At 39.0% G+C, this 64,415-nt stretch overlaps 2 protein-coding genes across 2 annotated transcripts; both read left to right on the top strand.

Annotated features, from left to right (window-relative positions):
* Positions 1-11,787: 11,787 nt before the first annotated feature.
* Positions 11,788-50,615, top strand: CDKL2 (cyclin dependent kinase like 2). Its single transcript, XM_068975272.1, has 13 exons — positions 11,788-11,955; positions 23,434-23,628; positions 25,876-26,054; positions 27,714-27,826; positions 30,533-30,672; positions 33,261-33,349; positions 35,127-35,262; positions 36,697-36,995; positions 39,158-39,251; positions 42,608-42,731; positions 42,957-43,063; positions 49,101-49,189; positions 50,234-50,615. The coding sequence occupies exons 1-12, from the start codon at positions 11,788-11,790 to the stop codon at positions 49,164-49,166; spliced, it is 1,710 nt and encodes a 569-aa protein (XP_068831373.1). The 3' UTR covers positions 49,167-49,189; positions 50,234-50,615.
* On the top strand, positions 13,513-13,951 carry LOC138082385 (NADH dehydrogenase [ubiquinone] 1 beta subcomplex subunit 3). Its single transcript, XM_068975672.1, has one exon. It carries the CDS (start codon positions 13,551-13,553, stop codon positions 13,845-13,847), a length of 297 nt encoding a protein of 98 aa, XP_068831773.1. The 5' UTR covers positions 13,513-13,550; the 3' UTR covers positions 13,848-13,951.
* Positions 50,616-64,415: the final 13,800 nt, after the last annotated feature.

Genomic DNA, 64,415 nt, shown 5'->3' with positions numbered 1-64,415 from the left:
TGAAAAATAAAATCACAAGGCATATGTAATTTTAGAACCTGAGACTTTTACTTTGTTAATAGGGATAGTACAAGTGAATTTTTCCTGATATATTTGTAACACTGTGTGAAGATTCCATAAATCAGTCTTTACTAGTTTGTACTGGAGAAAAGCTAGACTGTTATTCAAGTACTTTTAGGAAGTAAGACTTAAGATTTTTTAAGTGTCTATTAAGCTCACTTTCAATTTTAATTATTATGTATAATATTTAATTTTATGGCTATGGAAAAACATTATTCAGAAGGGATAAAATGTATGTGCCATACTATATTGAAAAAAATTTGAAGAAGTAAAGTATCATTAGGTCCAGGAAATATGGAACAAAATATTTGAAAGTTGAACCACACATGATGCTTCATTTCAGTTGTGTTATATAATATAGTCTTTGTATCAAGTAAATGAAAATGTAATGAATAGCTAGCTGTTCATATCTTTTCTTCAGGATAACTTGCTCATCATGATTTATATTTCAGCTTCAGGTGAAGACTTGATTTTTTTTTTTCCTTTCCAGTCTGTTTTCATAAGACTTTCTAATTATTGATCATTTTAATGCCAGAATTCTAAAGTATCTTAAATGACTGGATAAATGAATTAACATTTCATTATGTTCTGAAAGAGATTTCCCTTCATAAAAGATATGAGTAGGTTCATAGATCATAAAAGATGTGAGTAGTTTTGTTTAAAGCTATTTGCATAGTTAAGTCAAAATTCCTTCAGTTTTCAAGGTTTTTTGACAATTGAAGTCTTCCAGTCTGTTTATGTAGTACGTAACCACACCTTATACTTAAGAATTAATAGGAAATGAAATTGGTTTTTAGCATTACCGAATACTGGGCAAAATACTATAAGTGAGAGTTTAGAATTAAACATTCACAGTAAGATTACTACTCTTGTCCTTGATCTCCTAAGAGTTTTGATAAAGCTGGCTGCCTATTTGGAATGCTTTCAGTTTTATGACAAAAAACTCATCACCCCATAACCACCACCACCTGCCCCCTACGCACATACCGATCCTTTCTGTCCTCAGCCTCTTTCCCCACAAGTTTTCTCTGAATGGTTTCATTTAGGCCAGGAATTACCTTAGCTTCAGTATATTGTCCATTCAGTAAATTTCATGTAGTGTGACGATAAGAGGTGGGCTTTGAAGACAGCCTGGCCTTGAATGGGAACTCCACCATTCAGTGATGAGCCATTTTCTGTGCTCCTGTTTAACTCATTTGTACACTAGAGAGGAGTGTGAGGATTCAGTGAGTTAATAGGCGAAGCTCTTGAAACAGTGTATGGGGTCTTCAGTAAGTGTTACCTGTTACTTTTTTTGTAATAGTTGAATTTCTACTGTCTTAAGGATAACTATGTTTCAAATATTTCTTTTTTTAATCCTATTTTGCCTTGTCCTCTTTTAAACTCCTGGTGGTGGTTTAGTTGTTAAGTCATATCTGACTCTTGTGACCTATGGACTGTAGCCTGCCAGGCTCCTCTGTCCGTGGGATTCTCCAGGCAAGAATACTGGAGTGGGTTGCCGACTCCTTCTCCAGGGGATCTTCCCGACCAGGGCTCCTGCTTGTAGGAAGATTCTTTACCAGCTTCAAAGAGGCAAGCCCTTTGAAGTCCTAGGTAATTCAAAATTCAGAAGTCCAAAGCAATGTGTATTCTAACTGCCATGCTTCTCTAAGTGATGTGCATACTTAATTCTGTGATAGTGAACATCTCTATTAACCTAAAAATGTTTGAAGTCTCATCTGTTCTGCTTAATATTTTCTCTTTGTCTCCCTTCTGTCCATTTTTCAGGATGCAGGAAGATTTGTTCATGCTATTCTGATTAACTTTCACTGGCTTATTTAAGTCATTAACGATTGAGCGTCTGAATGCCAGGTGTGTTTTAGGTACTGTCGATAAATGATGAAATAAAACAAGGTTGCCTGTTCTCAGGTTAAAAGCTCTGAAACAGTGGTTGCATATTTAAGGTAGCTAAGGGGACTTCCCTCACAGTCCAGTGGTTAAGATTCCATGCTTCCACCTCCAGGGGAGCTCAGGTTCCATCTTTTTTTTTTTTTTTTATAAGGAGAAACTAGGAAGCCAACTGTGAGGAGGTGGTCTTTATGACAAAAACAATAGAAAGTTGAAGGTTTATTTGGCAGGATGGTAATTCTATTTTGAAATAGCTGGCTACAGAGTAAACAAAGTGAAGGAGTTAATGAGTAAGTTGGGTGAAAGGATGCTGTATTTCAGTAAGCCACGATAGTAGAGTGGTTGTACTGGCTTGGACTAGAGTGATGTTAGAAATCTACACAATTTGAAAGACTTTGTGGGTAAGACAGCCAGGTCTTGGTGAGGAAAAAGGTAGTATCAAAGAATCCAAAGTTGTTCCCTTGCATAACTACAAAAGCAAAGTGAAATGTGGAGTGTTTTAAAACCAGCCTTTCATGATAGGGAGGCAGGAATATTCTAAAAATGTGTATCTTTTAAAAAACCATGCTTTCATGATAGGGAGGCAGGAGTGCTAGTGGAACCCTCTTGGATTTTGATACGAAGTGGACCTAAAAAGAAGCTGTATAGGAGAGTGTAATTTTGACTTGTGCCTTTTAATTTCAAAAAGAGTATATAGAATGATTTATATACTGTGCTTTAACACAAAAAAGCATGCTGTGCCCATTGTAGAAAGTACAGATAATCCCAAAGAATGAAGTTGACAATGTAACCCATGGGTGATTTCTATAAATAGCTTGGTGGGTGTGGGGGTGTGTTTTCCTTTATAATTGTTTTAATGACGACAGACCACTTAACACTGTCTAGTGTTTATTGAGCACCTGTGTGCCCCAGGCCCTGTTCTTGAAGATAAATGAGCAAGAAGTTTCCTTAGTAAATGTGATGTAAAAGAAGATAACACAAAGCAACTGAGTGGCAACTTTAGAGAGTGTTCCCCAATCACCTAGAGTTGACATGGGACATAGGAGCACTCCAGTCAGAGGGACTAGCTTATGTAAAGCCTATGAAATTAGAGAAGTGAAGAGGGTAATGAGAAGCTGGGATAGGTAGAATTGGGGTTCAAGGGGTGGCAAAGTGGTAAGAGGTGAACTAGACTGGATCATGTAAGCAGCCCACATACTTAGTTTATTTGGAGAAACTAATTGCTACATGTATACTACCTAAAGCAATCTACAGATTCAGTGCAATGTTTCAAAATTCCAATGGCATTTTCCACAAAATAGGATTTTAAAAAAATCCTAAAACTTGTTTAGTAAGTAAGCATTAGTTTTTCAGTCATGTCCAACTCTCTGACCCCATGGACTGTATAGCCTGCCAGTGTCCTCTGTCCATGGAATTCCCCAGTTAAGAGTACTTGAGTAGGTTGACATTTCCTTCTCCAGGGGACCTTCCCGACCTAGGGGTCTCCTGTGTTGCAGGCAGATTCTTTACCAACTGAGCTACTAGGAAAGCCCAATTGCAACATGAAGCCATTAATTATGAAGACAGTTAATAATGGGAGTGATAATGTTCTTATGTAGGAGCATAAGAATGGAAACAAGGCTGTTGTGATATCTGAGGGGGAGGGAAGTAGATTTAGGTTATTTTTTGGCAGTTGACATTAGGTGTCTGAAAGGAGTTGATTCAAGTTCTAAATAGCATAAATATACAAATCAATGAAAACGGTGTAACCAGTAAAATAGTTATCTTTATACCCACTTTCATCTCCAAAATTGAGTTTTCTCCAATATCTGACCTAATATTTAGGCAAACTCAGGTGTAGTTATCTTTTACAGACAGTGAGACTGAGGCTCATACAATGTATATAGTTATACAAGCATGAAGTAATTTGAAATACTGGATTAGCTAAAAGTGTTGATGTGCTTCAAACTAATTTTAGAAAAAAGATGAGTTTTAAGCAGTGAGAGTTTAAACTTTGAATGCAGTGCATTTTATTCTGGTTTTATTTTAGAAAATTGAAAAAAAAATCTGTTTCCAGCATGAGTAGGCCTAAAATTAAGGATCCTTTAATCAGGAACAACAACATTCAGGAAGTTCAGCATTAATTAAAGTAATGAGGCAGGGTGTGGACTTGGAACGGAAACAAAATACCTGTTAAATATTGAGAAGAGAATAATTTTTGAGGACCTGTTATTTTACTTAGGTTACCACATCTTAAACTCTGATAATCTGATTTTCCTTTATTATTTTTAAAGAGGTGAACTAAAGCTTGGAGAGGTGAAAACAAAGCTCTGCTTGACACGTAGCAATGAGGATAGTGACCTGGAATAGAAAACAGATGTGAGACATTTCAGTTGGAATATCGCTTACCAGGAAGGATTAGTGATGTTTCAAAGCAAGCAGTGAAATTACCAATATGTGTGAAGGCAGTGAGAAAGATTTGTACAGCAGTCAGTGAATATTAGCATCTTTGGTGGCACAGACTGTTAAGAGTCTGCTTGCAGTGGTGATGCAGGAGACCCAGGTTTAATCCCTGGGTCAGGGATATCCCTTGGAGAAGGGAATGGCAACCCATTCTAGTATTGCAAGGAGAATTCCATGGACGGGAGCCTGGCGGGCTACAGTCCATGCAGGTCACAAAGCGACATGGCTGACACATGTGCCAGGAACTCTACTCCTTGGGTGCTGGCTGGCAATACAGCTGATCCAGCCTACCCTCAGAAAACTCGTAGTTTTTGAGGGAGACAACAGACAAGCAATTTCAGTCCTCATTAGTCCTGGGCATAATACAACTCATTTAGTTCCAATAGTAATCCTGTGAGGAGTCCTGTTTTACAGATGGATAAACTCAGGCACAGTGGGGTTGACTGCTTTTCCAATAGCACATGGCTAACAGTAGAACTAGTAGAGGATGTAATAGTGACTAGAGATGGGGCTGTTCATCACTCCCAGGGGTGGTAGGAAAGGCTTCAGGAGGTACATTTGAGATCTGAAATGAAGAGATGGCAGCTTTAAGGAAGAAGAGCATTCCAGATAGAACCAGTGCTGTGCTTGCAAGGAGCTTGGTGTGTTTAAGGACATTAACACCAGCGTGGCCATGATAGTAAGCAGATGGTATCAAGAGGTAGTGAAATGAAAGTCGCTTGGTCATGTCTGACACTTGACCCCATGGACTGTGTAGTCCATGGGATTCTCCAGGCCGAAATACTGGAGTGGGTTCCCTTCTCCAATCAAGAGGTAGGTAAGAGCTAAATTGAGGATGGCCCTGTAGTTGGATTTTACTCTTGAACTTGGATTGTAGGCATCTGGGCAAGGAAATGATGTGAGGACCCTGTCAGGAAGGGATGCTGCGTTATGGCAGTGGTCTCTTGGAGTAGTGAAGATGGTGATAAATGGTCAGTTAATAACTGGGATACAACCTATAAGACTATAATAGATTGGATTTTTTGCACCTCATGGCATGTGGGATCTTAGTTCCTCCACCAGGAGTGAACCCCCCTTGCCCCTGCACTGGGAGTGTGGAGTCTTCACCACTGGACTACTGGGAAAATTCCATTATGGACTGAATTTTGAATGTGAGGGAAAGATATTCAAGGATAACTCCTAGGATTTTGAAGCAACTTGGGTGGAAGGCAGTACTCTTACTGAGATAGAGAAGGAGATAAAGAAGGAGCATGAATTAAATGTGGAGGGAAAATCAACATTTCTCTTAGGGATTTCCCTGGTGGACTAGTGATTAGGATTTTGGGCTGTCACTGCCACAGGAAACTAAAATCCCTGTGGAACTGAAGCACATGGTGTGGCCTGAACAAAATATCAGTTCTATTATATCCATGTTTTGTATGCCAATTGAATATCCAAGAAAAAAATGTAAGGCAGTATGATTTTGGAATTCTGAGAGTGCTTTGCTGTGACTGGTCAGTATAGGTCTTTGCAGTTATTGGGTTAGATGAGATCATCTAGGAAGAGAGCACAGAGGAGGCTGAGGACAGCGCTCAGATAATCCCCACCTTTAGGGTTCTGCAACAGGAAGAACATGCAGAGAACACATAAAATGTGGCAAGTATTGGTGTCAAGGGAAGCTAAGTTTCGGTAATTTGTTTTGCAAAGTATAGTAAGTTGTTTAAATGCTGCTGAGAGGTCAAATAATTAGATGGACACTCAGATTGTAAAGAACCTGCCTGCAATGTGGAGACCCAGGTTCAGTCCCTGGGTTGGGAAGATCCCCTGGAGAAGAGAATGGCTACCCACTCCTTTATTCTTGCCTGGAGAATTCCATGGACAGAGGAGGCTGGTCGGCCACAATCCATAGGGTTGCAAACAGTCAGACATGGCTGAGTGAATAACACACAACTGCTCAAATTAACAGACCCTGAAATGTGTAATAGCTCAAACACAACAGTTTTACCCCCTGTCATATAAAAAAGGAGTGGTGGTGAAAAGGTCAGTAGTCACTCCCTCACTCAGTCATTTAGGGACCTAGATGAATGAAGGCTCTACAAGCTTCACGGTGTGGTTTGAAGATCACATTATAGTCATTTCCATTACTGCTAGCTGGAAGGGAAAAGTAACATGGAGGATCTTGAATGGAGATTTTCATGGGCAAGATCTGGGAATGGTACACATCTCATATTCCACTGACTTCAGTCACATGACCACCCCTAACTGCAATGGAAATTTCAGAAAATAAGCCACACATAGAGAAAAAAGGATCCAGCTTATTGTGAGTGTCCAGTAGTCTGCCACAGATAGCTTTGTATAGGTCATAGTGACTTCTGGGAAGAACTATTCCAATGAAGTGAGAAGGATGAAAGCCCAAGAGAGAACAAGAAATTAACAATTTTTTTCTGTAGGTTGGCTATGAATATCTTGGAGAAGGAAATGGCAACCCACTCCAGTATTCTTGCCTAGAGAATCCTGTGGACAGGGGAGCCTGGTGGGCTGCCATCTATGGGGTCACACAGAGTTGGACACAACTGAAGCGACTTAGCATGCATGCATGCTATGAATATGAATAGAGGAAGGGGATAGAGGCTAGACGGACAGAGGGAACATCAAGGGAGAGTTTATAAGAGTCTTGTTATCAGTGCAAACAGAATATGCTATTTTTAACATTTGAGGAATGGATTCCAGGTTTATACTATTATGATATAGCTGCTTTGGTGACTGACAGATCAAATATGGTGTATATTGAATTTGACCAAGTAAGTGGTGTATTGTACTTTAGGTTTCCAAATCTATTTGTCTTAATCACTTAAATGTGGCAGTGAGGCACTGAATCAACTACTAGGTTGAGACAAATGTCCATCCTTCCATCAAAGAACAAGAACTGCAAAATGAGTCAGTCTGTTTTCTTAATACAGTGACAGAATGCATTCATAGCTGCATGAGCCATAATATACTGAAGATAACCTTACTTTTTGTAGTCTGAAGATTTTATGGCCCTTCTGTTCACTTGGTAACTCAACTGAAGTGATCCCAAAATCCCATGATCATTCAGTATCTCAAGAGACCTAAGTGAGAGGTTTTTTAAAGTTTTCTGGCAAGAAACTGACTGAAGCACATTGTTTTGGGATATCCAGATACATAGAGAATGATTGTTGCCAAAAGTTATTTAACAGATGACTGCTAAGGTGAGAAAGAACTGGGCTGCTTAAAGCTAAAATATATAAATTTACTGAAAAAGATTTCTGGGCCAGCTATGAATTTGTTATCCTCCAGTATGTCTGTTGTTTTATTGCAATATCATTCACATACATAAAATGCACCCCTTTAAAGTGTACAATTCAGTTTTTAGAAGATCTATCCAGGACACACTCCTAACTGGATCAAGGAATTACAGAGACCAAATACCATTATAAAATGATTTTTATGATTTAATGTGAAAATAACAGAGTTTAAGGTGTCCTCATACCTTACCTTGCAGAGATATGGAACGAGGAAAAACCCTGTTGTTTTTTTGTGTGTGTGACTTAAGCATCTACATGAGTCTGCCTACCAGTTTTGCATAATCATGGATTGAGTTAGTCTGTGCCTTAAACATAGCATTCCTAACTGCACCCTGCTTGGCTGTCTGTCATATGGCAGTATTGCTCATGTCTTTTAGTTTCCCAACCGTCTTAGCCACTTTCCTGTTATTTCATCCCTGCCCTCCCTTCCCCTTTCGTTATCTCCAAAATATTTCCCTCACTTTCAGTGTCCAGGCAGTCCTCCTCAAGGTCCCTTCTAACGTCAGTTCTGTCGTCACTTACCTACCTTCACCTTGCCTCGCCTACTTCTCACCTCCTATACTGTCACTCTCATCTACCTGCCCCACACTGGCCCCACTGCCCAGACAGGAAAGGAAGGGTCGAATCGCTCTCAAGTCCGAACATTCCCGGGTGAGGGCTGCAGAGCCCACTTCCCGGCTCAGCGGAGGAGCTTGAAGAACGCTTCATCGCGCTATTTTCACGGTTTCCCCCTTCCATTTTCACCCAATCCTACAAAACCACCACCACGTTTAGCGTCTCCTTGAGCACCAGAATCGCTGTTCTCCCAGTCTAGAGGAGAGATCTCCCAGCGAAGGAAAGAAGGAAAGGTGCTCCCTTACTTGAGAACGTAGATGTATGCTGATACTAGGGTCTGTGCATCAGAGATTAGATTCAGAGCCCAGCCCCAGGTGAACTGGCTGGATGGGTGATGCTAACCCAATCAGAGATCTTGACGACAGAGCTCAACCAATCAGAACACGGGCGGCTTGGCGCACTCGGGGGCGGGCCTGGGCGGGTGAGGATCCGCCCCCTTGCAGCTTGGAGGCCAACGCCTTCGCTTAGGGCTAGCCAGAGCTGAGCAGTTTCACTGACTACAAGGACCTGGCATCTTAAGAGCTGCGGGGCGGTGCCCTCTCACCTTCGCTAATTTCCGTACAGGCCTTGGCCTTAACAGGTGTTGGTGCCTGCCGTGGACGCATTTATACCCCGGCCTTATCTCTCCCTGGAGACTTTGTGCCTATGGTTGGGGACAGAGTGAGGTCGTTGCCTTGACGACGACAGCATGCGGCCCGCTGTTCTCCTGAGTGTAAGCTTGCGGCGGGTTGAGGCCAATCTGCCTACCTGCCTGCTTCACCTGGGACCCGTGACTGTGTCCGCAGAAGAAATAAAGACAGCAGTGAAATTGCTAGTTTGCTAGTCAGCATCTTTTAGACCTGCGAAGAAGATGCTCTTCACCTCAATTTTGTCTCCAAGTTGAAAACCTTTGGGACTTTCCACGCGGAAAGATTTAGAACAAACAGTAAGTATAATACTTTTTAAAGCTTCGATTATCTCGTTCTTTCACCTATAATAGATTTGTGTCTTTAACAAATAAAAACAGCATTATTTTTATTATCTAAATTATTGGTAGAAGAACTCTGTGCTTCCTTGGCATATGTCCAGAACTACCGCATTGCCAATTGGTCAGATTTCCTTTTAGTTTGTATCATTCACAAGTAGAAGGCATGAGAAGTTATGGTTTATGAGTAACTGTTTCAAGAAACAAGAAGCTTTTTCAGCCTTGATACTTTTAAGGTATTTGTAGGCAGTGCCACTTGAAAAAGCAAGTGTGTTCAATGTACCGTGACCCAGTGTGCAGTTGGTTGGAGAATACATTTGGATTAGTTAACTTGCGGAATGTTAGCTTGTAACATGCTTAAGGTAATTTTAACTTTGTTCACTTTGCATTTCCAAATATTGAGGACACCAATTACAAAATTTTTTTTATTGGTTCAAGTTATAGATTCCAGCTATTTTTGTCCTTGGTATAATAAGCCCGAAGTCTAGTCCTTAATAAAATATGCTGTCTTAGTGAAAGGAGAAAAACTTAAGGAAAGGAGAGAGACAATTACATTGATGTTTTTTTTCAAACACTGACATTTTATTTAAAAATAGTTAATAGAAGTTAAATGGAAGTTAAAATGTCAAATGTATGACAAGTTAGTGTCAGGGACAGTTTATGGGAGAACCTCCTATCAGAGCTGGTAGTAAAATAATGACATAATTGGGTTGGTGTTGACTGGGATTTATTTTTCCTCCTTTCGAAGATCAATCTTCTGATTTTCCATGTTTATCAACATATATATTTCATTTAATCTCTCTCTATTAACTATTTTCAAATAAAATGTCAGTGTTTGGAAAAAATTATCAGTGTAATTCTCTCTCTCTTCTTTCCTTAATTTTTTTCCTACCACTAAGACAGCATATGTTACTAAGGACTAGACTTTAGGTTTATCATACCAAGGGCGAAAATAGCTGGTGTATATATATATATATATATCCTAAACTGTCAAATGTAAACTGATGAAAATGTATACACTGGGTTTTCACAGTTTGCTAGAACAAAGAGAATATTTGCTTTGTCGTAGTCATTAGTGTACCAATAGGGAAGAAAAGAAAATATAACAGTTCACAGTCTGGGTGGGTAAATTAATTTTAGATTTTCATAAGTACACAACTAATGTTATAGGTAAGAATTTGTTTCTTTCCAAGTTTTATGAGTGAGTGTTTCTATATTGTCAGGTTAAAATTTTTCAATTATGAATCATCATTTGAATACATATTTTGTTGTTGCTTAGTAGCTAAGTTGTGTCTGACTCTTTTGTGACCCCATGCACTGTAGCCCACCAGGTTTCTCTGTCCATGGGATTTTCTTTTTCAGGCAAGAATCTGGAGTGGGTTGCCATTTCCTTCTCCAGGAGATCTTCCCAGCCCAGGGATTGAACTTGTGTCTCCTGCACTGGCAGGTGATTATTTCTCAGCCACCAGGGAAGCTGGAATATATTACCAAAAGACTTTTTTCCCCAAAAAAACTTTTAGAATCACATTGAAATTAAAAGCAATATTTTTTATTTTCTGCTTCTGGAATTTAATTTCAAAAACAGATATAAAAATAAATTTAACTTTGAGATTGTAGTTTATTAGTTTTTATATTTCTTGACAATCAAAACTTATGAATTAAAACCTAACTGTGTCTGGACTGAAAAGTTTCTTTCTATTCCAAAATATCAAGTGGAATGCTTGCTAGTCCTTCACCAATCATTGGTAAAGTAAGACAGATTTTGTTAGGATTGCTTTTTTTCAGAAAATGTCATATAATGTGATATAAAATAATTATAAACACAAAATTCAAATAATCATACTTCTAGAGATTAATCATTAAAGGATTTTTGAAATACAGTATTTGGAACATTAACATTTAATTTTTAAAAATCTGCTTACATACTGTGTGACTGTTATTTAGTATGTTCCATGTAAGAATTTAATTACTATGGTAAGAAAAGTTAAAAAAAATAGTTTATCAGAAGTTGTTAGTGTTACCTTGGTAATACGTTCCCTGACTGATTAGAAAGGCTATAAAGATCCTTAATTTTGATCTTTTAAACCTGATGTAAAAAAATAAATTTTATCTTCACTAAAACCAGATTCACTCGGTTTTCACATTTGAGTGAAAAGGAACTGTGTTTTTCTAAGGTAGACTGTAATTGTTTTGTATAATAGTTCAAGCATTGCTTTATCTGCATTAAAAATATATTGAGATTTCATTAACATGACATTCAGTTATTTAAATTTGAAGTTAATGGCTTCAGTTCCACTTGCCTTGTCTATTATGAAATGTACGTGAATATTTTGAAAACATAGCTTAGATGGGAATAAACACACAGGACAGCTATTAATGCAGTGTCTGCTCTAATATGGAAAACAAGTGAGGAAGAATTAATTTGGGAGGGTAGAGGAATTAATGTATTCAACACAATTAATGCCATATTTTGGTTCCCACAGAGAGAAAAATTCCTAGTGGTTTTGAATTAAAATGGAAAAATATGAGAACCTAGGATTGGTTGGAGAAGGGAGCTATGGAATGGTGATGAAGTGTAGGAATAAAGATAGTGGAAGAATTGTGGCCATCAAGAAGTTCTTAGAAAGTGATGATGATAAAATGGTTAAAAAAATTGCCATGAGAGAAATCAAGTTACTAAAGGTGAGTAAACACATATATTGAATTGAAAAAAAAAAAAAAAGAGTTGTTTCTTGGTCAACAGTTTTAGAAAGTGCTTCTTTAATATTTGTTTTATTTCCATAAGTAAATTTAAAGTATAGATTTTTGTTTTCTCTTTTGATAATAAACAGAAGGATTACATCTGAGTATTCATTTATCCATAACATAATTTTTTATTATTTATTTGGATGCTCCAGGTCTTAGTTACTACAAGCAGGCAGGATCTTTAGTTGTGGCATGTGGGATCTAGTTCCTTGACCAGGGATCGAACCCAGGTCTCCAACACATTGGGAACCCAAAGTCTTAGTCACTGGACCACCAGAGAAGTCCCAAAACATAATTTTAAAAGTATTTGTTGCCCCTCTCTCTATCTGTCTGCTTATCTATTTACCAACAACTGTGTTGGGAGTCTTAAAGACCACCCCAGGTTTCAGTGATTAGGAGGACTCACAGCACCCAGCAAATAGTTGTACTCTTGGCTATGACTTGTTAAAGTAAAAAGATATACAGTAAAATAAGCAAAGGGAAAAGGCACATGGGGTGAATTTCAGAGGAAATCTGTCGCTTTTCTCCCAGTGGATTAACACAGGATGCACTAATTTCCTCCAGCAATGAGTTATGACACTACTTGTGATTGTCTAGTAAGGAAATTCATTAGAGACTCAGGGCCCAGAGTCTTTTTACGGGGCTTGTCATAGCAGTACTCCCTGCTTTGCTTGTACCAAAATTCCAGGCTTTTGGTAGAACTGCAGGTATTCAGCATACACCATATTGTTTGCACCATGAATCACTTTATCAGTTCTAGAAATGAAGGAACACTTCTGAAATCCAAGTACCTAGGTACAAGCCAAGGGCTTACTTCGCAAGCCAACTTTCTAAGGATAAAGATCTCAGACCTGCTATGTTAACTCCCTCCCCCGCCCCACCCCCATCAATCTAACTGGAAGTTTATCCATTTTATTTATCTTTAGAAAGAACCAGTGTTTGGCTTTGTTGGTCTTTCTTGTGTATTTCTTTTCTATTTCATTAATTTTTGTTCTTTAGCGTTTTATACCTTCTACTTATTTTGGGTGGGTTATTTTACAGTTCTTTTCTCTAATGTTTTGAGTTATATGCTTAACTTCTTTTATTTCTAGTTTTTTTTTTTTCCCTCATATATGCATTTAAGGCTGTCATTTTCCTTCTAAGAATAGCTTGTATGTGTCCTAGAAATTTTGATTAGCAGTGCAAAATATTTTCTCATTTTCCTTCATTTCCAAACTTGTGGAAATTTTCTAGGTTTTTCTCCCTTGGTTATTTAGTTTTGACACAATTGCCCTGTGATCTGAGTATGTACTATGTAAGATTCTTATTCCTTTGATAAATACCTAATATTTGTCTTTTCCATTATTTATCAATTATTCGTACATTTCTGAGCTTCCATCTGGGATCATTTTCCTTGTACTTAAATCACATCCTTTTATTTTCTTTGAAGCAGATCTGCTAGTAAGGAATGTTGTCCGTTTGTGTTTGTCTTTCAAAAAAAAGTCTTTGGGGGTGAATCTTAAGTGTCCTGAGAGGTCAGATTGCTGTCAGACATGGCCCATGGACATGAACATGAACATGGTCCTAGTAAAATGGAACTTCCAGATTATAAACAATGGAAGATAGAAGGGACACCATTAGAAACTGTCCAAGAGAAACTGGCTGCACGAGGACTAAGGGATCCATGGGGCCGCAATGAAGCTTGGAGATACATGGGTGGCTTTGCAAATAATGTTTCCTTTGTTGGAGCATTATTAAAAGGATTCAAGTGGGGATTTGCTGCATTTGTGGTAGCTGTAGGGGCTGAATATTACCTGGAGTCCCAGAAAAAAGATAAGAAACATCACTGAAGATAACACCTGGAAATATCTTTTAATGTCTTAACTTTCTTATAAAAAGATTTCTTCACTGTAGCCTACTCACCTATGTGTTTATTCCTTAAGGAATGCTAGTAAGATTTAATAAAATAAGAAAACATGAAAAAAAAAAAAAGTCTTTGCTTTCTGTTTAAGAGAGTGTTTTCACAGGACATAGAGCTCTACGTTGGCAGTTAGTTACATCTGATTTGTTCAAGATAACATTACACTGTTCTGCTGGCTTTTATTTGCATTGCTTCTATTGAAAGTTCAGACATTCCTTAGTGGGTCTTTTTTTTTTTTTTTTTCCGGATGAATCAAAGCTTTCTCTTTGACTTTGGCTTTCAACACTTTTACAATAATATGCCTAGGTGTGGGTTTCTTTATATTTATCTTGCTTGGATTTTATGGCCCTTGCATCTATAAAATAATGTCCTCTGTCACTGCTAGAAAATACTCAGCTATTACTGTTTCGGGTATTGCTATGGTCCCATTCTTTCTCTTCTCCATATAAGATTTCAGTTTCATATATGAGACCTTCCTCATATGTGTCTTATATTCTCTTGTGTTTTTCATCCTTTTGTTTTCCCTTGCTTCATTCTACAGATTTTCTTCTGACCTATCCTCTAGTTCAGTAGTTCTTTTTTAAAATTTTATTTGTTTCTGACTGTGTTGGGTCTTCGTTGCCATGTGGGCTTTTCTCTAGTGAGGCATGGGCTCTAGGGCACTCGGGTTTCAGTAGTTGTGGCATGTGGACTCAAAGAGTTGCAGCTCCCAGGCTCTAGAGCATAGGCTCAGCAGTTGTGGTACACAGGCTTAGACGCTGCGAGGCATGTGGGATCTTCCTCGATCAGGGATCGAACTCCCGTCTTCTGCATTGGTAGGCGAATCCTTTACCAATGAGCCACCAGGGAAGCCCCAGTGCAATAGTTCTGTTTCAGCTATATCTAATCTATTGGTAAACTCACCCACTGATTTCTTAAAGACATATTTTAATGTTCTAATTTTTAATTCAATCTTTTTCCCTATAATTTCCATTTTGCTGCTAAACCCTCTATTTTGCTTTCTATTTAAATCACAGGCTTTTCTAAAGTCCATGTCCAGTAAATAGATCTCCCACATGTTTATTTCCATTGTTTTTCTCTTGGTTTTTGATTGAGTCTTATCTCTTGATATGCCAGTATTAATTTCTAAGAGTTCTATAGAGTTTCTGGATGATGTTATCTTTCCCCCCCGAGAGGAGTTCTGTTTGCTTAAATGAGGCTCTTGAGAGTACCCTTAAGGTACTTGGTGGCACTAACATTCAGAAATTTTCTAGAACTTTTCTGTTCTAGAGTTTTTCTTTGGGTTCAAATCTATTGTATCACTTTTTTATGGTTTCAGTTTCCCTCAGTTTTTTGACGTTGACTTTTTATGCATAGTCACTTATATGTGATAATTCCAATATCTGAACTCATATTGCATCTGTTTTGATCAACTTTATCTTCTGATTTTTTTTTTTTTTTTACTTATAGTAACATTTCTTTGCATGTCCTGGTTATCTTTTTTTTCTCTGGATATTACATTTGAAACATTATTTTTTTTTAGGGATAATTTGAGGCTAAAGTGAAGATGTTTTCTTCCCAAGATTTTTTTTCTTCTATGTTCATGGGCTACTGTGCCAGATATCAATTTTCAGCTTCGAATCACTCCTTTTTGCTCTGCTTTGTGAAACTGGAGGGGCCCTCTGCAGACAGTTCTCCTTTTGCCAGCTTGTATGATTTTAGGCATTGTCAGTAGAGGCTTCCTTTCCTGGTGGGTCCTTTTTTTGGCGTGAAGTGAGCAGATCATTGGGGGCAGGAGAAGAAGGGGACGACCGAGGATGAGGTGGCTGGATGGCATCACTGACTCGATGCACGCGAGTCTGAGTGAACTCCGGGAGTTGGTGATGGACAGGGAGGCCTGGCATGCTGCTATTCATGGGGTCGCAGAGAGTCGGACACGACTGAGTGACTGAACTGAACTGAACTGAGCAGATCATCATATGGTGGACTTGGTAGCTTGTGTCAGCATCATTCATGGAACACCTCTGGTGCGCCTGCACTTTCTCCACTTGGCTGGCTGATGTCCTGTGGCAAATGTCTTCACCACTGGCAGTCTGTACATTCCTATGGCACCCATGCCTTCTCTAATGAAGTTGGAATCTCAGCTTTGGTCTGTTAGTAAGAAAAGCAGAGCAATAGAGGAAGAGAGAGGGGGATGGGGGATAATATGAAACAGATAGCCTGTGTTTTAATTTAATTCAGAAGTGTATTGTTCAATCTCTGCCTATTTTGAGATTTTCCAGTTATCTCTATGTTATTGATTTATAGTTTAATTCCATTTGATCTGAGAGAAGGCATTGCATGATTTCTTTGTTTCAATTTGTTAGTGTGGTCTGTGGCCCACAGAGTGGTATATCTTGGTGCATATTCCACATGAGGTTAAGAAAAAAGTTACTTCTGTTGTTGGATGAAGTAGTCTATAGATGCCAGTTCTACCCAGTTGTTGGATTGTGTTCTTGAGTTCAACTCAGGCCTTACTGATTACCTGCCTGCTTGGATCTATTTCTGTAAATGTTGACATTTCCAACTATGATAGTAGATTCATGTATTTCTGCCTTCACTTCTCAATTTTTGCATCACATAGTTTGATTCTTTCTTGTTAGGTGCATTTTGTTGTTGTTGCTCAGATGCTAAGTTGTGTCCAAGGCTTTGTGGATACATACTGTAGCGTGCCAGGATCCTCTGTCCTCCAAAATCTCCCAGAGTTTGCTCAGATTTACATCCATTGAGTTGATGATGCTATCTAACCATCTTATCCTCTGCTGCCCTCTTCTCCTTTGCCTTCAATCTTTCCCAGCATCAGGGTCTTTTCCAATGAATCAGTTCTTCGCATCAGGTAGCCAAAGTATTGGAGTTTCAGCTTCAGCATTAGTCCTTTCAATGAATATTCAGGGTTGATTTCCTTTAGGATTGACTGGTTTGATCTCTTTGCAGTCCAAGGGACTCTCAAGAGTCTTCACCACCTCAGTTCAAAATCATCAATTCTTTGGCACTCAAACTTCTTTATGGTCCAACTCTCACATCCGTACATGACTATTGGAAAAACCATAGCTTTGACTAGATGGACCTTTGTTGGAAAAATGATGTCTCTGCTTTTTAATGTGCTGTCCAGGTTTGTCATAGCTTTTCTTCCAAAGAGCAAGTGTCCTTGAGTTTCATGGCTGCGGTCACCATCTGCAGTGATTTTAGAGCCCAGGAAAATAAAATCTGTCACTGTTTCCACTTTTTCCCCTTCTATTTGCCGTGAAGTGATGGGACTGGATGCCATGATCTTAGTTTTTTGAATGTTGCGTTTCAACCAGCTTTCTCAATCTCTTCTTTCACCCTCCTCAACAGGCTTTTTAGTTCGTCATCACTTTCTACCTTAAAGTGGTATCATCTGCATATCTGAGGTTATTGATATTTTCCCAGAAATCTTGATTCTAGCTTGTGATTTGTTCAGCCTGGCATTTTAGGTGATGTCTCTGCATATAAGTTAAATAAGCAGGGTGACAGTATACAGCCTCCTTGTACTCCTTTCCCAATTTTGAACCAGTCAGATATTCTGTGTCTGGTTTTAACTGTTCTTCTTGACCCTAAATGATGATGCTGTCAAAGTCCTGAATTCAATATGTAAGCAAAATTGGAAAACTCAGCAGTGGCCACAGAACTGGAAAAGTTGAGTTTTCATTCTAATCCCAAAGAAGGGCAATGCCAAAGAATGTACAAACTACTGTACAGTTTTGCTTATTTCACATGCTAGTAAGATTGTGTTCAAAATCCTTCAAGCTAGGCTTTAGCAGTACATGACCTGAGAACTTATAGTTTACAAGATAGTTTCAAAGAGGCAGAGGAACCAGAGATCATATTGCTAGCATTCTTTGGATCATGGAGAAAGCAAGGGAATTCCAGAAAAACATCTACGTCTGCATCATTGACTATGCTAAAGCATTTGACTCTGTGGATTATAAACAGTGACAAATTCTTACAGAGATGATAGTACCAGACCACCTTACCTGTCTCCTGAGAAACCTGTAAGTGGGTCAAGAAGCAACAGTTAGAACCAAACACAGAACAACTGACTGTTTCAAAATTGGGAAAGGAGCACACAAGGCTATCTATTGTCACCCTGCTTATTTAGCTTATATGCAGAGTATATCATGTGAAATGCCAGGCTGAAATAAAGATTGCTGGGAGAAATATCAACAACCTCAGATATGCAAGGAATACCACTCTAATGGCAGAAAGTGAAGAGGAACTAAAAAGCCTGTTGAGGAGGGTGGAAGAGGGGATTGAAAAAGCTGTTTTGAAACTCAGCATTCAAAAAATTAAGATCATGGCATCTGGTCCTATCACTTCATGGCAAATAGAAGGGGAAAAAATAGGAACAGTGACAGATTTTGTTTTCCTGAGCTCCAAAATCACTGTGGACGGTGACTGCAGCCATGAAATTCAAGGACGTTGCTTCTTGGAAGGAAAGTATAAAAATGTTAATTGCTCAGTCGTGTATGACTTTTTGCTACTCCAGGGACCTGTCACCCACCAGGCTCCTCTGTCCATGGAATTCTCCAGGCAACAATACTAGAGTGGGGTGCCATTCCCTTGTCCAGGGGATCTTTCCCACCCAGGGATCGAACCTGGGACTCCTGTGTTCACAGGAAGACTCCTTACCATCTGAGACAAACCTAGACAACATATTAAAAAGCAGAGACATCATTTTTCTGACAAATGTCAGTATAGTCAAAGAACCACAGCCTTATCTAACTCAATGAAACTAAGCCATGTCGTGTAGGGCCACCCAAGACAGACAGGTCATGGTGGAGAGTTCTGACAAAACACGGTCCACTGGAGAAGGGAATGGCAAACCACTTCAGTATTCTTGCCTTGAGAACCCCATGAACAGTATGAAGAGGCAAAAATATAGGACACTGAAAGAAACTCCCCAGGTCGGTAGGTGCCCAATATGCTACTGGAGATCAGTGGAGAAATAACTCCAGAAAGAATGAAGAGATGGCGCCAAAGCAAAAACAACACCCAGTTGTGGATATGACTGGTGATGGAAGTAAAGTTCAATGCTGTAAAGAGCAATATTGCATAGGAACCTGGAATGTCAGGTCCATGAATCAAGGCGAATTGAAAGTGGTCAAACAGGAGATGGCAAGATTGAACATCGACATTTTAGAAATCAGCAAACTAAAATGGACTGGAATGGGTGAATTTAACTCAGATGACCACTATATCTACTATTATGGGCAAGAATCCCTTAGAAGAAATGGAGTAGCCATCATAGTCAACAAAAGAGTCCAAATGCAGTACTTGGATGCAATCTCAAAAATGACAGAATGATCTCTGTTCCTTTCCAAGGCAAACCATTCAATATCACAGTAATCCAAGTCTATGCCCTAACCAGTAATGCTGAGGAAGCTGAATTTGAATGGTTCTGTGAAGACCTATAAGACTTTCTAGAACTAACACCCCAAAAGATGTCCTTTTCATTATAGGGGACTGGAATGCAAAAGTAGGAAGTCAGGAAACACCTGGAATAATAGGCAAATTTGGCCTTAGAGTACCGAATGAAGCAGGGCAAAGGCTAATAGAGTTTTGCCAAGAGAACGCACTGGTCATAACAAACACCCTCTTCCAACAACACAAGAGAAGACTTTACACATGGACATCACCAGATGGTCAATACCGAAATCAGATCGATTATATTCTTTGCAGCCAAAGATGGAGAAGCTCTATACAGTCAGCAAAAACAAGACTGGGAGCTGACTGTGGCTCAGATCATGAACTCTTTATTGCCAAATTCACACTTAAGAAAGTAGGGAAAACCACTAGAACATTCAAGTATGACCTAAATCAAATCCCTTATGATTATACAGTAGAAGTGTGAATAGATTCAAGGGATTAGATCTGATAGACAGAGTGCCTAAAGAACTATGCACGGAAGTTCGTGACATTGTACAGGAGGCAGTGATCAAGACAATCCCCAAGAAAAAGAAATGCAAAAAGGCAAAATGGCAGTCTGAGGAAGCCTTACAAATAGCTATGAAAAGAAGAGAAGCAAAAGGCAAAGGAGAAAAGGAAAGATATACCCATTTGAATGCAGAGTTCAAAAGAATAGCAAGGAGAGATAAAGCCTTCCTCAGTGATCAATGCAAAGAAACAGAGGAAAACAATAGAATTGGAAAGACTGAGATCTCAAGAAAATTAAAGATACCAAGAGAACATTTCATGCAAAGATGGGCACAATAAAGGACAGAAATTGTATGGATCTAACAGAAGCAGAAGATATTAAGAAGAGGTGGCAGGAATACACAGAACTATACAAAAAAGATCTTCATGATCCAGATAATCACGATGGTGGTATCGCTCACCTAGAGCCAGACATCCTGGAATGTGAAGTCAAGTGGGCCTTAGGAAGCATCATTACAAACAAAGCTAGTGGAGATGATGGAATTCCAGTTGAACTACTTCAAATCCTGAAAGATGATGCTGTGAAAGTGCTGCACTCAATATGCCAGCAAATTTGGAAAACTCAGCAGTGGCCACAGGACTGGAAAAGGTCCATTTTCATTCCAATCCCAAAGAAAGGCAATGCCAAAGAATGCTCAAACTACCACACAGTTGCACTCATCTCACACGCTAGTAAAGTAATTCTCAAAATTCTCCAAGCCAGGCTTCAGCAATGTGTGAACCGTGAACTTCCAGGTGTTCAAGCTGGAATTAGAAAAGGGAAAGGAACTAGAGATCGAATTGCCAACATCTGCTGGATCATGGCAAAAGCAAGAGAGTTCCAGAAAAACATCTACTTCTGCTTTGTTGATTATGGCAAAGCCTTTCACTGTGTTGACCACAACAATCTGTGTAAAATTCTTCAAGAGATGGGAATACCAGACAACCTGACCTGCATCCTGAGAAATTTGTATGCAGGTCAAGAAGCAACAGTTAGAACTGGACGTGGAACAACAGACTGGTTCCAAATCAGGAAAGGAGTACATCAAGGCTGTATATTATCACCATGCTTATTTAACTTCTATGCAGAATACATCATGTGAAATACCAGGCAGGATGAAGCACAAGCTGGAATCAAGATTGCTGGGAGAAATATCAGTAACTTAGATATGCAGATGATACCACCCTTATGGTGGAAAGTGAAGAACTAAAGAACCTCTTTAAAGAGGAGAGTGAAAAAGTTGCCTTAAAACTCAACATTGAGAAAACAAGGATTATGGCATCTGGTTCCATCACTTCATGGCATTTAGATGGGGAAACAATGGAACCAGTGAGAGACTTTATTTTTTTGGGCTCCAAATCACTGCAGATGGTGACTGCAGTCATGAAATTAAAAGATGCTTGCTTGTTGGAAGGAAAGTTATGACCAACTTAGCATATTAAAAAGCAGAGACATTACTTTGCCTACAAAGGTCCATCTAGTCAAAGCTATGGTTTTTCCAGTAGTCATGTATGGATGTGAGAGTTGGACTATAAAGAAAGCTGAGCACCGAAAAATGGATGCTTTTGAACTGTGGTGTTGGAGAAGACTCTTGAGAGTCCCTTGGACTGCAGGGAGATCCAACCAGTCCATCCTAAAGGAAATCAGTCCTGAATATTCATTGGAAGGACTGATGCTGAAGCTGAAGCTCCCATGCTTTGGCCACCTGATGCAAAGAGCGGACTCATTTGAAAAGACCATGATGCTGGGAAAGATAGAAGGTGGGAGGAGAAGGGGACGACAGAGGCTGAGATGGTTGGATGGCATCACCAACTCAATGGACGTGAGTTTGAGTAAACTCTGGGAGTTGGTGATGGACAGGGAGGACTGGTGTGCTGCAGTCCATGGCGTCACAGAGTCAGACACAACCGAGTGACTGATCTGAACTGATGTTTTCTCCATTAATAATGCATGGATGTGAGAGCTGGATCATACAGAATGCTGAGTGCTAAAGAATTGATGCTTTCTAACTGTGGTCCTGGAGAAGACTCTTGAGAGTCCCTTTGACTACAAGAATATCAAACCAATAAATTATAAAGGAAATCAACCCTAAATATTCATTGGAAGGACTCATGCTGAAGCTGATGGTCTAATACTTTGGCCACATGATGAGAACTGACTCATTGGAAAAGACCCTGATGGTGGGAAAGATTGAGGGCAGGAGGAGTAGGGGGCAACAGAGGTTGAGATGGTTGATTGGCATCACTGGCTCAATGGACATTAGTATGAGCAAAATCCAGGAAGTAATGGAGGACAGAGGAGCCTGATGTGCTACAGTCTATGGGATCACAAAGAGTTGGATACGACTCAGTGACTAAACAACAACAAATAGTTGATTTAAAATGTTCTGTTAGTTTCTGGTGTACAGCAAAGTGAATCAGTTACACATATACATACAATCATTTTTAAAAAATATTATTTTTCCATATTACATTACAGAGTGTCCTTCTCTTTTCTTATTGTATCTCTGAATAGATTCTGAATTCGTTCCTTTTTGATTGTTTCTTATCTTGCAACAAAGTGAGACCCTTCTGGACCAGCTATCTGAAGGACGTTCATTTTCAGGAGAAGCTGTGGTCTTGTTCCAGGCTAGCAGGAATCCACCCTGGTTCACAGTGATATTCCTAACAACAGAAGCCCGAGTGTGGGATTTATTTACATTCTCCTTAATTTCTCTGAAACTTGTAATTGCAGATTTGTTCATAATGAATTGTTTTGCCTTCCACTTGGTTTCACTGACAGACTGCTTCCAGCAAATGAGTTTCTATGGGATTGTTCACCCCTCCTCTCTTGTTTCCTGGTACCATTCAGTTCTTAGGATGCTTTCACTGACAGTCTGTGAACCCTGTTCTCATTATATCAAAGAAGGGTATTTTTCTGGTTTTGTTTTTCTTTTCAGGGTATGTCATCAGCTTTGGAAAACTCTGCTCTGCTAGCTTTATAACCACAGATAATCTTATGGTATATCCCTAGACTCCTGTTTGACCTTGATGGTGCCACCTCATTTGTTGGGGGTCGGGTTCCTCAGTTCAGTTCAGTCGCTCAGTCGTGTCCGACTCTCTGCAACCCCATGAATCGCAGCACCCCAGGCCTCCCTGTCCATCACCAACTCCCGGAGTTCACCCAGATTCATGTCCATCGAGTCAGTGATGCCATCCAGCCATCTCATCTTCTGTCGTCCCCTTCTCCTCCTGCCCCCAATCCCTCCCAGCATCAAAATCTTTTCCAGTGAGTCAACTCTTTGCATGAGGTGGACAAAGTACTGGAGTCCTAGATCCTTCTTAATTTCATCAAAGATGAAGCTACCCTTCTTTTTCTCATTGGCTTTATTGTGTTCTCTGAGAGGAGAATGGAGCAGTAAGGTCTTTTAACATATTTTTAAAGCCAGGATATAGTTTCACAATTTATACTGTTTATGCATTTTATTTAGATGTTTTCCTTGTGCTGAGATCTATTTTATGCTGTGACTATTACTAATAATTGGGTCCTCTAAAAAATTATTTTTCACTTTTTTTTTTGATAGCAACTAAGGCATGAAAATCTGGTGAATTTGTTGGAAGTATGTAAGAAAAAAAAGCGATGGTACCTAGTCTTTGAATTTGTTGACCATACGGTTCTTGATGACTTGGAGCTCTCTCCAGATGGACTAGACTACCAACTAGTTCAAAAGTATTTGTTTCAGGTTATCAGTGGGATTGGATTTTGTCACAGTCACAATGTAAGTATTCAGTTTAAATAATTATTTATAAAGTTGAAAAGTTGGGAGCATATACAGTGAATACCCATATACCTATTGCTGAATTCTATACTTGCTAACATTTTGTTATATTTGTTTTATGAAATATTTATTCATCTTTTCTTCCATTTGTCTATTTATTAATCTGCCTGATTTATTTATGCATTATTTGAAAGTAAGTTAGAGACATCAACTTCAACTCTATATACTCGAGCTATGCATGTTATTAACTAGCCTTTACTGTGGACATCTGGGATATAATAGAAGTTAGTAGCTTTAGCCTATGCAAAATGCTCAGCAGTGTCAGTTTCTGGTCCTCCGAGAGTTTACAATAAACATATTTTCAAAATTTTCAAAATAAAATTTACTTGTATTAGAGAATTAGACCTAATTGAACTGTGGTGTTGGAGAAGACTTTTGAGAGTCCCTTGGACTTGCAAGGAGATACAACCAGTCCATTCTAAAGGAGATCAGTCCTGGGTGTTCTTTGGAAGGACTGATGCTAAAGCTGAAACTCCAATACTTTGGCCATCTCATGTGAAAAGTTGACTCATTGGAAAAGACTCTGATGCTGGGAGGGATTTGGGACAGGAGGAGAAGGGGACGATGGAGGATGAGATGGCTGGATGGCATCACCGACTCGATGGACATGAGTTTGGGTGAACTCCAGGAGTTGGTGATGGACAGGGAGGCCTGGCGTGCTGCGATTCATGGGGTCACAAAGAGTCGGACACGACTGAGCGACTGAACTGAACTGAACTGACTGAGAATTCGTACTATTGTTTCCCAGTGTCCTGTTTTCTCTTTCCATAGTCTCTCTTTTATAACCAACTGACCTTTTTTACATTTATAATTTTTACAAATGTAAAAATTTTTATTTTTTGCCTCTTTACATTTATAATTGCTTGATGTATGCCTCCACCTGGGTGCTCAGAAATCCACCTAAAAACACATATTGCTGAAACTAAACTGCTAATTATTAACCAAAATTAACCTTCTCTAGACTTTTCTATTTTTGCTAATGGATCCACCATTCCTTTAGATTCCCAAGTTTAAGGAAAGTATCTGAGATTGCTTCCTAAATTCTGTTAATTTAGAATACTTCTCCACTCCACCTCCTCCTTTCCATTCCCTTGAGCACCAGACTAGTGCTGGCCCTTTGTTTTTGTTGTTCAGTTGTTAAGTCATGTCCAAGTCTTTGAAACCCCACAGACTGCAGCATACCAGGCTTCCCTGTCCTTCACTATCTCCTGGAATTTGCTCAGACTCATGTCCATTGAGTTGGTGATGCTGTCCAACCATGTCATCCTCTGTCATCCCCTTCTCCTCACACCCTCAATCTGTCACCTCCTATTTGTCCCACTGCTCTTCTTCCCACTTCTAGTCACCCTCTTTGCTTTATCTTGTTTATGGCCTTCTTTAAATGTTCAATATCTTCTTTAAACACCATATGGGTCATGTCATGGGTTCCCATGGGTTCCTATCACCTTGACATGAACTCAGACTTCCCAGGCTGGCAGTTGAGGCATAACCTATTAAGTAACCTCTACTCCAGGAAAAACATTTCCTTAGTGGCTACTGGTCTACTCTCATTCTCACTCTTTTGCTCTTTTTGTCCCCTTCACTTGGATTGCCCTTTCATTTCTATATTTATCTAGGTCACACTAGTATTAAAGACCTGTCTTAGAGCCCACCTTTTTCCTCAAAAATTTTCCCTGACCACTGCAGTCTTCAGTGATAGCTTTACTGTCTTAGTCTTGAGAGCAATTATCAGAGCAATTGATTGGAAATTCACTGAAGGCAAAAGAAGAAGGGGCTGGCAGAGGATGAGATAGTTAGATACCATCACCAATTCAATGGACATGAATTTGAGTGAACTCCAGGAGATAGTGGAGGACACAGGAACCTGGTATGCCACAGTCTTTGGGGTCACAAAGAGTTGGACATGCCTTAGTGACTGAACAGCAACAGCTACATATATTTCATCCAATATCATTATTCATTTAAATAAAATTTAATTGTTTAAATAAAATTTCAAGCATAAGTGTTCTTTTTTCCCCAGCTAGGTCTCAGGTTCTTTAAACTCAGGAACAACTTTATCTGCTTCTATCTGTCTTCATTATAGGAACAAAACCAGTGCCCTGCACGTAACAAGTGCTAAAAAAAAGTTAATTTGCTTAACTTGATGTGCCGATCAATATATGTCATACTCTGCTTTTTATATCATAGATTATACACAGAGATATTAAGCCAGAGAACATATTAGTCTCCCAGTCTGGCGTTGTCAAGCTATGTGATTTTGGATTTGCACGGACACTGGCAGCTCCTGGGGAGGTGTATACTGATTATGTGGCAACACGATGGTATAGAGCTCCAGAGCTGTTGGTTGGTGATGTCAAGTATGGCAAGTAAGATGTTGTTAGCAAGGTGGGGGTGCAGAGGGCAGACTTGACTCTCTTTTTTTCATAAAGTGGAATATGTTTTCAATATAATGACAATCCCTCTAATTGGGCTTCCTTGGTAGCTCAGCAGTAAAGAATCTGCCTGTCAGTGTAGGAACCACGAGTTTGATACCTTGGTTTCAGAAGATCCTCTGGAGAAGGAAACGACACCCCACTCCAATACTCTTGCCTGGGAAATCCCATGGACAGAGGAACCTGGTGGCTACAGTCCTTGGGGTTTCAAAAAGAGTCAGACACGACTTAGTGACTCAATACTCGCCCTCTGCGATGGCCCACACCCTTGTCTGTGGAGTGTGTTTCTGTCTAAATAGATCCTACTTCTTACGTTAAGAAAAAAAAAAAAATCCCTCTAATACTGAAAGGAAGTTTTCAGTTTAGAAAACTTTAGAAAGTGATTTGTAATCATTTTTGTGTTTCCCCTTTAAACATTCTTGTGAAATGGGTTGGTATGAGTATGATTATTTTAGAGGTAGAGAAATCCAGATGAGTAAGTGGTCTGTTTTTAACAGTAAGTTAGAAATAGATATATTTATCACTTGTAAAGAGAGGTAACATTGATTAGGTAAGTCTGACACTTGCATTGAGGCTGAGCTGAGTGGGCAAGGGTGGGGGTAGAAATGGAATTAAGTGAACCATTTTAAAAATACAAATCATCTTCATAAATGAATTCTTCAAAGAAGAAGGGATTGCAGGTTTTACCAGTTTCAATAGAAATTGTTCTAAAATATTTTCTATAATTTCTCTGTTTTTAGAGCATATATAATTTAATATTTTCTTGATTACTCTGAGCTCTCATTTACTGCCATGCTGTAATTTCTGCCAGCTATGGCCTTAAGCAATTTCAAGGTAGTTGTTCCTATGGTAATGATGCCAGAATATTCTAAGTTCTTGTGACCAATTTTTAAGAGAGTTTTTCTGTTTTCTCAGTATTAGCTTTCTGTTCTCCTTGTTGTTCGTTTCCCCAGTAACCATCTTGTTCTGGTATGCTGTTTTCAGTGTCTAGTTGGATAGACTGATGAACCTTGTTCAAATTATGTGTAAACAAAAATGAGTAGCCTCTGAAAACAAACCTGGAAGGCTTATTTCCAGAATAAAGTATACTTAACAAGCATTTTGACTCTTTGGAAGCCTTGTGTCACATGCTTGAAGTTTCCTGAAATCTGATTTATGTATTATTGGAAGTAAATACTTAAAGTTTATAGAAAAAAAAAACTTGAGCATAATTTAAGGCTTACTATTACTTTTATTGATACCAAGAATACAAAAATAGTAATATGCAAACGACAGAGGATGAGATGGTTAGATGGCATCGCCAACTCAATGAACATGAGTTTGAGTAAACTCTGGGAGATAGTGAAGAACGAAAGCCTGGTGCACTGCAGTCCATGAGGTGGCAAAGAGACATGACTTAGTGATTGAGCAACAACAGCAACAATATACAAAACAGATTCAGTCATAGTAAACATATTAGGTGTTGGTGATGGACAGGGAAGCCTGAAGTGCTGCAGTGTGTGGGATCGCAAAGAGTCCAACATGACTGAGCAACTGAACTGAACTGAAACATATTAGGATCCCGGATTTTACATCACATTCCTTTTCTTTCAGGGCTGTTGATGTGTGGGCCATTGGCTGTCTGGTAACTGAAATGCTCATGGGGGAGCCCCTCTTTCCTGGAGATTCTGATATTGATCAGTTATATCATATTATGGTGTGTTTAGGTAAGATTATGCATCTGTATTTTAAATTTTAGTTATTTTTTCCTATGTGGTTTTGTTTGTATTGATTTTGCAAGTTGTTGGTTCACTAAAGATGATGCGTGTTTTGAATGAATATAGGGAGCAAATAGGAGAGCATCTCTCTCTCTCTCTCTCTCTCTCTATATATATATATAGATGTATATATTCATACATTCATTCACTCATCCTCTGCCTGGCTTTTGTCTATCTGACATATGATCCTAATAATGCTTTTATGTGTCCTCCTGCCCAGCTCCCCTCTAAAGAACAGAGCAGACACTGGACATTTTTCTGCACTTTTGCATTCAGTAAGTCACACGTAGAGAGAATACAAATGATCATATTATCTTTGGGTCAGCAAGCATTTGGTATAATATGACTATTACCTCATTCTCATCTTTACATTGAGTGGCATAGGGACTTCCAAGGTAATTTAATCTTGCCTCAGTTAGGACTTTTGCTGTTTGGACAGAATTTCAAAGCAACATTATCAAAGTCTTCTCATATTTGTTGAAATGTCAACTTTCTGTTGGGTGAAGAAGTTTGGAAAGTGGAAATTATGGGAAATATCTTGAGGATTAAATGTTTAGGTTAGAAATTCCATAAACAACACAGTGGTTTCTTACAGCAGAATTTTCATATGTATATTTTATATTCAGTCAGTCAGTTCAGTCACTCAGTCGTGTCCAACTCTTTGTGACCCCATGGACTGCAGCACACCAACTTTCCTATCCATTGCCAACTCCCGGAGCTTACTCAAACTCATGTCCATTGCGTCAGTGATACCATCCAACCGTCTCATCCTCTGTCATCCCCTTCTCCTCCCACCTTCAATCTTTCCCAACATCAGGGTCTTTTCTAGTGAATCAGTTCTTCTCATCAAGTGGCCAAAACATTGGAGTTTCAGCTTCAGCATCAGTCCTTTCAATGAATATTCAGGACTGATTTCCTTTAGGATAGGTTGATTGGATCTCCTTGCAGTCCAAGGGACTCTCAAGAGTCTTCTCCAACACCACAGTTCAAAAGCATCAATTCTTCCATGCTCAGCTTTCTTTATAGTTCAACTCTCATATCCATACATGACTACTGGAAAAACCATAGCTTTGACTAGATGGACCTTTGTTGGCAAAGTAATGTCTCTGCTTTTTAATATGCTGTCTAGGTTGGTCATAGCTTTTCTTCCAAGGAGTAAGTGTTTTTTAAATTTCATGGCTGCAGTCACCATCTGCAGGGATTTTGGAGCCTCCCAAAAGAAAGTCTCTCATCTCTTACTGTTTCCATGGTTTCTGCATCTGTTTGCCATGATGTGATGGGATCAAATGCCATGATCTTAGTTTTCTGAATGTTGAGTTTTAAGCCAACTTTTTCACTCTCCTCTTTCAAGAGGCTCTTTAGTTCTTCTTCGCTTTCTGCCATAAGGGTGGTATCTTTTGTGTATCTGAGGTTACTGATATTTCTCCCAGCAATCTTGATTCCAGCTTGTGCTTCATCCAGCCTGGTATTTCGCATGATGTACTCTGCATAGAAGTTAAATAAGCAGGGTGACAATATACAGCCTTGACATACTCCTTTCCTGATTTGGAGCCAGTCTGTTGTTCCATGTCCAGTTCTAACTGTTGCTTCTTGACCTGCATACAGATTTCTCAGGATGCAGGTCAGGTGGTCTGGTATTCCCTAGAATTTTCCATAGTTTGTTGTGATCCACACAGTCAAAGGCTTAGGCGTAGTCAATAATGCAGAAGTAGATGTTTTTCTGGAACTCTCTTGGTTTTTCAATGATCCAATGGTTGTTGGCAATTTGATCTCTGGTTCCTCTGCCTTTTCTAAATCCAGCTTGAACATCTGGAAGTTCACTTACTGTTGAAATCTGGCTTGGAGAATTTTGAGCATTACTTTGCTAGGGTGTGAGATGAGTGCAGTTGTGGGTAGTTTGAGCATTCTTTGGGATTGGAATGAAAACTGACCCCTTCCAGTCCTGTGGCCACTGCTGAGTTTTCCAAATTTGCTGGCATATTGAGTGTAGCACTTTTACAGCATCATCTTTTAGGATTTGAAATAGCTCAACTGGAATTCCATCACCTCCACTAGCTTTGTTCGTAGTGATGCTTCCTAAAGCCCACTTGACTGCATTCCAGTATGTCTGGCTCTAGGTGATTGATCAACCATCGTGGTTATCTGGGTATTTTATATTAGGTTAGATATTAAAATTGAAAGTGGTTAAATCAGGCAAAAATCACTTGGGTAAAAATCAAATTCTTAAAGAGTGGAAGTTATTTATTTAGATTAGATTCTGACCATACAACTATTAGTATTTTCACTTTGGGTCAGCATTTTGTGCTTTGTTGTTGGAAATAAAGTATTTTTTTATACAATTATAAGAAATTATACAATGTTCTTTACCTGTCCTTTTCCTAAGCTCCACCCTCATGTCTTCAAGTTTCTACACAGTGGTGTGGGAACTTTTTGAATGAGTATGTTGAGATATGAATGTCAATTTCCTTTGAGTTGACTTTGTGTCAAAACCACCATAATGACTGCCAGGCACCACCACAATAAGAGCACTGTCTTTGGTTGCTTTTGCATGCTGAGAGAGTCCCCACTTTACATACTGAGTTCCTCTCAACTCTACTCCTCACCGCCTGTCCTGTGATGCATAATGACAGAGATGTGTGCCATTCTCACTGCCAGGGAATCTAATTCCAAGACATCAGGAGCTGTTTTATAAAAATCCTGTGTTTGCTGGAGTGAGGTTGCCTGAAATCAAAGAAACGGTACCTCTTGAAAGACGCTATCCCAGACTCTCTGAAGTTGTGATTGATTTAGCAAAGGTAATCAATACTTTTTTTTTTTTTTTTTTTGCTCTTTCTGACAGGGAATTTATATTATGGGGATTTGATTTTTTCTTTTTCTTTTCTGATCTACTTGATCTTTTCGGTCAACAGTTTCCTCTGACAACTTAAATTTTTGTACATTAAGAAAGGAGAAAGGGGGCGGCAGAGGATGAGATGGTTAGACAGCATCACTGACTCAATGGACAGGAATTTGAGCTAATGCGGGGAGACATTGGAGGACAGGAGAGCCTGGTGTGCTGCAGTTCATGGGGACACAAAGAGTTGGATACAACTTAGCCGCTGAACAACAACAACAACATTAAGAAAGAGTTTAATTTGGTGGGAACAGAGATGGAGGAATGTCAGAGATAAAGGCCTGAAAATTTTGCTTGTTTTTTTAAAAAAATCATTTTGTATTATCTAGTGTGTTTTAAGTGTGAAAACAGTCCCATAATGATGTGTTTTTAATGTTTAACATTTAAAATGTAGGCCTTGTATAAGTGGAAAAGAGAAGAAAATAGGATAAGAAAATAAAAAGACAAGTAGAGAAGTATTAAAGTCTAGGGCTTTAATTTAAAGTATTAAGGTCTACAGATCATGTTCTGTAGTATATTGTTAAAAAGCGGTTTTGTTCAACCACTAGATTCACTGAAGCTAATTTTTACATGATCATCACCTTTGCCTTGTATTTAATTGAGGAAGATATTAGGGACATTCTCACTGGATCAAATTGTTTTTAAAAGTGGACCTTTTCTGGAATTGAGCTGCATAAGTTGCTTGTAAGAATTGAATCACCAGTCTATGTCTGACGCAGGATACAGCATGCTTGGGGCTGGTGCATGGGGATGACCCACAGAGATGTTATGGGGAGGGAGGTGGGAGGGGGGTTCATGTTTGGGAACACATGTAAGAATTAAAGATTTTTAAATTAAATTAAAAAAAAAAAAGTGGACCTTTTGAAAGTATTAGTTCAAAAAAAATTTCATTAGTTAGGATTGTCCTAAAGTGTTGTTTTTTTGGGGGGGTGGTCCACGCCATGTGGCATGTGAGATCTTGGATCTTGGTTCCCTGACCAGAAATCAAACCCAAACCCATGCCCTTTGCTGTGAAAGCACAAAGTCTTAACGCATTGGACGACCAGGGAGGTTCCTGTCCTAAAGTCGATAAAATAAATATCTCTAAAAAAGCAGGGTCACTAAGATATTTTTTGCTTTTTTACTTCTTTAAATAAACTAACTCATTTTAAAAAAGCTTAGTAAGCTTATGAATAGTTATAACAAGTTCTTAGAAAAATACATTGTTACTTTTCTACATAATGTAACAGATCCAAATATTCTTTATTTAGACTAGCTTTATGATCTGTCTGTAAAGAGATTTAAAAGGAATAAAGGTAAAATGATTGTCCAGCTTATGCCCCTTATGGTAGAATCATATGACTTTTTGAACATTTTATTATAGGAAATCTTAAACATAGAAAAGGAAGTAGAAAAAATAGTGGTGTCACGAACCCCCATAAGCTGGTCATTAGCTACAATGGTTAGAAATCTTTGGAAAATATTTCATCTGTCCTTTCCACACACTTAGGAATTTTATTTTCCTCATCAGTTTTTTACTGTGCGGCCTGGGGATCTTATTTCCTTGGCTAAGAGTTGAACCTGTGCCCCCTTAGTGGAACCACAGAGCCTTAAGCACTGGACCACTAGGGAATTCCCTCAGCAACATTTTTTTTGGAGTATTTTGAAGCAAATTGCAGATATTATGGTATTTCACTTATAAATACCTTAATTATTTGTATAATTTTCTTGTTCATGTAAAGCTACTTATTGAGTCCCTTCTATTTTTACTAGCTGTGAGTGGTAACACTGGGACAGAACAAGATATAATAAAATGTATATGAAAATGAAAGAACAAGATAAAATGAAATCATCTATGTCAAGTGTCTAGCACAATAATAAGCGCAGAGTAGTTCCCTTCCCTTCCATTCTGCAAATACTGCAAATTTTAAAAATTCTCAAAAATTTCATAATGTAAAATGTCTAATCACTGCTCAAAGTTTCATTAATTTTCTCATAATTCCTTTTTATGGTTTGAATTAGGATCCACATGAAGTCTAGAGATCACAATCAGTTGATATGTCTCTTTAAGACAATTTACAAGCTCCTCTTCACCTCTTTGTTTTTTATTTAAACCTTGCCATTTATCTGTTAAAGAAAATAGGTTGTGTGTCCCATAGAATTTTTCACATAGTATTATTTAATATGTTCTTCCATTTCCCATATTTTGTATAAACTCATAGTAGAGCTAGAGCTTGATTGGAGTTAGGTTGAATTTTTGGCAAGAATAGTTCATAAGAGGTTTATATATTCAGAGACACTGAATGTCTGGTGGTCTTTCTTTTTGTGATATTAGCAGTCATTGGTGGTCACTGTCTAGATTTGTGCTTTATTCCTTATCACTTATTATAGATGTTTAAAATTAATTGACTCTGAAGAAGAATTTTCTATGTTTACACATGTAAATGTAGGCAGTTTTTCTTTGATATGAACTATATATACTGAACTGATATATATTCCTTGGTTTCCCAGAAATGCTTACATATTGACCCAGACAAAAGGCCCTTCTGTGCTGAGCTCCTGCACCATGATTTCTTCCATATGGATGGATTTGCTGAGAGGTATGGTACTATGTGTTCTATGTCACATCAACCTAGAGTAAAAGTAAGGCTGCCATAGCAGTACCTAACAGTAACAAACAGTATTTCTGTACCCACCTATTCTAACAGGATCTCAAATGTTTACCACCCGACCTCCATTCACCCTTAGCAACAACACATTCCTAGGAGTGGTTCCCTGTATTTGCTAAGTTAGGGCCCTTGGTTTTCACAAAGCAGTCCCTTCATGCCATTCTTTCTGTCCCTGTGATGACCTCTGTCACTCAGGGGTCACTGATTTCTGGTCTTGCTATCAGCTGTGCGATGCTATTATCTTGGGTCCCGATGTATTTGCAAAGGTGTCATCTCCTGTTGCTGCTGAACTTACACCACACCCAGTCCTATGACACTGCTGACTCTGTGAATGCACATGGAGACCCTGATGTGCCAAACCTGTGGGTGCCAGAGTAGCTGGCATGGTCTCCTGTGCTGCTCCAGCTGCGGGCATCAGTACAGCTGACAAAACAAAAAATAGGGAGATAAGTGGCAATGCATTGCTTTATGTTTTTGCCAATCTATTTATTATTTAACTTAGTAAAAGATAACTGGATCCTCATATTTGCTTCCACATTCGATTTCTTATGATATGTTGTTTTGGTTGAAATACACAGAGAAATTGTGGCCTCACATACATATGTGGTTGGAAAATGAAAGAGAATTTTGATAGTTGTTTTAGGTCACCGTGGGTATTTTTCTTTGATTCCATACCAAAAAACTTTGATACCGTACCAAAGCTTGACAGTGGTAGTTTCTTAAAGGTTGCTTGTATTGTGGAATCTGAAACCGTATCAATGAACTTCTTTTCCCATTACATTAAAATCCACTTGTCTGTCTTGCACTTTGAGTAGATCATGCATGCTTTTGTAGAATCATTCATTAGTCATTTGGAAAATACTCTTTTGCTAACTTATATAGAGCTTTATTTAATAATGTTGACATTTCATTGGACTATATAAAAAAGTTACATTCTCATCAGAAAAACCTTTAGTATTAGGAATCTGCTAAGTTCACAGTAGTGGATACAAGTTGAATGAAATTCTAATTTTTTATGAAAGTGTGAATTTTATCATTAACGCAAATATTATCGGATTTTTCCTTGAAGTAACAAACTCCTTTGTTCATTTTTTAAAAGAAAATATCTGCTGATTACCCCAAGTCTGAGTAGTAATAATTTTTCTGTCAGTTTTTCAAGTAATAATGTTCCATGAAGAAAGTGGCTGGTTTAGCTTGTAACTCAACCAGCTACACAAGTGCTTTTCTTAAGACAGCCATTGCACTTTGATTTGCAGCAAAGGTACCTTTTCAGGGGTATAGACTTAACAGTAAATACATATATTTACTGTTCCATCAGGGACGTTCTTAAAACTGCCCCCTCCCCAACTTAAATTTGAGAACTTGTGGCTAGAAGAATATAATAAAATCTGTGTAAGGTCTGTAAAGTTTGATGCCTCTGCTTCAATCTTGGTAAAGTACCTGCAGTTTAGCCCCCATTGCTTTTTATTTCATCAAATGTCAGATGGTGAAAAAGAAGTCACCTTCATAATAAGATAAGAGCTTTGATCTTATGAACCTCCTGAAAGATTTTCAGAGATCCCCAGTGATCTGCGGAAACCTCATTTCTCATTTTGAATAACACAGTCTAGTTTAGTACTCAATTCTTAAAGATAAGTATCTTGAACACCAATTTTTCCTAGATTTATCTGTTTCATACAGTCTTATTGACAAATGTATTTTTATGTAGGTTTCCTCAGGAACTGCAGTTAAAAGTACAGAAAGATTCCAGAAACATTTCTTTATCTAAAAAATCTCAAATCAGAAAGAAGGAAAAGGAAAAGGATGAGTCTTTGGGTGAAGAGAGAAAAACACTTGTGGTACAGGTAAATTTCCATGTTTTAATGCATATTAAATTTCAAGTGTAATATATCCTTAAATTTGAGGGAGGTATGGGATATGAAGATCTTAAAAGTTTCCCGGGTGGTTAACAAGTTCACTTTTAGCTTAGTATAAAAATGTATTTTCTGTAGACATTACCTGTTTTGAAAAACATCTTAGGATATCATGTACTGTGCCTACTGTACACAAATCTGTACGATAGGGCTTGTCAGTAAATCATACTCATTCAAGAACATTTAGACATGCATGTGTACACTCATATGCAAATACATACACCATTTTTCCCCCTTAGATAATAGGAGAGAAAAATAGAATTTTTAGAATTTTCTATAAAGTAGAGCATTTAAAGGAGAAGGCAATGGCACCCCACTCCAGTACTCTTGCCTGGAAAATCCCATGGATGGAGGAGCCTGGAAGGCTGCAGTCCATGGGGTCGCTGAGGTTCAGGCATGACTGAGCAACTTCACTTTGACTTTTCACTTTCATGCATTGGAGAAGGAAATGGCAACCCACTCCAGTGTTCTTGCCTGGAGAATCCCAGGGACAGGGGAAGCTGGTGGGCTGCCATCTATGGGGTCGCACAGAGTCGGACACGACTGAAGTGACTTAGCAGCAGCAGCAGAGCATTTAAAAATTGAGATTTGGGTACTCAGTTTATTTGAAATTTACTTTTCTTGGTAATTTATGCAGAATCTGTTCTCAGTAAGATAATTCAAATCTACCACCAACTCACTCACATTTTCTCAAATGAACCCAAAGAAGAAAGAGGACTCAATTTTGTGTTCCCTGACTCTAAATACAAGAGAACAGAAGTCAGCATGCTGGAGTCCTCTTTCATTGTTTTCCACTGAAATATAATTTGATATGTGTATACCTGCTAATGTGTATATATAATTTTTTTAAAGTTATTTATGTTTGACTGCACTGGTCTTCTTTGCTGCATGTGGGCTGTCTCTAGTTGCAGTGAGTGGGCTTCTCACTGCAGTGGCTTCTCTTATTGTGGAGCACGGACTCTAGGGCATGAGCTCAGCAGTTGCAGTACTCGGGCTTCAGAACTTGTGGCTCACAGCCTTAATTACCTCTTGGCAAGTAGAATCTTCCTGAATCAGGGACTGAACATGTGTCTCCTGCATTGGCAGGCAGATTCTTAACCCCTGGACCACGAGGGAAGTTCTGTGTATACATCATTAAATCTTATATATATATGTCAGAGCTAGTATGAGTTGCATTTTCATTTGAAATAGGTGTCTGACTGAGAATCCCAGGTTTAGTTTTACTTCCATAGGTAAAATAAGAAAAAAAACGGAGCACAAGAAGGTGTTCTGTCTGGAATTCTGGTTTTGTTGACAAGTACTTCATAGGAAAAGGTGATTTTTCCTTCTCCTCAGATCATTAATGTTGTTAACATTTTATAACAGGATACCAATGCTGATCCCCAAACTAAGGATTCTAAAGTATTTAAAATAAAAGGATCAAAAACAGATGGAGAAAAAGTGGAAAAAGCAAGTGGAGCTTCAAATGCCAGCTGTCTCAATGACAATGGGATGAGCCCCGTCAAAATAGTGCCTTCAACAAGCCTCCGAGATTGCAGCAACGGCAGCGTGGACCAAACAAGAAATCCAGGCATGGCAATTCCCCCACTCACACACAATCTTTCTGCAACGGCTCCCACTATTACTTCTGGATTGGGAACTATCTCAGGAATTCAGAGTTACAGGTATGAATTAGGAAAAGAAGAACAAAATGTTTTTACATATTTACAAGCTGCAAATATTAATCAGTCCAACCACCTGCATTATTACTTTCAGACTTTTGGATACCATTCATTTTTAAAAAAATTATTTATTTATTTGGCTGTGTCAAGTCTCACTTGCAAAACACAGGATCTTTCATTGCCGTGCACAGACTCTCTAGTTGTGTCTCACCAGCTTTAGAGGGCACAGCTCAGTAGTTGAGGTGCACAGGCTTAGTTGCTCTGTCATATGTGGGATCTCAGTTCCCTGACTAGGAATTGAACCCATGTCCCCTGCAATGCAAGGCAGATTCTTAACCACTAGACCACCAGGGAAGTCCCTGCTATTCCTTCTTGTCAGGCTGCTGTTTCAAAAGACTTCTTGGCCAGTGTGATGAAAATTATTAGTGTTTGATCAAAAAATTTACCGAGTCCTAAGAAAATAGAGTTGTATTATTTAAGGTGAAGAGACTCTCTATAGCTGTTTAGTCTAATAACACAAAAAGAGGTTGTCGTAATAAAAGAGATAATTGGTTTTGCATGTCTGCTGCTCCATGGTGTGGCTGTGGGCATTTAGTAGTACAGTTCAGTTCAGTTCAGTCCTTCAGTCGTGTCTGACTGTTTGCGAACCCATGGACTACAGCACGCCAGGCCTCCCTGTCCATCACCAACTCCCGGAATTTACTCAAACTCATGTCCATTGAGTTGGTGATGCCATCCAACCATCTCATCCTCTGTTGTCCTCTTCTCTTCTCACCTTCAATCTTTCCCAGCATCAGGGTCTTTTCAAATGAGTCAGCTCTTCGCATCAGGTGGCCAAAGTATTGGAGTGTCAGCTTCAACATCAGTCCTTCCAATGAACACTCAGGACTGATCTCCTTTAGAATGGACTGGTTGGATCTCCTTGCAGTCCAAGGGACTCTCAAGAGTCTTCTCCAACACCACAGTTCAAAAGCATCAACTCTTCAGCAATCAGCCTTCTTTATAGTCCATCTCTCACATCCATACATGACCACTGGGAAAACCATAGCCTTAACTAGACGGACCTTTGTTGGCAAAGTAATGTCTCTGCTTTTTTATATGCTCTCTAGGTTGGTCATAACTTGCCTTCCAAGGAGTAAGCGTCTTTCAGTTTCATGGCTGCAGTCACCATATGCAGTGATTTGGGAGCCCCCCCAAAATAAAGTCAGCCACTGTTTCCACCGTTTCCCCTTCCATTTCCCATGATGGGAATGGATGCCATGATCTTAGTTTCCTGAATGTTGAGCTTTAAGCCAACTTTTTACTCTCCTCTTTTACTTTCATCAAGAGGCTCTTTAGTTCTATACTTTCTGCCATAAGGGTGGTGTCATCTGCATATCTGAGGTTGTTGATATTTCTCCCAGCAATCTTGATTTCAGCTTTTGCTTCATCCAGCCCAGCATCTGATGATATACTCTGCATATAAGTTAAATAAGCAGGGTGACAATATACAGCCTTGATGTACTCCTTTTCCAGTTTGGAACAAGCCTGTTTTTCCATGTCCAGTTCTAACTGTTGCTTCTTGGCCTGCAGGTTTCTCAAGAGGCAGGTCAGGTGGTTTGGTATTCCCATCTCTTTCAGAATTTTCCACAGTTTGTTGTGATCCACAAAATCAAGGCTTTGGCATAGTCAATAAAACAGAAGTAGATGTTTTTCTGGAACTCTCTTGCCTGTTCGATGATCCAGCAGATATTGGCAATTTGATCTCTGGTTCCTCTGCCTTTTCTAAATCCAGCTTGAACATCTAGAAGTTCACGGTTCACATATTGTTGAAGCTTGGCTTGGAGTATTACTTTACTAGCGTGTGAGATGAGTGCAATTGTTCAGTAGTTTGAGCATTCTTTGGCATTGCCTTTCTTAGGGATTGGAATGAAAAGAATAGGCAATAAATTCTGATTAAACTGCATGTCACTTGGTGGTAAGTTTTTGTTCAGTCACTAAGTCGTGTCCAACTCTCTGCGACCCCAGGACTGCAGCACAGCAGGCTTCCCTGTCCTTTACTATCTTCTGGAGTTTGCTCAAATTCATGTCTGTTCATGTCACTTGGTGTTGGGTCATTTAATTTTGTGCTTGAAAAAAATAATTACTGCTGATTCTAACATAATTTTTTGTTGTTGTTGTTACAGAGTGGATGAGAAAACCAAGAAGTATTGTATTCCATTTGTTAAACCAAATAAACATTCTCCACCAGGAGCTTATAATATTAATGTGACCACATTGGTAAGTGAACTGTTCTCAGTGGTAGAGGAGCAAGCATTAGTCATTTCTAGATTTTATTAATATTAAACATGGTAGTGAAGAACTGAGAGTTTTGTTGGGAGACACATCATAATGTAGAAGCTTAACTATGTATATATCATTCCCAGCCTATCAAAGTCAACTTTAAGTTTTATAAATCTAGAAATTTAAATGTAAGGTGTTATTATTATATAGGATGGATAAGCAACAGTGTCCTACTATATAGCACAACGAACTATATTTAATATCCTAAGATAAACCATAATGGAAAGGAATATAAAAAAGAATGTATATATAACTGAATCATTTTCCTGTACAGCAGAAATTAACACAACATTGTAAATCAACTATACTTCAGTCAAAAAGATGTTATTATTAAAATGACATCTGCTTAAATTTTTTTCAGTGATCATAAATTTTCTTAACCTAATGTTTGGTGATCAGTACTTTTATAGAGTAGATGAAAAGGTAAATTATCTTTTCTTACCCAGATCAGATATCTGGTAGAAATATTCTATTTATTCACTTAACATATTTATTATCTATTAAGCAGAAAACATGGAGAAGAATAAGTTAATCTTTTTTTCAAGGAGCTCGTGGTCTAGTAGAGAATAAACAAATTAAAACATAGTGTCAGATTGCAGTAGTAGAATCATGTCAAGGTTCAGAGGTCTTCTGAAGGTTTAGAGGAGTATTATCAGGCCAGAAGTCTTCTAAAAGTGAAGTTGAATCATCGTTGCTCTTCCACTCAAAACCGTTTGTTGGCTTCTTATCTCTGAGAAAAACCCAAGTGCTTTCAGGGCCTTTTGGCCCCTGAGTGATTTACCCTCGCCATCCCTCCATCCCACTCCTGGCTACTCTCGTTTTGATCACTGCAGTCCCTCCAGCTTGATGGTGGTTAAGAATCTACCTGCTAATGCAGGAGACACAGGTTCAGTCCCTGGGTTGGAAGATCCCCTGGGAGTAAGAAATGGTAACCCACTCCAGTATTCTTGCTTGGGAAATCCCATGGACAGAGGAGCCTGGGGGCTCATGGGTTTGCAAAAGAGTCAGCCATGACTTAACAAGTAAACAAGTCCAATCACATTGATTTCCTTGCTATTTCTAGAACGTGGCTAGACATGCTCCCACATTTGGGTTTTTGCACTTGCTGTTTCCTCTCTTTTAGAGTGTCCTTACCCCAGATAATCCAAAGAATTTGCTTTCTCTCCTTCTTGACTTCGATGAAATCTTACTGTGAAGTCTTCTCAAATATTTTAACTAATTTTGTCTCCTATTATTTTCTTCCCTCCCCTTGTTTAATTCCCCATCCCTAATTACCTTACCTGACATCCTCTGTATTCTCTTATTTATATAATGTCTTTCCCCGCTACCCCTTTCCCTGAATGGAAACGTCCCAGGAGGAATTTGTGCTTTCTTTGTTTTCATTACTGTTCTGCCCCACAGCTTGAGTAGCGTCACATGCATTTAAACTGCTTAAGAAATGTGGTGAATGGATTCTTCTGCCAGGAATAGGGAGGTATGGATGTATATTTCCAAAGGAGTATTTTTCTCACAATTTTCCCTTCTCTACCTCTCTCATCATTCTCAGAGCTGAAAAGTATACCCTTCTTTTCCTATCTCTCATGATTGAGACATTGCATTTATTTTTCTTTTAACTATTCTTTAGCCTATAATTTCTGTATCCATAGTACTTTCCTTTTTTTTTTTTTTTTGCTATACTCTGCTCATTTATTTATGGATTTTTTGTGTGTTTTACATTCCTGATCTGCTTTGGAAGACTATTTTAATCAGCAAGGCTTTTCAAAGTAGCTGGCTCAACACTGTTTGCTGCAATTGATATCAGGCTTCTTTCAGGCATTACATAGTCAACGCTGGCTGATAAACAGATCTCATTTCTGTTTATCTTCCTTTGGAGCAGGGACTCAAGAAAGGAGGTAAAGATTAGTGGGAAGAAGACCCATGGAGTCTTTTCTTAATGAAAATTAACAGAGGCAGAACTAAGCATACACTTTCTTCAACTTCTAGGTTGAATATCAATACCCTTCTCCCATGCTTTGTACCCTGATTCTGAGATGTAGATAAGTATACTATTATAAACATCTCTTATGTATTTTAACTTGTCACTTTTTGAGTGTACAAATCTAGTAGTTTGTACTGGTTATTTTATTTTATTGTTTTTTGCTTGTGGATAGTTTTTTTTTTAACTAATTATTTTATAGTTGTTTTGAAACTTGAGGCTTAGCACTAATTCTATTAAAAGAGTAAATAGAAACATCCAAAATAAAGAAACTCAAAAGTTCACCACAGGACTTCTGAAGACTTTCTGGGAGGCAGAGTAGTTCAGAGAATATTTTTTTTAATATAAATTTATTTATTTTAATTGGAGGTTAATTACTTTACAATATTATATTGGTTTTGCCATACATCAACATGAATCCGCCACAGGTATACTCAAGACATCTGGAACCGCAGGGGCTTAACACTGTCATTATAGTCTTTGTGTGTATATTTCACTGTTTATACATGTATGTGTCTATACATGGACATACATATGATTTCATCATCTATATGTGATTTTTTCCTTTTAGAAAATCATATAATATCTCTGTGTATCATCTGTTTTGAAAATGTGGAAAAGATTGTCGAGTTTCTGTGTTTCTTAAAGGAAACAGATTGGGAAAATGTCAAACTCACAAAGGTGCAGAATTGAAGTGTTACTGCTGTTCTTTATTATTTTTCCAGACTTTATAAAATATGAAGTAATAGTACTAAGATTAGCAAAATAATTTGAATAATAATTTTATACTTTATACCTTAATAAAATGTATTTCTAGGGAGATAATATCATTTGCTAATGCTGAGGAGCGAGACAAGGACAAATGTAAAAATCGAGTAACAAGATTACCATTGGGAAAGTGAAAAATGTGCTAGGCGATGTGATCTGTAACAAGATGAACTATTCACAATTCAGGTGTCAGTAACAACTATTTGCATAAAAATCCAGCAAGTGTCACAAGGCCTGACCTTGCTGGCCTGAAAGACCAGGACACTGATGCCCATCTTTTAACCTTGTGACGCTTGTCAGAACCTTGGAGGGAGAAGGAGAAACTCAGCAACCAAGCACCCCACTTGTTAGCAATTTTAGTAAATTTAATTAGGAAGAGATTTGAAATAACTGGGTGAAGTTGTTTCATTTGTTATTAGTGTTCCTCAAACTTTATATTTTTCCAGCTTTTGAATTCCATAAATTTTAAGATATGAATATAGTAGTTATGAAAGGGGACAAGCTTACCTGGAAGCTAATTCATTTGTGTTAACCATTCTGATGATATTAGGTTGCTAGTGAAAAGAGCCTGCTTCAGGCAAATAAGAAAAGAAGGGAATACTCAAAGACAGATGTCCGTTTGCCTGAACTAAATTATAATCATCTCCCTGAACTAAAAGCCCTGGAAGGCATCGGTATGTTTATAACGCTTTTACTATTTCAGCTCTTTTGTATACATTATTTAAAATGTATGTTAAGTAAACTAACAATATAAACAATTTTTAGTAACTTTTCATATTTAAGTATGTGAAAATGTAGACTTATATACAATAACTACAGACTGAAGGACAGATATAGAATGTGAAAAACTAACAAAAATGTCTCATTTTCTCACTCTGTTCATGGTTATTTTTGTCTAGCTCGGAATTCCAGGCTAATAAAGAAAGAGAACAAAAATCTTTCAGAATCTCGAATTCCATCTCTGGCCACAATTGACTTGCACACCCCCAGTATCGCATTACAGCAGGTACAGAAATACTGTCTGTAGGTTTCATGGAACTTGGGTTTCTCTCATACTTTCTTTTGGGCTTACCAGGTGGCTCAGTGGTAAAGAATCTGCCTGCAATGCGGAAACTGCAGGAGACATGGGTTCTATCCCTGAGTGGGGAAGATCCCCTGGAGGAGGGCATGGCAACCCATTTAATATTCTCGCCTGAGGAATCCCATGGACAGAGGAGCCTGGTGGGCAACAGTCCTTAGGGTTGCAAAGAGTCAGACACAACTGAAGTGACTTAGCACGCACACATACTTCCTTTTAAAGTGTCATATGGAGAGTTTGCTTTTATTGATTGGGTAGGTTTATTAGTGGTATCTATAAAATTTGCATGTTAAATTTTATTTTATGATTCATTGCATTCAGTTCAGTTCAGTTCAGTTCAGTCGCTCAGTCGAGTCTGACTCTTTGCGACCCCATGAATCACAGCACGCCAGGACTCCCTGTCCATCACCAACTCCCGGAATTCACTCAGACTCAAGTCTATGGAGTCAGTGATGCCATCCAGCCATCTCATCCTCTGTTGTCCCCTTCTTCTCCTGCCCCCAATCCCTCCCAGCATCAGAGTCTTTTCCAGTGAGTCAGCTCTTCACATGAGGTGGCCAAAGTATTGGAGTTTCAGCTTTAGCATCATTCCTTCCAAAGAAATCCCAGGGCTGATCTCCTTCAGAAAGGACTGGTTGGATCTCCTTGCAGTCCAAGGGACTCTCAAGAGTCTTTTCCAATACCACAGTTCAAAAGCATCAATTCTTCGGTGCTCAGCCTTCTTCACAGTCCAACTCTCACATCCATTCATGACCACAAGAAAACACATAGCCTTGACTAGACGGACCTTTGTTGGCAAAGTAATGTCTCTGCTTTTGAAAATGCTCTCTAGGCTGGTCATAACTTTCCTTCCAAGGAGTAAGTGTCTTTTAATTTCATGGCTGCAGTCACCATCTGCAGTGATTTGGGAGCCCAGAAAAATAAAGTCTGACACTGTTTCCACTGTTTCCCCATCTATTTCCCATGAAGTGATGGGAACGGATGCCATGATCTTTGTTTTCTGAATGTTGAGCTTTAAGCCAACTTTTTCACTCTCCACTTTCACTTTCATCAAGAAGCTTTTTAGTCCCTCTTCACTTTCTGCCATAAGGGTGGTGTCATCTGCATATCTGAGGTTATTGTTAAGGACCCTTATTACATATATATTTACATAAACATTTCCCAGCTTACAGTGATCAGTTTTTTATAGGTTAAAAAATTGTGTGTGTGTGTGTATGTAGCCTAGCTGTGGCTTTAATATACCTATTCTTTATTGTAGGTTATGGCATTTCACTACAATAATACCAAAATTATTAATATTACCCATCTTTCAAAGAGTTAAACTCTGGAATTGTTTTTATCTTCTTAAAATGTATTGTTTATTTGATACTTTTCCCTAGGGCAATTCGCTCCATCCATGCTAGAGATTTTCTTTTTAAATTTATTTATTTTAAATTGAAGGATAATTGCTTTACAGTATTGTGTAGGTTTCTGCCATACATCAGCATGAATCAGCCATAGGTACACACATGTCCCCTCCCTCTCGAACCTCCTTACCACCTCCCACCCCATCCCACCCCTCTAGGTTCATGCTAGAGATTTTCTAATCCATATAGTCTTTTTCTATAATTTCTCTTATCTCTCCAGAATATTTATGTTTCTGCTACTTTCATATCAACAACAGTCATATCCCTGAGAAAGCTGGCAAACTTTATAATCTCTTGGGCCATCCATAACTAACTACAAACTTGAGACATGTATCACTGAATTTTTCCCTTTACTTCTTTTTTTCCCTCACTTTTCTTCCTCAAGCAAGTTTTCACTTCTGCTTGATGCAACTTTTATTTTGGATTTCTCCATCCCGATTGTTTAAGTATCTCCATTTCACAGACAGCCCCTGTATGTACCCTCTTCCTCTGTGTGGGTACTTTTTCCTACTGTTATTCCTGAAATAATTTGTACAACTCTGCAAACAAGGGGAATGCTATAGCTGAGGATAACAAATTACAGAGGCAGCTACCGAGTGATTCTGAGAAAAACATTTATAGACAGTTGTTGCTTTTTGGCTTATCCCTTACCAGCCATTTTGGGAGCAACATCATTAAAGCTCAACAAATTCATATTGTGTGAATATGAAGCATGGCCACAGATTTTATTTTTAGGAACTACAGTGTTGTGGGAAATTCCTTGTATACTTCTAAACTTAAACGTAAAGCAGATTTTAAAGGCAAAATTTCACACTTGCTCTTTGTGAGCACATTATTGTTCAAAGCACTTTTTGGGTCAACATAGCTCAGTCTAGTTGCATGCGATGGAAGAAAAGCTTTGGCTGCCTTCCCCCTTCTTCAGTATTTTTCTTTCTCATTCTGAACTAATCATTTTATATCTTCAAACTGGTTCTGCATTTTTCCTCTCAGGTTATTTGTTCAGTTTCCATTTGTATTTAAAATACAATGAAAGAGAAAGTAGATGTATTGAAAAAGCACAGATTAACACCAAAATACCATGAATTTATGCGTGGAAAATCTGAGTGGAAAGAGACACGACTGGAGACTGAAAGCCAAGGGCCTGCCTTCTGAGGCTGTGACCTGCCTTGCACCCTTACTTTATGGTGTTCATCAGTGCACTGAACTACATAACATTTTCACATTTATAAAAGTCTATTACATACCTTCTGGAACAATCTGTAAGATAAATTTTGTAAGTGAAGTATTGCTTAATCCATGGTCTCTGTCTCCACTCCCTCACCCCACCCCATGCTTACACATCTTATATTTACAGACATAACTTCAAATGTTTTCCTCTAAGCACTGTTTGCTTCATCCCACAAATTTCCATCTGTTATATTTTCATTATCATTCTGGTCAAACATTTTAAAAATTTCCCTTGTAATTTCTTCTTTAACCCAATAATTATTTATGAATGTGTTGTTTAACAGATACTTGGGTATTCTTTAGATACTTTATCATTAATTTATAATTTAATTCCATGTGGTCAGAGAATATACCCTGTATGATTTCAGTTTTTTTAGATGCATGGAGATGTGTTTTATGGCCCAGCACATGGTCTGTCTTGGTGAATAAACCTTGTTCTCTTAAAAATAATGTATATAATTAGTTAGTTGTTGGATGTAGTGTTTTATAAATGTGAGCTTTGATTAAGGTTGATAGTGTTCAAACATTGTATATTCTTGATGATTTGTTTGTTTAGTTCCTTCAGTTCCTGAAAGATCTTGATAGATCTTTCACTATGATTGTGGCATTGTCTATTTTTCTGTTTATTTTTGCTTCGTGTATTTAAAAAAGAATCTGTTTTATTAGGTACAGACACATTTATACTTGTTTTGTCTTTCTGATACATTGTCCCTTTTATTATTTTGAAGCATCTCACTTTATCTCTCTTGGTGCTCTGTGCCTCAAAGTCTATTTTATCTGAGATTAAAATAGTCACTTCAGCCTGCATGTGTGCTAAGTCACTTCAGTCATGTCTGACTCTGTGCAACCCCGTGGACTGTTGCCCACCAGGCTCTTCTGTCCGTGGGATTCTTCAGGCAAGAATGCTGGAGTGAGTTGCTCTGCCCTCCTCCAGGGGATCATCCTCACCCGGGGATCAAACCCACGTCTCGTATCTGCTGCACTGGCAGGTGGGCTCTTTACCACTAGTGCCACCTGGGAAGCCTTCACTCCAGCGTACTTACAGTTACTTGTCTCCATAGTGTATCTTTCTATCAATACTTTCATTTACTTTCAGCTTATCTGGTTTTTATGTTTAAAGTGTTTCTTTTTGCCAACAGCATTAGTATCCATTCTGTCAATTCTGATTCTTTTAATTGGAACATCTGTTTGTTTTCTATTTCTTCTAACAAGTTACTACCAATTTAAAACAATCTCCACTTGTTCAACTTCACAATTTCCATAGGTCAGAAGTCAAGGTACGGCTGCTGGTCTCCTTAAGAGTCTCATAGGCTGAAATGAAGATGTCAGCAGGGCTGCGTTTCTCTCTGGAGGTTCTAGGGGGGGAGTCTGTTTCCAGGCTCATTCAAGTAGTTGGCAGCATCTAGTCCATGTGGTTGTGGGGCTGATGTGGGGCTGACTGACACCTGGGGGGTTTTTATCGGCTTCTAGAGGCCATTCACGTGGCTCATGGCCTAATTCCACAGCCCTCAAAGCCAGCAACTGTGATTGAAACTTTCTTACTCCTTTGACTCACTCTTACCTCATCTGCCTCACCTCTCTGACATTCTTCCGCTTTTAAGGGCACATGTGATTCCTTGGGCCCGCTGGGATAATCTCTCTGAGGGTCAGCTGAATTGCTGAATTAATTTCATGTGCAAAGTTCTTTCACAGAAGTAGCTAAGTGAGTTCAATTGACTAACCAGGGACAGATATCTTAGGGGAATATCTTTAGAATCCTTCCTACCACTGAATATTTAGGCCAGTTAACATTAATGTGATTATTCAAGTGTTTGGATCTAGCTCTATGTTTTTATTAGTTGTTTTTTGTTCCTCTGTTTTCCCTTTCCAGTCTTATTTTGTATTTAAGTATTTTTAGTACTGGCTCTTTGGTGATAATCTCTACATTATTTTTTTTTTATGAATTCTCTAGGGATTACAGTGTATGTAACTAATTTTTTCGTAGTCTACTTAGAATAAGTATTGTATCACTTGTAAAATGTAGAATCTTTCAAAACCTATTTCTTTTCTCCACACCTGAACTTTATATTAGAGTTAGCATATGTATTTTATTCACATATATAGAAAGCCTCACTACACTGTTATTTTTTGCTAAAATAATTATAAGTATTTTAAGCAGTTTATGCAAAAAAGGTAGTTTTCTATGTTTACCTAGCTACTGACTTTTAATGTTGTTCTTCCTTCTTTCTTAAAGATTACAGTTTTAATTTCTGATATTATTTTCCTTCTGTCTGGAAAACCTACTGTAATGGTTTTTGCTGAGCAGGTATGATAATGACAGACTCTTACTTTTCTTTCATTTGGGGATGATATTATTATTTTGCCTTCTTTCCTGAAATATATTTTCACTGGATATAGACCATGAGTTGGTAGATTAAAAAAATTTTTTTTTCTCTCAGCACTATGAAGATAATTATTTCTCTGTCTTCTAGTCACTACAGTTTCTGGTGGGAAATTATCAGGTATCTGAATTGTTCCTCTGTATGTAGTGTTTCATTTTTCTCTAGCTGCTTTCAATATCTAATCTTTGTCTTTTGTGTTCATTACCTTGAATATCTTATGTTTGGGCATAGTGCTCTTTGAGTGTATCCTTCTGAAATTTGCTGAGCTTCTTGAATCTGCAAACTGATCTCTGTTACCAGATTTGGCAAGTTTTGTTTATTCTTTCTTAAAATATTTTTTCCTGCCATAATTTCTTTCTTTTCTCTTTATGAAATTCCAGTGACTTATATGGTAGACCTTTTGGTAGGTTTTTTTTTTTTAATAGGTTCTTGAGGCTTTTCACCTTCTTCAATCTTTTTTCTGTTTTTCAGATTGAGTAATTTCTACTGATCTATCTTGCACTTCCTCCCTACTCTGATAGCGGGGCTTGCCCTTTGGGCAAAGTCACGGTGGGGAAAAACAAACAAAACTGGAAACTTACTCCCACACGAAGCGTTGTATTCCAAGTTTTGACTCTTGTCCTTCATCCTCAGTTTTTTTTTTTTTTTTTTTTTTTGTATTTTTTTCCAAATGGTTTTGATTTGTTTATTTTGTTGATAGGTAGTAAACATGGGTTACAGCAGGTTTACATTGCCCTGGCACATCAGAAGTATCATTTAGCATATATATCAACAACAAGGTCAAAGAGTAAGATGAAGCCCTTACTTCATCTTTTTCTGTATAAGCAGCTTGAGCTATCCATATGAATAGTTAACCCTGATCATCTGATGTTTGAACAAGAATTGGGATTTGGGGGAAGTAGGACTTTGGCAATTACTGAGAATCTATTATGCTCAATTATTAACTTCTAGGTATCAAAATCTCCCCTGTCAGATGATTCAGAGGCTGATTTGCCTCCCGTGGAACACCAGCACTGAGTGTCCAGTCGATTCTGAATTGGGTAGGTCTGGTTTCTCACACTTGGAGCTGTGTTAACCTTCATGGGAAATGTTTTGTGTTGATAGCTTGCTAAAGCTACAGATTCTTAGCCAAAATATTCTTCCATGTTTGGCTCTGTGGGAACTCCTGATAGACAAAGAATTGTACCACTTAAAAAAACAGGAGTAGCATTTGTCTCTGGGATGAAATCCTTTTTCATAGAGTCTACATCTCTTGCTTTTAAAGTAATCTGCTGTATTTTATTGGATACAGTAATCTGAACTTAGGGTGACAAGTGCTCCAGGAGGATATGGACTTATCTCTCTTATCAGTCATGTGCCCTTTGGGCTTGTAAAACAAGAAAGAGTAAATGATTGCTAGATAATCTTTTTCCTAATAAAGAGATATCAGCACTAAACCCAGTGATTGCTTTCCTTTTAAATAGGACTTTTTAATGCTAAAACCTTCTCCCCCTCCAATCCAGACCTTTTGGGGGTGATACTTTTCTATGAGAGCTCACACAAGTCATTCAAAATTGAGTATCTCATTAACTCTGTGAAATGTATTGTTAATAAAATACCACATTCTCATAACTGTGTTGATTATGTTAATTAATCTTTCAACTGTGTTAATTAATCTTTCAACCTCCACAAAGTATTTTGAATGTCTGTGACACCAAATGTGAATTTACTGTGACGTGAACAAATTTTAAATGATAATTTCTCATTTTTAGAGGTCCTTTCCAAGGCCCTAGTGGAAGTCATTGCAATGCATTCATTATACATACTGTGTAAACTTCAAGCTCTCTTAAAACTTGGATCTGTTCTGTCAAAATTAGTCATTATTTATATAAAAGTGGATTGCTACACATGATAGTTTTGGTGAGTAATTATCCTGAAGATTGTCTTTAAAATCTTGTTTTTGATATGCATGGTTTTCTTAGACCATGTAATACCTACCAAGACTATCAATATATACAGGGTAAGAAAACAAGAGAGGTAGAAATCAATTTCTAGAAGGAATTTATATAAACTATTGGGTGGTGTATATTCCCCTTTGCTTTTAGATGCTGCTATGGTACCTGAAATAACATTCTTGTGCAACAGAATTCTAGAAGCAGAGATTAATGGCTTTGAGCATTGACTTCTGAACTGCCTGCATTTTCTGAGAAAGTCCTTGCAGCAGAAGAAAAGACATCATCCATGTGTTTCACAGGAAGATTGAATAACTGTTATCCCCTCACCTTTCAAGTCTGTTGATGCTATTTCAAGATATATCAAATGAAAGAATAGTGATAGGGTTCTTATTATATGAATGTGTACTTACTATTAGTAGATTGTGTATTTAAAGTGAGTAAAAAAAGAGAGAGAGAAGCATTTAAAAGGTTTTGTTATTTATGCATTGAATCTTGTGTGTTATCTGTATAAATGTGTACATTTATTTGGAAGTGAGTTCAGTGGAGGTAGATGATCAAAACTAGGATCAATTGAAGAAAACAAACCAAAAAAAAGATCAAAAAAAAAAGATCTTGTTTCCTTTACTCAAACTTAATTATAAAACATTTAAAAATCTTGCTTGTTTCTATGCTTTATGGAGAAAACTAACTACTCTCTATGGATAGAAGTGTATCTTTGGTTTCTGTGATTATTGTTAATGTTTGATCAGTGTTATTGTGGGAATTTGGCCTCTCTGCTGATCTTCTAAGAACCACACTAAAGCAAATTTTGCAAAGAAACCTTTATTTCTAATAACTTAGTGTGGTTCTGGCATTGGATAGTCCTCTGTTTTGTAAGATTCTGGTGCTAATGTACCTGTGTGGAGGAATGTGATTGAAATGAGTGGTGAAGAAGAATTTTGTTAAGTTTACCTTGGAGCTGAGTACTGTGCTTCTCATTTGAAAAAAAAAGAGGTAACCATACAGAGTTTGAGGGCTGAAACTGCGTTATGCCAGTCGACTCAGGCTGATTACTCTTTTCTGGGCCAGTGTCTATGAAATTCCCCAGTTGGAAATGCTTTAGGGAGGGAATGTCCACCATTAGGACTTCACTCTTGTCCCACTGATAGTTTGAAGGTGACATTAGGCACCTCTCTCCTTGTTTCCTCAAACTCTTAGGCCTTCCCCAAAACTTTTTATCAAGGTGCAAAATCATTTACCATCAGCCCATACATCTTTTCTAGTGCACTGGTCCAACCTTAGGTGGTAATGTTAAACCAATTGGACTGCAGGTTTTTGGTTTCTGGGTTGTAAGTCATGCTCCTCATTTAGAGAATGGTTGTTAAGGGGACCAGAATTTGTGTGGACACTTTTTTTTTTTTGCCTTAACCAATTAACAACGTGTTGTTTTTTTCCAAAAGGCATTGGCTAGAACTTAACTCCCAAATTTAACTAGCACTTTTCTCTATTACTCTAAGGAGCTTAATATTGAAATTCTGACCTTAGATATTTGGGCTTCAAAAGAGTAGGACATTCCAGAGGAGGCAAAATAAGAGGCTCCAATGTGGAGTCTATCCATGGTTCAACTAAAATTTGGTCTTGATTCTGAAGTTCTGTTTTTAACCTCTGACCAGGTATTTGACTAGATTGTTATGGCTAACATGTTGAACAAAATTTGTGCATAAGTACTAATTGGCTTCACGTTAAAATATTATCTATTTTTACTTTGAAAAATATTGCCAAGAGACTCTATAGCTTTGAAAGAAGATGATACTTAAAAAGCCAAGTGTTTCTCTAGTTTATTTCTATGTTATTTTAATTTATAGATCAGTGTGAAAATATCATCTCAGCGTCTAAGGATCTAAGATCAATAACCTTCTCATTTCTATATTTGCTTTCGGGCAATTTTTTTTGTTTATTAAAACATATTGTGAACTTCAGAGTTAAGGAATTAAAAATGATTCACTGTAAGTCCAGGTTGAGACTTGAGGATCTTATCTGGTTAGAACTTGCAGAACTACTTGAAAAAGAAGATTTTGCAAATTGGGGCCGTAGATACTGAACCAAAATAATCCCCCTTTTCAGTTTGAGGTTACTTTAACTTTTTCTCACCTACAAGGATATGATTGAGCCAATTACTAATAGAAAATATATGTATGTACTGGTGGGGGAATTGGGCTTGCTGTGTGTATGTGTTTTACAATTAATAAATATTGTATCTTACTGAGTTCCATCTATGGTTTTTGCTTGAATTTTATTTGAGACCATGAATAATGCATGCAGCACTGTATCGTTTTAACAAATAAGTTTGAAATAATCCATTAATTTTCTTTTCAAAATTTAGGAACCAGGGGTAGCAGGTTAATATTCTTGTACAGCCAGTGATACAAGCAGCCTGGTCCTATCTTGTCCTTTACTTGTCTTATAAAGATGACCTGGTAAAAACTGGGACAAACTCAATCTTAGAACCTGGTTCTTTTGATTGAGAATACCTTGCTTGGTTAGGATAGCTAACATCCTATAGAAATGGGGACACAGAAGACGCGTCTTCTCTTGTGACTCTCTCATCATGGGTTCCTTCACTTTAGTTTTGTTACGAGGCTGATTCTATAATAAATTATGTGTTACACGAGATGGGAAAATGTGCTTGACTTGTTTTCTAAGCCCTGCTTCCTATGACCGAACTATTAGCAGGAATTAGAGACCTCAGCATCACTGCTTTTCAGGTTTTAAGGCTGGTCCTAGAAAATTGGACTAAATGGATTTTTTCTCCGTTGTTTTGTGTTGTGTTTTAGCAACTTCCCTGGTGGCTCAGATGGTAAAGAGTCTGTCTACAATGCGGGAGACCCAGATTCAGTCCCTGGGTTGGGAAGATCCCCTGGAGAAGGAAATGGCAATCCACTTCAGTACTATTGCCTGGAAAATCCCATAGACAGAGGAGCCTGGTAGGCTACAGTCCCTGGGTTTGCAAAGAGTCAGACACGACTGAGTGACTTCACTTTCTTTATGGGCCCTTAACACTCCTCCATGTGAATGAAAAAGTATGTTCTCACATTATGTTTTAAAAGGTCTTATTTTCTCTCTTTGTAGCTTCAGACATGAAGTAACTTAAAGTGTAATTACCATGTTGTTGTTTAGTCACCAAGTGGTCTCTGACTCTTTTGCGACCCCGTGGGCTGTAGCCTTCCAGGCTCCTCTGTCCATGGGATTTCCCAGACAAGAATACTGGAGTGGGTTGCCATTTCTTTCTCCAGGGGATCTTCTTGACCCATGGATAGAACCCAAGTCTCCTGCATTAGCAAGCGAATTCTTTACCACTGAGCCACCAGAAAAGCTCATAATTATGATAAAGCTTATCTGTTTCTTAACATGTCTTTCTGAGAAGTGTCTTACCACAAATCACTTGTCATCACTTGTAAGTAATTTGTGATTTAGAGCTTTGTGTTTGTAGATATTTTGGATATTATTATTGTGGGTATTTGTGATGTTATTATATCCTGAGAAACTGAAAACAAAACAAAAACTCACCCACAAAAATGTTTTCCTTTGCTTTCAGTGAAATTTTATTTCCCTCCATTGCATAGCCTTATTTAATCCCTTCTTGCTCTACTTTGGCGTGTAGGATCATCTCCTGTAGAAGTGAGGAAGGCTCTAGCCAAATTTTGGAAGCTGTGTTATTGGTTAACATGAATTAAATGAGGAGTCAGGAAAGTGAAACCAAAATATTTCAATTCAGCATGTTTTCTTCTCCCTACGGTAGAGTAGGATCTCCAATCGGTCAAGAGAACGGGTTTTTATATCAGTTTATCTCCATTTAGCTATCTCCATGCTTCTAGAGCTTCGCCAGTGGCTCAGTGGTAAAGAATCCACCTGTCAATGCAAGAGACACAGGAGATACAGGTTTGATCCCTAAGTCAGAAGAGCCCCTAGAAGAGGGAATGGCAGCCCAGTATTCTTGTCTGGAGAATTCCACAGACAGAGGAACTTGGAGGGTTACAGTCCTCAGGGTTGCAAAGAGTTGGACATGACTGAAGCTGCTGAACACACACATGCCTCTAAATTTGGAAAACGACCTCCATTAACTGCTGCTCAATCCTTCTGTCCCACAGCAATGTCTCCACTGGTTACTTCTCTCCTGAACCCGAAACTGTTTGGTGTTGTTTCAGGGGTTCTGACGAGCTCTGGTACTATAGTCCTTTATGTCTCAGCATAAAAAAGAATTCAGTGAGAAAAAAGTGGTAGATAAGAAGTGATTTATTACAGTAGGATGCTTCTGAGGCTTACAAGTGGGTGGGCAAGAAGTGCTGCATACTGAGAACTTACTGGGCTACAATTTTACAGTCAAAGGAAAAGTGGGTAGGGGGAGAAGAACTTCCTTGTCTCTCTTAACTAGACATTGTGCTTCTATCATCAGTTCCTCCTCCAGGTTGAGCAGGGGAGTTTTCTTGTCCTTACGTGGTTCATCCAGGTCCACAAATTATTGTTGTTTCTTCTGTGTGCAGAGAGCATGTCCTAGGGATCATTGACTTACTGAGTTCACTGGGCAAGTGGTGGGCCTCATGCCACCCTTGTTTTATTGCTTTGGGGCATGTCTTGTGCTTCTGTTGCATGGTTTTGTTGCCAAGAAAGCCTGCTTGGTTTTATGGTTAGGCAAACTTGCTTTCTTGAGCTATCATTACAGGGGTTTTCCATATTTTTTCTACTTACACTCCCCTAGTGGGATTAACTAATCACTTGTATTGTCCCTTTACTCTGTCCCTGTCAAACCTACGTTTAGTCTCCTTCCTTTGATCATCAGTCCATTTGCTTACATACATACCTACCTGTCTGTCTCCTTCACTGTATATTTTTCAAATAGAAAAGATGTTTACTGAATTACTTCTAGACCCTCCAGGAGAGTCAGGGCCAGATTCTGAAAGCACACAGACAGGCAAGATCAATACCCAGTGTCGCTGCCACTACCAACATTTCTGTGTCTTTAAAGATTGGGAACCACATCTTTTTTCAGTAACCTCTTTCTGTTCCAAACCTTCTAGCTCTGTGATTTTTATCTGACAATAGTAATAGTAGTCCTATGAAGGTAGGAATGTTAGTCATGGTTTACAGGCAAAGTATAGGCTTCAAAAGCTTAAGAAATTTATTGTGTCACTCAATTCATAAATGATAGAGCCATGGGTGTTTGTTGAGAAGACTCTTGAGAGTCCCTTGGACAGCAAGGAGATCAAACCAGTCAATCCTTAAGGAAATCAACCCTGAATAGTCATTGGAAGAACTGATGCTGAAGCTGAAGCTCTAATACTTTGGCCACCTGATGTGAAGAACCAACTCACTGGAAAAGACCCTGATGCTGGGAAAGATTGAGGGCAGGACGAGAAGGCGGTGACAGAGGATGAGAGGGTTGGATGGCATCACCAACTCAAAGGACATGAGTTTGAGCAGACTCTGGGAGATGGTGGACAGGGAAGCCTGGCTTGCTGCAGTTCATGGAGTCATAAAGAATTGGACATGACTGAGCAATTGAACAACAACATGATTACTTAGATCTGGAATCAATAAAAAAAATATATTTTTTGTTTAGATAATATAAACTTTTGGAGTTTAGACTCCTGGAGCTACAAGTAACCTCATCCATTTACAGAGGAGGAAGCATGTTTCTCCAGCCATAAACAAAACTTCACATTAATTAAATCTGATTTGGATACTGCTCACCTTGAATCAAACATTGTAGCCAGGGGAATGGTGTGCACTGTTGGCTTGGGTCTCTGTTAAATGTCTTTGTATTAATGAAGGAGCAAAAGGAAACGGGATTATACTGATTGGTCTAGGTTAATGATCACCTGGCTTCCATCCAGCTGGGAGGCAAACAAGGAATGGATGCTGGAGAAACAGCCACAGTGCTCACCAGGGACATTTTGAAACTGCAAAAGGTATGCTTCCTCTTAGATTTTGACCAATTCTGACATATTGTCCTCCAGAAATGCCATGCCAATTTACATTCCCACCAACAGTGTATGAGAATGTACTTCCCCACAACCGGACCATATTAGAAAATACTACTAATAGTTTCCATGGGGCTTCCCTAGTAGTCCAGTGGTTAAGAATCTGCCTGCTGATGCAAGTGCCTAGAATGTGAAGTCAAGTGGGTCTTAGTAAGCATCACTATGAACAAAGCTAGTGGAGGTGATGGAATTCCAGTGGAGCTCTTTCAAATCCTGAAAGATGATGCTGTTAAAGTGCTGCACTCAATATGCCAGCAAATTTGGAAAACTCAGCAGTGGCCACAGGACTGGAAAAGCTCAGTTTTCATTCCAATTACAAAGAAAGGCAATGCCAAAGAATGCTCAAACTACCGCACAATTGCATTCATCTCACACACTAGTAAAGTAATGCTCAAAATTCTCCAAGCCAGGCTTCAGCAATACGTGAACCGTGAACTTCCAGATGTTCAAGCTGGTTTTAGAAAAGGTAGAGGAACCAGAGATCAAAATGCCAACATCTGCTGGATCATGGAAAAAGCAAGAGAGTTCCAGAAAAACATCTATTTCTGCTTTATTGACTATGCCAAAGCCTTTGACTGTGTGGATCACAAGAAACTGTGGAAAATTCTGAAAGAGATGGGAATACCAGACCACTTGACCTGGCTCTTGAGAAATCTGTATGCAGGTCAAGTAGCAACAGTTAGAACTGGACATGGAACAACAGACTGGTTCCAAATAGGAAAAGGAGTACATCAAGGCTGTATATGGTCACCCTGCTTATTTAACTTATATTCAAAGTACATCATGAGAAATGCTGGGCTGGATGAAGCACAAGTTGGAATCAAGGTTGCTGGGAGAAATGTCAGTAACTTCAGATATGCAGATGACACCATCCTTATGGCAGAAAGTGAAGAACTGAAGAGCCTTTTGATGAAAGTGAAAGAAGAGAGTGAAAAAGTTGGCCTAAAGTTCAACATTCAGAAAACTAAGATCATGGCATCTGTTCCCATCACTTCATGGGAAATAGATGGGGAAACAGTGGAAATGGTGGCAGATTTTATTTTCTTGGGCTCCAAAATCAGCACAGATGGTGACTGAAGCCATGAAATTAAAAGATGCTTACTCCTTGGAAGGAAAGTTATGACCAACCTAGATAGCATATTAAAAAGCAGAGACATTACTTTGCCAACAAACAGCCATCTAGTCAAAACTATGGTTTTTCCAGTGGTCATGTATGGATGTGAGAGTTGCATTATAAGGAAAGCTGAGCGCTGAAAAATTGATGCTTTTGAACTGTGGTGTTGGAGAAGACTTTTGAGAGTCCCTTGGACTGCAAGGAGATCCAACCAGTCCATCCTAAAGGAGATCAGTCCTGAGTGTTCACTGGAAGGACTGATATTGAAGCTGAAACTCCAGTACTTTGGCCACCTCATGCGAAGAACTGACTCATTCATAAAGACCCTGAGGCTGGGAAAGATTGAAGACAGGAGAAGGGGACGATAGAGGATGAGATGGTTGGATGGCATCACCAAGTCAACGGACATGAGTTTGGGTAAGCTCTGGGAATTGGTGATGGACAGGGAGGCCTGGTGTGCTGTAGTCCATGGGGTCGCAAAGAGTTAGACATGACTGAGTGACTGAACTGGACTAAACTGGGAAGATCCAACATGCCTTGGAGCAGCTAAGCCCATACACCGCAACTACTGAGCCTGTGCTCTAGAGCCCATGTGCCTGGAGCTTGTGCTCCGCAAGAAGACAAGCCACTGCAATGAGAAGCCCATGCTTCACAGTGAAGAGTAGACCCTGCTCGCTGCAACTAGAGAAAGCCCTCACTCTGTATGAAGACCCAGCACAGACAAAAATAAAAATAAATGAGTCAGTCTTAAAAAATTTACCATGGGGACCAAACTGGGTGAAAGTTCACTTCAGTTCAGTTCAGTCATTCAGTTGTGTCTGACTCTTCGTGAACCCAAGGACCACAGCACGCCAGGCCTCCCTGTCCATCACCAGCTCCCAGAGTCTACCCAAACTCATGTCCATTGAGTCAATGATGCCATCCAACCAACTCATCCTCTGTTGTCCCCTTCTCCTCCTGCCTTCAATCTTTCCCAGAATCAGGGTCTTTTCAAATGAGTCAGCTCCTTGCATCAGGTGGCCAAAGTACTGGCGTTACTATGCTTTAGTTAATGAAGGATATTAAAAGTCTTAACAAAAACTGAAGCAGATTTCAGCTCTACTATTGGAGATTTGCCTTTGTAGGTATGTTTCCCACCTTCTGAAAACAAAGGCAAACACCAGATTGAGATAGCATAGTTTGGTACAAAGTATATTGTAGATCAAAAATTATTTTAAACTGGGAAATGCAATGCAGCCTGGAGAATGTATTTTTTTATTTATTTTTCTTACTGAAGGATAATTGATTTATAGAATTTTGTTGTTTTCTGTCAAACCTCAACATGAATCAGCCATTGATATACATATATCCCTTCCCTTTTGAACCTTCCTCCCACCGCCCCCCCATCTCACCCCTCTAGGTTGATAAACAGCCCCTGTTTGAGTTTCCTGAGCCATACAGCAAATTCCTGTTGGCTATCTATTTTACATATGGTAATGTAAGTTTCCATGTTGCTCTTTCCATACATCTCACCCTTTCCTCCCCTCTCCCATGTTCATAAGTCTATTCTCTATGTCTGTTTCTCCATTGCTTCCCTGTAAATAAATTCTTCAGAACCATTTTTTCTAGATTCTGTATATGTGCGTTAGAATATGATATGTATCTTTCTCTCTCTGACTCACTTCACCCTGTATAATAGGTTCTAGGTTCATCCACCTCATCAGAACTGACTCAAATGCATTTATTTTTATGGCTGAGTAATATTCCATTGTGTATATATACCACAACTTCTTTACCCATTCATCTGTCGATGGACATCTAGGTTGCTTCCATGTTCTAGCTGTGTACATAGTGTTGCAATGAACGATGGGATACATGTGTCTTTTTCAATCCTGGTTTCTTCAGGTTTCCTTCTATCCCTAGAAGTGGGATTGCTGGGTCATATGGTGTTTTTATTCCTAATTTTTAAGGATTCTCCATACCATCTTCCATAGTGGTTGTATCAATTTACATTCCCACCAATAGTGCAAGAGCATTCCCTTCTCTCCACACCCTCTCCACCATTTGTTGTTTGTAGACTTTTTGATGATGGTGATTCTGACCGGTGTGAGGTGATATCTCATTGTGGTTTTGACTTGCATTTCTCTAATAATGAGCGATGTTGAGCATCTTTTCATGTGTTTGTTAGCCATCTGTATGTCTTCTTTGGAGAAATGTCTGTTTAGGTCTTTTCCCCACTTTTTGATTGGGTTGTTTGTTTTTCTGGTATTGAGTTGTATGAGCTGCTTGTATATTTTGGAAATTAATCCTTTGTCAGTTGTTTCATTTGCTATTATTTTCTCCCATTCTGAGGGTTGTCTTTTCACCTTGCTGATAGTTTCCTTGCTTATAGTTGCTAATAGTGCTAAAGCTTTTAAGTTTAATCAGGTCCCACTTGTTTACTTTTGTTTTTATTTCTGTTACTCTAGGAGGTGGGTCATAGAGGCTCTTGCTTTGATTTATGTCATCGTGTGTTCTGCCTAAGTTTAAGTATATTTGTCATCCCAGGTAAGGTGGTCAGATCTCAGACCCCCTTTCTTCTGTTGAGTCTTGGGAGAAAATAAGTTAATGAGAGAGAGGCACTTTTCCCATTTAGGGTAGAGGAATGAAGAAGTCAGTCCTGCCTGGATGGCTGGAAGTTATTTAAGGAGAGTTATGAAAGTTCTGAGCTCGGGAGTTTCTGTAGTTGACATTGCCTCCACTTCGTTATGGTGATCCCTACTCCTTTGGCTCTGCCCAGGGCTGCCCAGTGCTGCCAAGCATGATCCAGGAGGTGGCAGTAAAACCCCATTCACTGTAAGCGATTTTTGTCCTAAGGGGAAAAGTGCTAAAACCTGTGATGAATTGCACTTGAGGGCTATTATTTGCCCTTTTGTCCATGCAATAAATGGTCTTCTTTCCTCATTTTTAAGGGCCCAGTGTTAAGGATTGCTTAATCTATTTGATTTGGCAAACAGAGAGGGCAGCAGAGAATGAGACAGTTAGATAGCATCACTGACTAAATGGACATGAACCTGAGCATACTCTAGGAGATAGTGGAGGACAGGGAAGCCTGGTGTGCTTCAGTCCATGGGATCGCAAAGAGTCGGACACGACTTAGCAGCTGAGCACAAGGAGCTCTAGGAAGCATAGAGGGAGCCAAAGAGACCCAAGGTATGTGGACTTTGTCTCTGATTGAGTCAGGTTCTCCCCTAATGTCAGCAAGTGGCTGGTGACTCAGAGGTCAGCGAGACAGAAGCAGTGGCTGGAGGAGAGCTATGCTGGTGGGAGCATTCCTGTGGGGAGGAGGAGCTGTGGATTTCACTGAGAAGCCTGAGCAAAAGAAAAGAATTTGGAAAATTATGAAAGTAAACTTGCCTCACAACGATGAAAGGTGAGCAGAAGGGTAAAGGCAGAGTGGCAGGAAGGCAGATCAGCCCACTTCGAAGAAGGCTAATCCCAAAAGGGTGCTGAACATCTTTGGAATGAATTGGAAATACAGTTTCCAAGTGTGATTTACAAGTAGCCAAATGTAAGCTGATGCTCACAACGAATGGAAATTGGAGAATTAGTCTGCACTGGCACTGGTAAGGATGTGGAGAAAAGGGAGCCCTTGTAAACTACTGTTGTAAATGTAAATCGGTGCAGCCACTATGGAAAACAGTATGGAGGTTTCTCAAAAATCTAAAAATAGAACCACCATATGCTGGCAGTTCCACTCTTGGGTATGTATCTTGGGAGAAAAAACAAACCAAAAACACATGAAAAAAATACATGCACCTTAATGTTCATAGCAGCATTATTTACAGTTGCCAAAATATGAAAGCAACCCAAGTGTCCATCAATAGATGAAGGATAAACATGTGGTACATAATGTAGGTGCTAAGTCGCTTCCCTCGTGTCTGACCCTTTGTGACCCCATGGACTGTAGCCCACCAGGCTCCTCTGTCCGTGGGATTCTCCAGGCAGCAATGCTGGAGTGGATTGCTGTGCCCTCCTCTAGGGGATCTTCTCGACCTAGGGGTAGAACCTGCATCTGTTAAGTCTACCTGCATTGGCAGATGAGTTCTTTACCACTAGCACCACCTGGGAAGCCCCCAGTACATATATATTCAGCCCCTCAAAAAAGAATGAAATTTTACCATTTGTAGCAACATTGTTGAACTTGGAGGGCATTATGTGAAGCGAAGTAAGTCAAACAGAGAAAGACAAATAGTGTTTTATATCACTGACATGTGGAATTTTAAAAAGACAACAAACCAGTGACTAGAACAAAAAGATTCACAGATACAGATAATAAACTAGTGGTTACCAGTGGGGAGAGGGAAGGTTCTATAGGCATAGGGGAGTAGGAGATACAAGCTATTAGGTATAAAATAAGCTACAAGGGTACATTGTACAACATGAGGAATAGAGCCAATTTTTAAAAAATATGTATTTATTTTTTTGCTGCTCTGGGTCTTTGTTACTGCATGCCCGCTTTCTCTAGCTGTGGTGAGAGGGGCTTTGCATGTTGCAGAGCCTGGGCTCTAGGGTGCTCAGACTCAGTAGTTGTGGCTCATGGGCTTAGTTGCTCTGCAGCATGTGGAATCTTCCTGGAGCAGGGATCAAACTTGTGTGCCCTTCATCAGAAAGCAGATTCTTTTTTATTAATTTATGGCTGCATAGGGTCTCAATTGTGGCACGCAGGATCTTCATTGCATCGTGCAGGATCTTTGCTCCATGGTATGTGGGATCTTAGTTCCTTGACCAAGGACTGACCTTGTGTCCCCTGAATTGCTGGGTGGATTCTTAACCACTGGACCACCAGGGAAGTCCCAACAAGCAGATTCTTAACCACTGAACCACCATGGAAGTCCTAGCCAATATTTTATAATAACTATGGAGTATAAACGATCACTTCATGTGAATTAGATGGGGAAACAGTGGAAACAGTGTCAGGCTTTTTATTTTGGGGGGCTCTAAAATCACTGCAGGTGGTGACTGCAGCCATGAAATTAAAAGACGCTTACTCCTTGGAAGGAAAGTTATGACCAACCTAGAGAGCATATTCAAAAGCAGAGACATTACTTTGCCAACAAAGGTCCATCTAGTCAAGGCTATGGTTTTTCCAGCGGTCATGTATGGATGTGAGAGTTGGACTGTGAAGAAAGCTGAGCATGGAAGAATTGATGCTTTTGAACTGTGGTGTTGGAGAAGTCTCTTGAGAGTCCCTTGGATTTCAAGGAGATCCAACCAGTCCATTCTAAAGGAGATCTGGAAGGAATGATGCTAAAGCTGCAACTCCAATACTTTGGCCACCTCATGCAAAGAGGTGACTCATTGGAAAAGACTCTGATCCTGGAGGGATTGGGGGCAGGAGGAGAAGGGGACAACAGAGGATGAGATGGCTGGATGGCATCACCGATGTGATGGACATGAGTTTGAGTGAACTTCGGGAGTTGGTGGTGGACAGGGAGGCCTGGCATGCTGCAGTTCATAGGGTTGCAAAGAGTCGGACATGACTGGGCGACTGAACTGAACTGAACTGATAACCTTTAAAATTATGAATCACTATATTGTACATCTATAACTTATATAATATTGTACATCAACTATACTTCAATTTTTAAAAGAGTACCTGAGAATTGTCCCATCACTTCATGGGAAATAGATGGGGAAACAGTGGAAACAGTGTCAGACTTTTTTTGGGGGGCTCCAAAATCACTGCAGATGGTGACTGCAGCCATGAAATTAAAAGACGCTTACTCCTTGGAAGAAAAGTTATGACCAACCTAGATAGTATATTCAAAAGCAGAGACATTACTTTGCCGACTAAGGTCCATCTAGTCAAGGCTGTGGTTTTTCCTGTGGTCATGTATGGATGTGAGAGTTGGACTGTGAAGAAAGCTGAGTGCCAAAGAAATGATGCTTTTGAACTGTGGTGTTGGAGAAGTCTCTTGAGAGTCCCTTGGACTGCAAGGAGATCCAACCAGTCCTTTCTGAAGGAGATCAGCCCTGGGATTTCTTTGGAAGGAATGATGCTAAAGCTGAAACTCCAGTACTTTGGCCACCTCATGCGAAGAGTTGACTCATTGGAAAAGACCCTGATGCTGGGAGGGATTGAGGGCAGGAGGAGTAGGGGAAGACCCAGGATGAGATGGCTGGATGGCATCAATGACTCGATGGACGTGAGTCTGAGTGAACTCTGGGAGATGGTGATGGACAGGGAGGCCTGGCGTGCTGCGATTCATGGGGTCGCAAGGAGTCGGACACAACTGAGTGACTGAACTGAACTGAACTGAACTGAGAATTGTAACCCTTGTTTTCTTTAGAATCAGAAGCAGCTCTCTCTAGATTATGCAGCTGTCCTGAAAGTTTGTAATTATTGCTATCAAAATTGGATATCTCCTGTTACGGGCTGACTGCATCCCCTTCAAATTCCTATGTTGAAGCCTTGTCCACCGTACTTCAGAATGTGATATATTTGGAGATAGTACCTTAAAAAATAAGCAGGGTGACAATATACAGCCTTGACGTACTCCTTTCCAATTTGGAACCAGTCTGTTGTTCCATGTCCAGTTCTAACTGTTGCTTCCTGACCTGCATATAGGTTTCTCAAGAGCCAGGTCAGGTGGTCTGGTATTCCCATCTCTTTCAGAATTTTCCACAGTTTCTTGTGATCCACACAGTCAAAGGCTTTGGCATAGTCAATAAAGCAGAAATAGATGTTTTTCTGGAACTCTCTTGCTTTTTTGATGATCCAGAGGATGTTGGCATTTTGATCTCTGGTTCCTCTGCCTTTTTTAAAACCAGCTTGAACATCTGGAAGTTCACGGTTCATGTATTGCTGAAGCCTGGCTTGGAGAATTTTGAGCATTACTTTACTAGCGTGTGAGATGAGTGCAATTGTGCGGTAGTTTGAGCATTCTTTGGTATTGCCTTTCTTTGGGATTGGAATGAAAACGGACCTTTTCCAGTCCTTTGGCCACTGCTGAGTTTGCCAAATTTGCTGGCATATTGAGTGCAGCACTTTAACAGCATCATCTTTCAGGATCTGAAAGAGCTCCCCTGGAATTCCATCACCTCCACTAGCTTTGTATATAGTGATGCTTTCTAAGGCCCACTTGACTTCACATTCCAGGATGTCTGGCTCTAGGTGAGTGATCACACCATCATGATTATCTTGGTCGTGAAAATCTTTTTTTGTAGTTCTTCTGTGTAT

The sequence above is a fragment of the Capricornis sumatraensis genome, chromosome 7, assembly GCF_032405125.1.
Source record: "Capricornis sumatraensis isolate serow.1 chromosome 7, serow.2, whole genome shotgun sequence".
Classification (NCBI taxonomy): Eukaryota; Metazoa; Chordata; class Mammalia; order Artiodactyla; family Bovidae; genus Capricornis; species Capricornis sumatraensis.
The sequence above is the reverse complement of the archived record's forward strand: the minus strand, read 5'-3'. Positions and strand labels throughout refer to the sequence as shown.

Excerpts from the sequence above, each read along its gene's own strand:
- CDKL2 (XM_068975272.1), top strand. The coding sequence starts at position 11,788 with ATGGAAAAATATGAGAACCTAGGATTGGTTGGAGAAGGGAGCTATGGA. Across the intron at positions 26,055-27,713 it reads GGTGATGTCAAGTATGGCAA|GGCTGTTGATGTGTGGGCCA; the intron begins GTAAGATGTTGT and ends CTTTTCTTTCAG. Across the intron at positions 30,673-33,260 it reads TTGTGATTGATTTAGCAAAG|AAATGCTTACATATTGACCC; the intron begins GTAATCAATACT and ends TTGGTTTCCCAG.
- LOC138082385 (XM_068975672.1), top strand. The coding sequence starts at position 13,551 with ATGGCCCATGGACATGAACATGAACATGGTCCTAGTAAAATGGAACTT.